The 72,089-nt window shown below is 36.8% G+C and overlaps 1 protein-coding gene across 2 annotated transcripts; it reads right to left on the reverse strand.

Annotated features, from left to right (window-relative positions):
• Positions 1-13,579: 13,579 nt before the first annotated feature.
• On the reverse strand, positions 13,580-44,423 carry LOC113612028 (phospholipid scramblase 2). Of its 2 annotated transcripts, XM_027091584.1 has the most exons (9): positions 43,919-44,411; positions 37,750-37,775; positions 35,196-35,276; positions 30,370-30,572; positions 28,345-28,387; positions 25,393-25,613; positions 23,711-23,872; positions 16,896-17,057; positions 13,580-14,566 (listed from the first exon to the last, which is right to left on the reverse strand). In XM_027091584.1, the coding sequence occupies exons 2-9, from the start codon at positions 37,760-37,762 to the stop codon at positions 14,531-14,533; spliced, it is 921 nt and encodes a 306-aa protein (XP_026947385.1). In that variant the 5' UTR covers positions 37,763-37,775; positions 43,919-44,411; the 3' UTR covers positions 13,580-14,530. The 2 variants fall into 2 exon arrangements, with proteins under 2 accessions (XP_026947385.1, XP_026947386.1); XM_027091585.1 differs by lacking the exon at positions 23,711-23,872 and having other exon boundaries at positions 43,919-44,423.
• Positions 44,424-72,089: the final 27,666 nt, after the last annotated feature.

Below are 72,089 nucleotides of genomic sequence, written 5' to 3' on the forward strand. Positions count from 1 at the left end.
ATCAATTTTGTTTATCTTCTCAAAGAACCAGCTTTTAGTTTTATTGATCTTTTCTATTGTTTCCTTCATTTCTTTTTCATTTATTTCTGGTCTGATCTTTATGATTTCTTTCCTTCTGCTAACTTTGGGGTTTTTTTATTCTTCTTTCTCAAATTGCTTTAGGTGTAAGGTTAGGTTGTTTATTTGAGATGTTTCTTTTTTCTTAAGGTAGGCTTGTATTGCTATAAACTTCCCTCTTAGAACTGCTTTTCCTGCATCCCACAGGTTTTGGGTCATTGTGTTTTCATTGTCATTTGTTACTAGGCATTTCTTGATTTCCTCTTTGACTTCTTCAGTGGTCTCTTGGTTATTTAGTAGTGTATTGTTTAGCCTCCATGTGTTTGTATTTTTTACATATTTTTTCCTGTAATTGATATCTAGTCTCATAGTGTTGTGGTCAGAAAAGATAGTTGATATGATTTTGATTTTCTTAAATTTACCAAAGCTTGATTTGTGACCCAAGATATCATCTATCCCGGAGAATGTTCCATGAGCACTTGAGAAGAAAGTGTATTCTGTTGTATTTGGATGGAATGTCCTATAAATATCAATTAAGTCCATGTTGTTTAATGTATCATTTAAAGCTTGTGTTTCCTTATTTATTTTCATTTTGGATGATTTGTCCATTGGTGAAAGTGGGGTGTTAAAGTCCCCTACTATGATGGTGTTACTGTCGATTTCCCATTTTATGGCTGTTAGTATTTGCCTTATGTATTGAGGTGCTCTTATGTTGGGTGCATAAATATTTACAATTGTTATATCTTCTTGGATTGATCCCTTGATCATTATGTAGTGTCCTTCTTTGTCTCTTGTAATAGTCTTTGTTTTAAAGTCTATTTTGTCTGATATGAGAATTGCTACTCCAGCATTCTTTTGATTTCCATTTGCATGGAATATCTTTTTCCATCCCCTCACTTTCAGTCTGTATGTGTCCCTAGGTCTGAAGTGGGTCTCTTGTAGACAGCATATATACAGGTCTTGTTTTTGTATCCATTCAGCCAGTCTATGTCTTTTGGTTGGAGCATTTAATCCATTTACATTTAAGGTAATTATCGATATGTATGTTCCTATTATCATTTTCTTAATTGTTTTTGGTTTGTTATCGTAGGTCTTTTCCTTCTCTTGTGTTTCCTGCCTAGAGAAGTTCCTTTATCATTTGTTGTAAAGCTGGTTTTGTTGTGTTGAATTCTCTTAGCTTTTTCTTGTCTGTAAAAGTTTTAATTTCTCCATCAAAGCTGAATGAGATCCTTGCTGGATAGAGTAATCTTGTTGTAGCTTTTTCACTTTCATCACTTTAAATATGTCCTGCCACTCCCTTCTGGATTGCAGAGTTTCTGCTGAAAGATCAGCTGTTAACCTTATGGGAATTCCCTTGTATGTTTTTTGTTGTTTTTCCCTTGCTGCTTTTAATATTTTTTCTTTATATTTAATTTTTGATAGTTTGATTAATATGTGTCTTGGTGTGTTTCTCCTTAGATTTATCCTATATGGGACTCTCTGTGCTTCCTGGACTTGATTAACTATTTCCTTTCCCATATTAGGGAAGTTTTCAACTATAATTTCTTCAAATATTTTCTCAGTTCCTTTCTTTTTCTCTTCTTCTTCTGGGACCCCTAGAATTCAAATGTTGGTGCATTTAATATTGTCACAGAGGTCTCTGAGACTGTCCTCAATTCTTTTTATTCTTTTTTCTTTATTCTGCTCTGCAGTAGTTATTTCCAGTATTTTCCAGGTCACTTATCCGTTCTTCTGCCTCAGTTATTCTGCTATTGATCCCTTCTAGAGAATTTTTCAATTCATTTATCATGTTATTCATGATTGTTTGTTTGCTCTTTAGTTCTTCTAGGTCCTTGTTAAACGTTTCTTGTATTTTCTCCATTCTATTTCCAAGATTTTAGATTGTCTTTATTATCATTATTCTGAATTCTTTTTCAGGTAGACTGCCTATTTCCTCTTCATTTGTTAGGTCTGGTGCGTTTTTACCTTCTTCCTTCATCTGCTGTGTTTTTTTTTTTTGTCTTCTCATTTTGCTTAACTTACTGTGTTTGATGTTTCCTTTTCTCAGGCTGCAGGTTCGCAGTTCCCATTGTTTTTGGTGTCTGCCCCCAGTGGCTAAGTTTGGTTCAGGGGGTTGTGTAGGCTTCCTGGTGGAGGCAACTATTGTCTGTCTTTTGGTGGATGAGGCTGGATATTGTCTTTCTGGTGGGCAGGTACACATCTGGTGGTGTGTTTTGGGTTGTCTGTGACCTTATTATGATTTTAGGCAGTGTCTCTCCTAACAGGTGTGTTCCTGTCTTGCTAGTTGTTTGGCATAGGGTGTCCAGCACTGTAGCTTGCTGGTCGTTGAGTGGAGCTGGGTCTTGGCGTTGAGATGGAGATCTCTGGGAGGTTTTCGGCGTTTGGTATTACATGGAGCTGGGAGGTCTCTGGGGGACCAATATCCTGAACTTGGCTCTCTCACCTCAGAGACACAGCCCTATGCCTGGCTGGAGCACCAAGAGCCTTTCATCCACACGGCTCAGAATAAAAGGGAGAAAAAAAGAAAGAAAGAAGGAAAAAGGTAAAATAAAATGAAATAAAAACGTTATTAAAATAAAAACCAAAAAATAATAATTAAAATATTTTTAAAGTAATAAGAATGAAAGAAAGAACAACCAAAACAAAAAACAAATCCACCAATGATAACAAGTGCTGAAAACTATATTAAGAAAAAAAAAGAAAAAAAAGACGGACAGACAGAACTCTAGGGTAAAAGCAAAGCTATACAGACAAAATCCACACAGAATCATACAAATACACATGCACAAAAAGAGAAAAAATACATATATATATCATTGCTCCCGAAGTCCACCTCCTCAATTTGGGATGATTCGTTGTCTATTCAGGTATTCCACAGATCCAGGCTACATCCAGTTGGCTGTGGAGATTTAATCCGCTGCTCCTGAGGCTGCTGGGAGAGATTTCCCTTTCTTTTCTTTGTTCGCACAGCTCCTGGGATTCAGCTTTGGATTTGGCCCCGCCTCTGCGTGTAGGTCGCCTGAGGGCATCCGTTCTTCGGTCAGACAGGACGGGGTTAAAGGAGCAGCAGTTATTTCGGGGGCTCTGCCTCACTCAGGCCGGGGGGAGGGAGGGGTACGCAGTGCAGGTTGAGCCTGCGGCGGCAGAGGCCAGCATGACGTTGCACCAGCCTAAGGCGCGCTGTGTGTTCTCCCGGGGAAGTTGTCCCTGGATCACGGGACCCTGGCAGTGGCGGGCTGCACAGGCTCCCGGGAGGGGAGGTGTGGATAGTGACCTGTGCTCGCACACAGGCTTCTTGGTGGCGGCAGCAGCAGCCTTAGCGTCTTATGCCCGTCTCTGGGGTCCGCGCTGTTAGCCGTGGCTCGCGCCCGTCTCTGGAGCTCCTTTAAGCGGGGCTCTTAATCCCCTCTCCTCGTGCACCAGGACACAAAGAGGGACGAAAAAGTCTCTTGCCTCTTCAGCAGTTCCAGACTTTTTCCCGGACTCCCTCCCGGCTAGCCGTGGCGTACTAGCCCCTTCAGGCTGTCTTCACGCAGCCAACCCCAGTCCTCTCCCTGTGATCCGATCTTCAAAGCCGGAGCCTCTGCTCCCAGCCCCGCCCGCCCCGGCGGGTGAGCAGACAAGCCTCTCGGGCAGGTGAGTGCTGGTCGGTGCCGATCCTCTGTGCGGGAATGTCTCCGCTTTGCCCTCCGCACCCCTGTTGCTGCGCTCTCCTTCGTGGCTCGGAAGCTTCCCCCCTCCGCCACCCCTCTATCTCTGCCCGGGAAGGGTCTTCCTAGTGTGTGGAAACTTTTCCTCCTTCACAGCTCCTTCCCACTGGTGCAGGTCCCATCCCTATTCTTTGTCTCTGTTTTTTCCTTTTTCTTTTGCCCTACCCAGGTACGTGGGGAGTTTCTTGCCTTTTGGGAGGTCTGAGGTCTTCTGCCAGCGTTCAGTAGGTGTTGTATAGGAGCAGTTCCACATGTAGATGTATTTCTGATGTATCTGTGGGGAGGAAGGTGATTTCCACGTCTTACTCTTCTGCCATCTTGAAGCTCCTGCTGGGTTTTTTTATTTGAATTCTCTTATTCTTTTTTGATTATACTGAATATTGTGGATGTTTGTTCATATTTGTATGAACATTGATATGTGCATCATGTGATGTATTTAATCAGGATTAATTACAATTACAGATATGTTAAATATTTGAAATTTGTAGGCAGTTGTACTTTGATAATCATTTTTTGGTATGCAGACTACATACAAAGACAGGATACAGGGAAACTAGTGGACTGTTGAAAAAGTATTTAAAATTGGTTTCCCAATAAACCTCATATTTCATTGGCAGTATTTCTAAAGAGTTCTTTGATGTAAATGTTAATTTAAATCCATATATGAAAGATGTCATCTATGAGCTCCAAAATGAAAAAAATGCAGTACAGTTATTTTATTAAAAAAGTGAGTTGTAAATATATGATATTGAATCTTAGGTATCAACTAGATAGCAAAGTAAATTCACAGATTCTCTTTCAGGGTTTAGACTTTAATTATTTCAGGATAACTGTGGAATGCTAATGGCAGACACAAATAGAAATAATATGAACTTCATAGTTTTCTACCTATGTCTCACTCTTATAAGTCCCCAGACGTAGTAGGTTCTTGGATCCAGCTTAGTGAACAGTCAGAGCCCTTACAAAGGTTAAGAGATTAGAAATGCTGTAAAGGAAAGAGTTTGCATATTTTTGTAAGTAAAATAGCAGTTAAGCACTTACTGCATGCCAGAACTTGATTTGAATGCTATATTGATTATAAAAATTTAATTCCCTTTGTTTTAGTTAAATGTTTTTTTAAATTTTTTTAAATTTAATTTAATTTATTTTTGGCTGTGTTGGGTCTTCGTTGCTGCACGCGGGCTTTCTCTAGTTGCGGTGAACAGGGGCTACTCTTCATTGTGGTGTGCAGGCTTCTCATTGCGGTGGCTTCTCTTGTTGTGGAGCACGGGCTCTAGGCACGTGGGCTTCAGTAGTTGTAGCTTGTGGGCTCTAGAGCACAGGGTCAGTAGTTGTGGTGCACGGGCTTAGTTGCTCTGCGGCATGTGGGATCTTCCCGGACCAGGGATCAAACCCGTGTCCCCTGCATTGGCAGGCAGATTCTTAACCACTGCACCACCAGGGTAGCCCTGTTTTAGTTGAATTTTATCATGATTTGACAGGTAATGGATGTTTATAGAGAGTTAAGGAATGTGACCACAGCTGATAGAATTGAAGCCAGGCAGTACACCTTCCAGGGCCAACATTCTTAAACATTGTATGTTCCTTCTTGGCTCAAATATATCCATTTATGAGACTTACCAGTTCAACTTTTCCCTTGTTTTACTGAGGAAAGTAGCCATGATTCCAACATATAAAATTCTTGATTTAATTGGGTTTTGGGATGTGTTTATTTGATAAGCTCATGTGCAACAAAATATAAAAGAAACCCCCTTTCATAAAATCAGTCAGGGAAAATAATTTCAATATGAGATAAACGTCTACCATCTCAGCACAGCTGCTTTGCCTTTTCTTTAGTCACGTGGGGCACGTCACACAGGAAAGGAGAAGAAAGGATAAGAGCAGATTATTCAGTGGATGTCTTAATCTCTGTAATTGCCCCAGCAACTAGATGGCATCATCAGTGCTTCTCCACCCTCATTCTCAAAAAAAAAAAAAACCTTTCTAAGTTGAAGATTCCATACATACATGAGTACACACTCATGCACATATATGTATAGATATATGTATTGCAAGCTACGTTTACTGAACCACTTGGTCAGTGGGCCATGACATATCAAACTTCTTAACATTCACTGGTTGTTCATGTACAAGTAGTATGAGGTGTGAGCTTAACTGACTCAGTGCTGTCTCAATTGTAAAGTCTACAAAGATGCTGTGTGGTAGCTCCACCACTCTGCACACTTTCCTCATCTGCTGTCTCATCTCTAAAATGGAGATAATATTATAAAAATATTAGAGTCAAATAAGTTAATATATAGTCTTAGTACATGTCTAATACATACTAAATGCTCAGTATCTGTTAAGTATTATCATCATTATTATCTACCAGGGGTAGAAAATGTGCTTGGATTTATTGCTGATAGGTTCTTTCTTTCTCACCCTTTTTCATTTCTCAATGCCATGTTTGTAGAATAAAGTTTGCCAAATTAAATGAACAGTTTATATTAGTGAGAAGAAGTACAGCTGACTAGACAAAGTAGGAGGTGAATTTTCACCTTGGAAAGATGAACACAATGCACTAAGCAGCCACATTCCTTATCTATAATTTGAATTATACTATTTGCAATCTTTGTTTATGGTTGAAAATATCATATTTACAATTGGGAGATGCTTTTCATTTCCACCAGTTAGAAACCTAAAAGATTTGGAAAATTTATGTGTGAAATCGGCTTGCTTTTTAATTGTAATCTGTTTCTGTTTAGTACTCTCTGGGTTTTCTTAATTTGTTTATTGAGTTCATTAAAACTGGCCATTGTAGAAAACAAACATGAACACATTTCTTACATTTATTTACTTGTTAATTTATATTTTGTTGTTACTGTGCTTTAGAAATCAGTTGATAGCAAACATACTAACTATAGTTAAACTGGGATAACAGTCTAGGAATTTTCCAGATTGCCTTTCTGTATTAAATTGAGTTCTGAAGACTTAACTTGAGATAATACATATATAACTACTAATAGATATAGCTCTATCATAATACCAGAATTTATCCATAGGTATTCACAATCAGATGAGGATTACAAAATATATATATCCACTATTACATAATCCAAATAAATCTATCTGTGCTATTTATTCCATTTATATTTATAGGGAATAAGTATAATGGAAATTTGGCACATATATTTTGAGTCAGAGTCAGATTGACTTTCATTTGGCAAATACTGATATTTATCAGGCTTCTTCTATCATATCAGGTACCGTGCTTTGCACTAGAGAATAAAAATTGAAAGGGACTCTGTTCTTGACTGAAAGTAGTGCAGTCTAGTGGCAGGGACGCATAAGTTGTATGTCTATAATGACTATATGTAACGTATATTACCATTTTAAACTCGGTAATTTAAAAAATGTGTGCAAGTTAGTATTTTGTTTCTTTTTCAATATGAGAAGTTTAGCCTTCTAAAATAGCTACATCTTTAGAGGTTTGAAGTTGTAAATGTATTGTAATTTAATAAGGCTTTTAATGTTGTTTGAAAATTTCAAGTTTTCAAAAGTCATTATAATTTTGGAAAAGCAGACAGTTAAGATACTTTAAAAGTATAAAAAACAACCATTGCTGACACATGGAAAAGAAGACAACTTCTTTTACAACTTCTGCTTGAAATAATATGTACAGGATTTTCTTTCAAGAACCAAAATTCAGTCTTTATGATTCTGATTGCTAGTGAGATTGAATGTTTATTTGTAAATACACTGGATACTTAATGATTGTTATCATATATTTCCTGTTTATTTATTTTGACTTGTATTTAACTTTTATAGATTTCTGGGAAATTTAAATAGCTCATTGATACCAATATTATCTTTATACTTTTTGCTTTTAATTTAGGGCATTTTGTGTCAACAATATAAGATTCTAAATATAAAATTAAAAATTTTCAGTATTTTCCTGAGTTTTTTGTTGGGACACCTTCATCAAAAGAGTGATTATAAAAAAGTAAACTCTTTTGGTTTTTCTACTCTTTTTATAAAGTTTTTTTTTTTTTTTTGCGTTATGTAGGCCTCTCACTGTCGTGGCCTCTCTCGTTGCGGAGCACAGGCTCCGGACATGCTGGCTCAGCGGCCATGGCTTATGGGCCTAGCCGCTCTGCGGCATGTGGGATCTTCCTGGACCAGGGCACGAACCCGTGTCCCCTGCATCGGCAGGTGGATTCTCAACCACTGCGCCACCAGGGAAGCCCTAAAGTTTTGTTTTTTGTATTTTGTTTTTCATCTGATATTTACTTTTCTATGTGACACATACAAGGATTTTAACTTTTTCTTTCTTTTTTCAAATATTTTCTGATTATCCTAATGTCATCTTAAAAGTAGTTGACTTCTTACCACTGCTTTAAGATGGCATTTTTATCATATGTGTAATGCCCATATTAAATATGACTTGATTATTATTTTCATTATGGTGTTTGCCAAGTGTAGGATGGGAGAGAACTTATTTGACATCTTTCCATGTGCAAATAACTGAATGGTTTGAGACAGCAGAATTTAGGGTAACGTAAGTGGAATTAATGACTTCAGTGTAATTACTGAGCTTATGACATGAACTATTTCCTTTATGAAGAATTAGGGCTCACTTTTTTAGTGCTGAATTGAATCCTGGAGTCTCTCGTGTTATCCTTTTTAACAACAGAATGAGTAATATGGAAAAAAGAACATATTCTGTTCATAGTTCTTTCTAGTAACCCCAATACGCACACGCGTGCACACACACACACACACCAGCACATAGCCTCTCCTCTACATGACTGTGGATTTTCTAGGTAGAAATAAAACACTGTTAGGTACTCTAGTTGGCTATCTCCTGGATGATCAGAGAACTCCAGGCAGATTAGGGACATTATGCTTTCAATGGCATATTCTCCAACTGATGCCTTTGCTTAGCCTCTATAAAAAAGGTGTACTTTAGAGTGTATTTTAGAGTCATGAAGCAGACACCTTGTCAATGCCTTATTTTTTCCTTCTAGCTTTCTCTTAAACCCATACCCTCATTGTTCGTTACGTCTAAAGAATCCTAATTTTAGTGTTCTGTTCATATGGTCATAAATCTCACCATGAAAACATACCAGTATGAAGACATTGCTGACTGAAAGCATAAGTAATTGCAGCTCAGCGCCGGGAGGGGAACATGGAATGCTCCAGACCATCTTGCAAACACATGCAGAGTGCTCACTAGTGACTTTCCAAGGCACTTGTCACTTATGGTTACAGCTGCATTCAGGTCATCAGTAGTCCCTACATAGAATCTGGGAGGTTGTGTAGTCTGACTTCTTCCCAAGACTAAAATACTCTAAGTTTCTGACCTAGAAGCATTTAAGTTGAAAGTTGAACTGTTTCACTATTTTGAGAGGTTGGAAAATTCTAATTATGATGAAGCACTTTCTTATACAAAGAAAAATCTGTCTATGTATATCATTGGTCCTTGTTCAACGCTTTGGAGGAATAATAGTGGTAATAGTAGCTAACATTTTTATAGTGTTTACAGTGTGCCAGGAACTATTTTAAGAGCTTAACATGTAGTGACTTAACTCTCACAACAACTCTATGAGGGTTATACAATTATTGTATCAGTTTTATAGCTGAGAAATCTGGGGCATTACAGAGCAGTTAAGAATAAACTTATCCCACTTCCATAGTTCAGCACCCACATTTTCCCTTCTTGAGGCTGTATACCATTAGTCATTCTTCAAAGAACATGGTTTCCACACTCTTCATCCTTTTAATCATATTTTCTCAGGTGCCAGAGTTCTAAGAGTTTGGATACTCTTATTATAGTATTATTATAGTATTTATAACACCCAGGATGAGGATTATAGACACATCCAGTGCCATAGCTACCAATCTTGTTGTGCACATTATATTTATGTCAGTTCATCCTTAAAAACTGTAGTTTTTTTTGAGGTTTCTTGGGTTTGTCATTAAATAAACTCCTGTTCTCCTTTTACATGAAATGTTGGTATCTCTCAATTTCAAAATTTTTCATGATTTTCAGTCAAGTCTGAGATGTTACATGTATCTGTTTAAAATTTTCATTTGTTCCACAACAAGAAGAGAAATATTTATTGAAATTAACTATATGCAAGTCACAATGTTTTGGCATCACTGGGGATAGGTACAAAAATGATTTTGAGGCAGAGTCTGCCCAGAAGGAGTACACACTGTAGTAAAGAAAATAAATCATAAACAGAAGATACATAGCTATAATATAGGGTAAAATGTGCTCATATTCATAATAAAATTACCATTTTATTTATGGCATGAAAAGAAGAAATACAGACTGAATGAAAATCAGAGAAGAATTTTGATGTAGCAACAATTTTGACATTAAAAAAATGAAGAGCCACTTCTGACTCTAGTTCCACAGGTAAGGAGCTTGGAAGTCGCCTCTCCATCCTAACAAGTAAAAAGCTGAACTGACTGAAAAGTTAACAGCTCTTCTAGGATCTGTAACAGAAGTGAGGATACAAGGCCAACTGCTGTCCCCAAGGTTGGAGAGACAGGTGAACACAGGGAGTCACGGCTTACTGGAGCTAAGGCTCAGGAGCGGAAACCACCGCAGAACCAGTGCCAGAAAAGGAAAATGTATTAATGTACTGACACTCAGTGTGCACAAGTCAGTGAGTTAGAAACTCTACAAGGACCCCGTCATTGGTGGGTGTGGGGAGATGGGGGACACAATTTTGTGAGATTCTCCCTCAGAAGCTCAATCAAGTTCTCACAGTAAATTAAAAAGATAAAATCCCCTTGTGCTTCCTGCGTGGGAGGGGAAAAGGTATCATTTTGAAACACACCAGAGCACTCTGTTCTTAACAAGGTCTGCCCTCAGGAAAAAGTACTTAACCACAGCCTAAATGACCTGGTGGAAAGGAAATAACCCAACTCCGGTCAGCTCTAGCCTTACATGTGATAGAAGGGAAATACCCAACTCCAGCCCACTATAGCCATCCTGTTCCATCAAAGAGGGGAGAAAAAAATACTGAAAAAACACCTGTGTAGTTCCCAGTCCAGAAGGGAAAGCTCAGTAAAAGACTGAGATGTAATCATCAGAGCACAGAACACTTCCCACTCCCCTGCATCTCACCATACATTATGAAAAGTCCTATTTACAGCATTCCTTTTATCCCATACATCATGCCCAGCTATCAGGAAAAAATTTCAGGGAATACCAAAAGTCAAAAAACACAATTTGAGGGCTTCCCTAGTGGCACAGTGGTTGAGAGTCTGCCTGCCGATGCAGGGGACATGGGTTCGTGCCCCGGTCCGGTAAGATCCCACATGCCGCGGAGCGGCTGGGCCCGTGAGCCATGGCCGCTGAGCCTGCGCGTCCGGAGCCTGTGCTCCGCAACGGGAGAGGCCACAGCAGTGAGAGGCCCGCGTACCGCAAAAAAAAAAAAATAAATAAATAAAAAACAAACACCCCCCCCCACAAAACCGACACAATTTGAAGAGACAGGCATCAGAAATAGACATGGAAGGGGTGTTGGAATTACCAGACTGGGAATTTAAAACAACCGCGATTAATATGCTAAGGTCTCTAAGGGATAAAATAGCATGCAAAAATAGATGGGCAATGTAAGAAAGTGATGGAAATCCTAAGAAGGAACCAAAAGGAAATGCTATAGATAAAAAACATTGTGACAGAAATGGAGAATGCCTTTGATGAGCTTATTAGTAAGCTAGACACAACTGAAGAAAGAATCTCTGAGGAGGATGTCTCAATAGAAACCTCCAAAACTGAAAAGCAAATAGAACAAAAACTGAAAAAAAACAGAACAGAATATTCAGGGACTATGGGACAAATACAAACGTGCAACATAAATGTAATGTGAATACCAGAAGGAAGAGAAAGAGAGGAACAAACAGAAGAAATGTTTGAAACAATAATGACTGAGAATTTCCTCATATTGTCAGGCACCTACCCACAGGTTCAGAAAGCTTAGCAAACATGAGGCAGGAAAAAAGTGAAAAACCCTACACTAGCATATTATTTTCAAGCTACATAAAATCAAAGATAAAAAAAAATTGTGAAAGGAGACAGAGGAAAAAGCACCATACCTATAGAAGAACAAAGATAATACCCGACTTCTGTTTGGAAACCACGCAAGCAAGAGGAGAGTGGAGTGAAATATTTAGAGTGAGAGAAAAAACGCAACCACCCAGAATTCTGTATGTGGTGAAATTATTCTTCAAAAGTAACACAGAAATGGGTCATTTTCATTAATTTTGTCTGGTATGTGATAAATCCATTCACCTAGCGATGACAGCCTGTTTGGAAATATTCTCTTGACCTCATCTAATTTCTGCTTGTGGAATTTCTGTTGTGCATAACATGAAGTGAATATATCTGTTCCTCAGGAATCACCTTTTCCTCTCTATACTTTGTGTTTATCTGACTTCTGGGAGAATTTTTAAAAATCTCTTTTATCTTATTGTGTTATTTTTCTACCTAAATCAATCTACTATACCAGTGCCACCATCATACTTTAAAGTGTGGTTATCATACTTTTCGACTTTATTAAAATTTTGCATCATCAGAATGTTCCTTTTTTTTTTTTTTTTTTTCGCGGGCCTCTCACCGTTGTGGCCTCTCCTGTTGCGGAGCACAGGCTCCGGACGTGCAGGCTCAGCGGCCATGGCTCACAGGCCCAGCCGCTCTGCGGCATGTGGGATCTTCCCGGACCGGGGCACGAACCCGTGTCCCCTGCATCAGCAGGCGGACTCTCAACCACTGCGCCACCAGGGAAGCCCAGAATGTTCCTTTTTCTCTACTGCCTGTTCCAGAAATAAATATGCAACATTTCCTCAAATCTCATTGAGATTACAAATGAAGACATTTGTTTCAAGTCCTGATATTTTTCTCACTTAAATTTCTAATTTTCCATGTATGATGAGTCTTTTCTTTGTAAATATTTAATGAGAGCACATTTTTCTAGTATTTGAACTTAAATAGATTCTGCTGATAGTGTGTGGGTTTCTGCTCAGACCTTCTTTGCATAGTTGAAGAAGGAAGGAGCTGTTCAGATAAGTTGCAGTTTTACTTTGCTTAACCAGAGATCTTGAGTCCTATGCAAAGAAGGAGTAGGAGTAGGGGAGATTGGGAGGAGGAGGGGGAAGTGAAAGCAAGATGTAGCTGTCACAGGGATAATGTCAGTCTCTTAGCCTCATTTTGGGTTGGTTGTGGTACCTGACAGCGGGCTTGGAAAACCCTCCCTTCTCTAACTGGCATAGCTAATGCCACTAGGTCCAGCTGTGCAAGTACCTCGCCTTACCTGGCATGCTGTCTGTACCAACTATAAACTGAATGTGAATGCCTCAGTTACACGTCATCATAGGAATCTGGCATCTGGTGCATTATTTAGGCTAATGAAAGGCGGTCTGGACATCACCTTTTCTGCAGCTTCCTGCCATCCCAGTGTTCTCAACATTAGGAGCTGATGGTGTTGGAGTTCTGCTGAGGATGAAAGGGAATCTCTCCCCTAAGTTCTTATTTCCTAAACACACTTTTCCTTTCCATGAGGTAAACTGTGGGTTGGACATCTCCTCTCACTTGATTCAGTTTTCCCTACAAAACAGGGTATAAAAATTCCTTTAACTTTCTGACAGGAAGAAAACTTAAGTTTCCAGCACAGGTATATATTTTGCTAAAGATTATCCTATGCTTTTGCTCTTTTAAAGGAGATTCGAAAGGGAAGGTAAATGTGTGAAGTTCAGAATATCATGTGAGTTGACTGTTCACAGTTTGTTTAAAAACAAAAATCAAATATGCAAAGAAATATATCAGCAATTTTTTATTTTAGTTATTTGATTGTTGGTAAAAATAATCTAATAGACCATTGTAGGCATTTATACTCAGAATATATATGTTCTATTTAATTAACACCTGAGTGATCTGAAAACTATTATGTTCCATGAATGACAGAATACAGAACAGGAGCTAACCATTCCATATATAAATAATTACTTCAAAACTTATAACAATATCCCAGTTTTAGAGTGAGTGAGTCTTTAAATGTGTCTTTCTTGGGGACAGAATCATTCTTTTTTCACGAAAAATCGTTATCAAAAATTGGTAATTTATAGTCTTGTCAAAATGAAAATGTTATTTATAGTTGCAGATTAGCTTACAGGAGAAGTTAAATGTAGTGTGATTTTCTGATCAAAAAAATGATTTTACTTTCCCTTGACATAAGAATATTGAGTATTATTTGAATGTAATTTTAAAAAAACACTGAAATTATGTTCATTTTGAATTCTTTTGAATATACGGTATTTGCAAAATAACAGTTGTTACATATGAAATAAATTGTAACTAGATTTAATAAAATAATGTGTAAGTTTATATTAAAATTACTTTAAAAAGTCTTTAATTAATTTTGCGATACAAATTGAAAATAAAGCAGAGACTGTAGTTCAAAGTAATTAATCATAGGAAGTTATGTTTAAATGTAAAAATTTCTATATCCTTTCTCCAAAATACACAATGAAACAGGAAATGTATAAAAACATTTATAAGTAAGTGATATTAAAAATAAACTCTTTAATTTGAAAAGTAAAATCATATATCTGGAGCTTCAGGCATCACAGTGTAATTCACATATGCTATAATAAGTCATTTACATAAAGAGAAAAATCCACCAGTTCTTCTTTTACATAGTCCCAATCGATATAGGGACTTCAGATTTTCTGAGGAGATGTCAATGAATGCATTACCACACTCCTGCTCTCTATTCATTTCTAGTCATTTCAAAAAACATGAAGTCCTAGATAAAAACAAAATACGGAAATGGGTTTTCAGCAACAAAACAGAGATCAGCTCTCAGATGCATAAATGCTAAGTGATCTGATGAAACACAATAACGTATCTGCTAAACAAGAAAAATCAACTAATAGGTAGATCTGGGAAAGGTTGATAGCTTCAGCTTTCCATTTTAATGGCAATTAAATCCTGTAATTCTTTTCACTTATTGATACCTGTATGAACTTAATTAATCCTCTGGTAATTTCTCTAAATTCCACTTTTTTCATGCCTCTTAGAATGTTCCTCTTTCAATCTTTGTTCCTCAACTTTTTGTACTCCTTCTCTAGTAATATAACTTGTGTTGTGACTGGAGTTCCATGTACAATTTTTAGATTGTTTCTGGAGAATGACAGCCATCTTAGAGTTAGAATAACATCTTAGAATTTTTTGGCCCAGTTTTATGATTTCTCTTCCAAACTTGTTGTCCACTGTGTTCCTCAGCTTGTCTTACTCCATCAATTTCTAACCAGACCCTCTCCCCTACAACTTCTGTCAGGTCCTGTGGATTGTACCTCTCTCACATCTATCATTTTCCTTTTTCTCTTTACAAAGAAATAATTGAATCTTTATCACCATTCACTTGCAATTGCACTATTACAATTTTACCTCTCTTCAATCCATTTGGTACACAGTCACCAGGATTTATCTTTCTAAAATTTGGGTTTATAACTCTTTTATTTATGCATAGCTTAAAATTAACCAGTTAACTAAACAATTTTCAGTATCTTCCCAAGGTCTATAAGATTGGGAAGACTGCCCAATCTACCCCATATTCACTTCTATCCAAACACCCCAGACTACTCTCTCCACCCTGTACACACCGTATCTTTGGTTATGGTGTGTAAACCTTTGGTTAAACAGTTCCCCAAGTTAAGGTTAAAATTTTCTTCTCATGTGAAATAAACACTTACTGAAAACATAGTTTTTAGATAGAACTGTGGTTATATTTAAAAGTTTATTTAAAAGGTTATATTTAAAAGTTTATATAGAAAATACTAAGCCTGTCCCAAAGTGGATAGAATAGTATAAATAAAGTCCCAATGACCACTCACCCAGCTTGGTTCACCAGTTACTCCATCCGCTGTGTCCCTTTTCCCTCACCCCCATTATTTAAAAGCAAATCTGTGATACCATATCATTTTATACCGAAATACTTCAGTATGTGCCCTTGAAGAAAATGGACTGTTTTTGTATAACCACAATAACATCATATTTTTTAAAAAAACCTTAATAATTCATTAATATCATCAAATTGCCAATGTTCACATTTCCCTGAGTGTCTTGTAAATGTCTTTTTATATTGGTTTGTTTAAATCAGTTTCCAAACATGGTCTACAAACTACATTAAGCTGATGTTTCTCTCTTTTTATTTTATTTTTATTTTATTTTCCTGATATGTATTTGTTGACGTAACTGGATCCTTTTTCTGTATGTTCTTTTACTTTTTATTTTTTTTCTGATTGCATCCATATGCCAATATTTAAGGTGTTAATCTAGTGACTCCAAACCTTGCTTGCTTTGGAATCATATGATAGCTCGAACAGCTTGAAGGCTTGGATCCACCTCAGGATTTGGTTTACTAGATCTGGGTACATAGTCTTGACACAGGGAGTGCGAAAGCTACCCAGGTGTTTCTACTGTGCAGCTACGGTTGAAAACCACTGCTCTGTCCCAGGAGCCCTTGACATCGGCTGTATATGGAATCATCTGAGGAGCTACACAAACTTTTAATTCTGAGCTTCTGATTTAGTTAAACTGGAATATGGCCTACTACTAAAAGCTCCCTAGGTAATTTAATGTGAAGACAAGTTCAAAGTCATTGCTGTATCTCATATATTTCCTCTTAATTGGTAGTTCTGTCTAAGGCTTGATTGAATGTAGATTCTTACTACAATTTGTATTTCTGTATTAGATGGTTTAATTTAATAATGAATCAGGCAGAAATCTCTTTGTTTCACTGAGACTTATTCCATTTAAACACACTGGAAGATTCAGACTCTTTTCCAAATCACCAATTTTTTTTTTTTTTTTTACTAAAACCAGAGCCTCTCCTTAATATATAAGATCCTCTTGTTACAATGTGAAACTGCATAGACCCTCCAGAGAGAAGCTAGTCATTTGTGAACCCAGAGTAGCAGAAGAAAATGGAATTTCAGAGCTAAAATTAAATCGGACCACTTTCAATAAAACCTACAAATTTAAGGTCATTTAAAAATGTAAAATTTACCAAATTATTTCAGAATGATCCTAGAGAAACCATCTATACCCCAGATTAGCAAGAATAAACTTACAATGAGGAAACATGCGCCGAGCATCACAGCTTTCATTTTCACATCAAGGTCTAAAGGGAACTGGATGCCAAAGTTATCGACATCTGTAAATAACTCTCTCACAAGGCCAGTCCACTGCTTGGAAATCTTGCCAACCACATATTTATCGTCAAGAGATTTAATCTAATTTTAAAAAAAGACAAAGAATTCTAGAAAACTAATAATAAAGCTGCTTTCCAAGTAGGAGTAAAATAAAACAAATATTATATTAAAATTATACACCATTCATAACTATGAACATTATATCACTCATTACATGCATGTAGATTCCTATATCCATTTATAGATTCATTTAAAAAAACTGTTTCTTTGGTACAGAGAATATGAAAGTAGTTTAGCTGAAATATTTAACATTTTCTATTCTCCATTAAGACATACAGTAATAAGTTAGTTGAATTGAGCCAAAATAAAATTTAAGCAGAAAATATTTCTTTGATGAAATTTCTAGAAGCCATCAGGAAGGTAGTAAGTGAAACTCCTATCTGACTTCTGCTTTAACACAAGCACAGAGAGTTGATATAGGCAGAGTTTTAAAGGTGATGGGAGGCCCCATTATCACCCACTGTCAGTAGGAAAACATGAAATGCCAAGAGCCTGGTAAAGAGGACTGGCAGTTTTGAGTGAAGGTTAAGTAACCAATAGTAACTTGATGAGATGCCTCAGGTCAAAGGTTGGGGTACGACTCGACAACAGGAGGAGGATGAACAACAAAAGAGGAAATGTGTATGGAACAAAAAAAGCTCCAAAGTAAAGTTCTTCTAATTTTTCAGTTCTGCCTGAGGAAAGCTCAGGGCCATGATAAAGAGTTGAACAGCTTATAGCCAGAGAAATGCACCCCACCAAGTGGGCATGTGGAGGCTGAATGTAGTCCACACTTGTCAGGGTATATATAGGCAGAGTTGTGTCAAACCAGTAAGAGAAGTGTCCTTTTCAAATATGCACAAGGTACCACACGTGCTGGCAACAACCTTTGAAGACCTAGCTTAGGTTGGGACAGCTACATAAATGTGGGCAAATTAGAAACAGTTGACTCATTTTATTTGGATGTGGGTGGTTAAGTTCTTTAAAAACTTGAAACCTCTAATATGAAAAAAACTGTGATAGCATGGATTACTGTTCATCAAATAGTCATTTCAGTCCCCTCCCTCTGTAAGCCCAGTATACTTTCCTGCACATTGAAATTAGGCTTGGCCTTGTGCCTTGTTTGACCAGTGGAGTGTTAGTGGATGTGACATCAGCAGAGACCTTAAACATGGCTGAGTGGTTTTGCCTTGGTCTTGCTCTCCAGTGATCAGCCACTAGAAAGCATGATCCAGGCAGCTGCTGTTGCTGAAGCTCCAGGATGAACATACCTGGAGCAGACCTGAGACCAACTGGAAGCCTAAATCAGAGCCATCTGTCTGAGCCTAGGTATATCATTTGACCTTCAGACCCATAAGCATGTTTTCTTAAGCCACTGAGCTTTAGGGATTATTTGTTACGCTCTTGTGGCAAAACAAACTAATACAAATTCCCTATTGCACACCTTCATGTTTTGTCTGCTCATAGCTGTCATGTAAGGATTTGAAGCTAGTAATAACACCTTACATTTTATTTTTTAATTCAATTATTTTTAATTTTTGAAAAATAATTTTTAACAAAATATACAAAAGATAATCAGCCATCATAATCCTACTACTGCACTTACCAGATATTAACACTTCCCCGTTTTGATTACTATAGCAAGAAATTTAAAAATTCACCAAAAATTTATGTAAGAGGTAGACATATAATGTTTTAAAGGAAAGGAACAGAAAAGTGAATAAGGATCTACACCTGAAAAGTCAACAGGACTAGATAATTTTTAGCTAAATTCTAGAAAATATTTTAAAAACAGAAAATCTACATAATAAAATGATTGCAACTTCTGGAAGTAATAAACTGGTATTATATTACTATTAAATTTATAAACCTATAAATTTAATACAAATAATTGATAAAGGTATTCTAAAAAGAAATCTATAGGTTCATCTCACAACATAAATATAAATACAAAAATCCAAATAGTACATTAGCACATAGAGCCCAGTATAAAAAATATTATAATAAAGTACAAAATACTAAAAAAAAAATCATATAATTCAAAAATATGAGTGTATCCATAGGTCCTGAAAAGCTATTTTATTTACTTACTAATTAAGCATTTATATAACATTTAGTATATGCTAGGCATATAAATGCTTTACAAGTCTTAGGTAATTTTTTCCTCATAATTTCTCTATAGGATATATAGTATTATTACACACAATTTTCATATGAATAAACCAAAGCAAAGAGAGGTGAGTCACTTGTCCAAGTTCACACAAATAAGAAGTCATGGAAATGGATTTCAAACCCAGGTGTTCTTCTCCAGAGTCTATATTCATGACTGTTATGATGCTCTGCTGTTTAGAAAGTTAAGTATCAATTCTTAATAAAAATCTAGGTCAGGGTCAGCAGGCAAAGGTCAATGAGCCAAATTTAGTCTGCACCCTGTTTTTGTAAGTTTTATTTGGACACAGTTACACCCAATATTTGTGTATTGTGTATGACTACTTTCATGCTAAAATGGCAGACCTGAGTAGTTGTAACAATGACCATATGGCCCAAAACTCTAAAATGTTTTCTATCTCTTCCTTTACCAAAAAAAAAAAAAAAAGTATGTTGATTCTTGCTCTAGGTAAAACAGGAATAGAAAAATACTATGAAAAATAGCCAGTATCTTTCTAAATTATGAAACATTTGCTGCTATTTCAATTGAAATCATCAACTTAGTAGGTATACACAAAATTGGCAAATATTATTCAGTTTTGCTGTAAGAAGTAGGCTGGAAAAGAAAATAAGTTAATTGGCAAATTAGAAGAGCTTCCATTTGCTATATGATTTTATACCTAGATAAACCAAGTAAGTATAGCAAAAATGCCTTCCAAATTAAATACTAGAATATAGTCACAAGGCTGAATAAGAGGTAAACAAAAATAAATAGCTTTTCTCAATATTAACAATGAGTACCTACAAATAGAAATATTCCTGATTAGTAGTGATAATGCCTATAAATTACTTACAAAAATTTAAAAAAAGAGATAGAAGTTCTATATGGTCTTATGAAGAGTACAAAATTAGATATAAATGAATTAAAATATATTACACTTTTGGGATGAGACACGTTTAGCATCATAAATATATTAATTTTAAAAAAATCATAGACAATACAATACTAATTGGATTCTAACTTCTGAAAAATTTAATGAAATGATCTTAAGGTTCACATGAAAGGAAACATCTGGCAATAGCAAGAAAATATGATAAAACAAAATGATTAGTGACTGTGTGGCTATGACTAAATATAGGATACATCACTGTTACCATAATTGAATTATAAGGCACTACTGTAAGAAAAGTGGTAACAATGCAATAGAAGAATGAATCTAGAAATTGCTTGTGGAAATTTAATGTATGTCATTTCAGCTTAGCAAGAAATGAATAGTTTACTTAATAAATTGTGATGACACAGTTGTCCAGCCAACTGAGATATATTTATAAAACAAAGTACAAAAGGGGTAGATTTGTGGAAAATATTTGCAGATCAGAGGACAGAAATACAGATGCAGGGTCAATGTCTTCAACACACAAACTATATTTATGAATTGACAAGAAAAAAATAAACAACCCAATAGAAAATACAGGCAACCAATATTAAAAGATAATTCAAAGAGCAAATACAAGTAGCTAGTAAACTTAGAGAAATGTTCATAATCCCTAATGGTCAGAGAATTACGTATTAGAAATAATCTTCCCCACTCCCATTTGATGATTTTAGATTTCCTATTTTAGTTTGCAGTTTGCAGTTTATCTAAGCTGTATCTGGGTGTTATTTCTTTTTCTTACCAGAACTCCTTGCAATTTCTGAATCTGAGAACCAATGGCATCAAGTCTGCAAGATTCTTAGCTATGTATCTCTTTGAATATTGTATCAAAACATTTCTGTCTCCTCTTTTTTTGTAACTCATCTTTGGCATATGCAGTAGTTTATTCTAGCTTCCATGTCCCTTCAAGTTTATATCTTTTGCCCACCAACCTCCTCTTTATATTCCTAATATGGGTGATCCAGTTCACTAACTCTCTCTTCACCTGTGTCTAATCTGTAGCTCATCCTTTCAAATGAGGTTTTATCAATGACTGTTCCTCATTTCTGGAGGTTCTATTTGGCTTGTTTTTATATCCTCCTGGCCTTTATTATTTGTTTCATCCTCCCCTTATGACCCTTTTTGTTTCTTTGTTAGGCTCTTTAATGTCTATTTAGGTATTTCTTGTATGACTGATAACAGACTGTTCTATTATATGCGGTTTGGTTTTGGTAGATTAGTTCCTAGAACAGTATGTTAATTTTTGAATCTGCTCATGTGGAGATAGGTTTGTTCTGTAGGGATAGAGGGTGACCTTGGTGATCAATCTCCATCTAGTATGTTTTTGCATTCAATTCTCCCATGTGTATCACCACTCAAGATCAGTTTCTATGTCTTAAGATTCATGAATCATACTGGTGTTATAAATTTTTGTTTTGTTTTGTTTTGGTTTTTGGTTTTTTTTGGTGGTACGTGGGCCTCTCACTGCTGTGGCCTCTCCTGCTGCGGAGCACAGGCTCCGGACGTGCAGGCCCAGCGGCCATGGCTTACGGGCCCAGCCGCTCTGCGGCACGCGGGATCCTCCCGCACCGGGGCACGAACCTGTGTCCCCTGCATCGGCAGGCAGACTCTCAACCACTGCACCACCAGGGAAGCCCCATACTGGTGTTATAAATTCAGACCTCAAAATCATAGAGGGGGCTAGATTGGGATATCAGTTTCATGTAGGCATATTTTTTTCCTACTCCTAATAGCCCTGGAATAAGACAGATTCCCTCATTATCTCTAAGGGTTACAAAGTCTACTTGTCCTTCTTCTACTCACCCGTGGGATAATCTCATGGCTTCAACTGCCATGCCAGTTGCCATGCCAGTATGCCAAAAACTCTAAAATTTTCCCTTACACACCTAAAACCAACATGACTCAAAAACAAATCATTAGCTTCCCACAAATTAACTGTTTCTCCTTCAGGATTCTTACCCTGGTCAATGGCATCATCATTTAGCTTCTTAAACATTCAGCTTCTTAAACATCAGACATCAGACATCAGACCAATAAGACTTTAGAATCATGTCTAAATTTTCTTTCTTCCTCCACTGACATCAAATCTATGAATCAGTACCACTGGGTACACTTATAAATGTCTCTGAATTATTTTTTTCCTTTAGAATGACTCTTTTCCATGTTCCATAGTGGTCCTTCATACTGATAATTCCTGCTTTCAAAATTTCTATTATCTAGTATATAGAAAGTGATTCAAGGTACTATTTTCTCAATTCCCTCAAAGATGTTATCTAGTTAGCACCATTCTAGATGCACAGGAGAGAAGTTAATTCATTGCCTATAATAGATGCTTTAAGGTATCCACTGAGAAGGGTTGCTGAATGATTTCCAACTTTCTTATCATTAAATATAAGAGCTTCACACTCCAGTGTGACTTACTTCACCAGTATTTTTACTTATTTTACATAGATAAAATATATGTCAGCAAAACTTCCATTAATATTCCCTGAAACAACAATTACCTTTCAGTCTTCTGAATCTTTTATGGGAATGATAACCCCTACATAGAGAACTGTTATTATACACAAACCTATAAAATCTTTAAACATACATAGTTTATATCCCCCCCTCACACTATGCATTCTTTGTAAGAGTCTTTATAAAGTCTCTAATTACATCATATGTACTTTTCTTAGAATTGCCTGTCTGCCTCATTAGACACTGAAGTCAATGAGAGGAGTGATCCATCTTTATATAACAGAGGAATTAAAAATCATATGACTAGCAAAGACAGGCAGATAATATAAAAGAATGAAGCTGGATAGTGGAAAACCTTGTCAAGTCAGGGGCAGTGGCAGAGTTCCCACTTATTTATCATAAGGGGGCAGTCCTGCTCAGTTTTAGATTTTTGTCCCTTCTGTGGAAATTGTCCAGTTGACCAGATTTTATGTTATACAAGAGAATCGTGGTATCAAGATTAAGTTTTATAATCTCTCAACTTTTAAGCATTTGCAACTAAATAATTTGGGCCATAAGTCTGGGCCCCATTTGTTGAAAAACTGCTGTGATGCAATTCCTCCAGGTAGTAAATACACAGATATATTGTGATTTCTAATGAATGAATTTAATACAAAGATAAAGGAGAGATCATAGAGAAGCATGATTGGGTAGTACATCATATATTTGTTAAAATTCTCTTTGCATAACTGGGCTTTTTGTAGGAACTCAAAGATGTCGGCGATTTTGAAGAGGGCCTAGAGCACTGGCAGCCTGTGTTTCATGCTAAGGAAGAACCATATGCTTTGGCAATCAGACTTTGATGACAAGGTTAATGTTCCACTTAAAATGGATAACGTACAGTACCTCTACACAAAAAGCACCAATGTTAGATGCTTTGTTTATATTTATTTGACTACAAATCTCTGTTTCTCTTTTTTCCATTTAACACAATCAACACTGATGCTTAATCAGAGCAATAACCATCTCTCTGACCAAAGATAAATATGAAGGACACTGAGACCCTCTTGAGATATCAGGACATATTCATTTACTATATTTGTAACATCCTCCCAGCTTATGTTATTCTTATACTAGGAAAGCAAAACCCATAAACGTTATCACACCTCTTACCTCAAAATCAACATCTGCACAACAGCTGCAGACAATACATGGACCAGTAAGTCTTAGCACATCCTCTCTCCTCTCATTTTGAAGTGTAAACTTTGGCAGGCATGGGTGCCAGGTCTGAGTAACATAACCTACTGGTACACCAGGAGGAGCCTGGATTTCTATCTACAAAAGCAAAAGAATATATAAACTGTAATCATAACAATGTCTAATAAGAACTCTCATTTACTGAATACTTTCTAAGAGTCAGACACTGTTCTAAGCACCACTTAACTCACTCCACATCCTTACCACGTTGGTACTATTATCCCTGTTTATACAGGAAGTAACTGAGGAACAGAGAGGTTAATTAACTTGTATCAGATTCCCAGGCTGCAAAGTGGAAGAGATGAGACACAGACTCGGGGAGGCTGCATGCACTGTCTCCATTCTGAAGCACTGCTCTACTGGTCTTGTATATTTTAAAATTTCCATACTTATAAAAAATGTCTAAATTATTAATAGCTATTTCCTCAAATTCCTTTAAAAACAGTGGCTTAAGTGTATGGACAGAGCCCTGATCACTGGGGCAGTTTTCAAATATAAGTGGCAATAGTGCTAGCATGGAAAGAAAATGGGGCCTGGAATCTTGGCTCTGAACATTAGCTGGGTGACCTTGACAGCATCTCAGCATGTTTATCTGTAACTGAGGACTTCCTAGATCTCTTTATTAAGACCAATTGTATAATGTATGCTAAGGTGCTCTATAAATTATAGAGCATATTCCATCACACTCAGTTTTCCCTCAGCTATTCCAATGAATATTATTACATTTAAACTGACATGGAAAACAAAATAATTCAGTATGAACAACTTCAGTTATCCTTTCAAAATAAGAGCAGTATTAGACATCAAATCTCTATGTGCTTGTATCTTTGTGTGCCCTGCTCTCACAGCTACCAGTAAGGATGACTGAGTGACCCAGGCAGCTCTGGTCTCAGGCCAGTGGAGATACAGGCAAAGGCCAACTTCCTATAAACACTCAGTGCCCTGGCGTCTCCCCTGAGATCCATGTTCTTTATCAGAGGGCTGTCAAGTACTATGAAAGAGACACCTGGTCCTTATGGAGCTGAAGGTGTTCACAATTCGCATACCCCTATTACAGGGACTCAAATATATTACTTGTTTTTTTCAAATGGAGAACTGAAAAATACAGGAGTTGAGATTTCTCAGAGGGGCCCTCTCCTAGGTTTGCTCCTTGTAGGTTGGCTAAAATAATGAGATGAACTGAACATATGTGTTCTTTCCCTCACTCTTCTGTCCACTTGCCTCTGGGATGGCATTCGAGGATATTCTCTATTGGGCCCTCCTCTGGCTTTGGCCAGGCCCTCATGGTCATTTCAGGTGAGGGACTTGACCAAGGTGACCTACGTTCTCAGCTCTCCCTGAAGATCAAGAAGTCTCGTCTCTGAGATCCCTGATCTCACCCCCGGGGGGCACACTGCTCAGGGACATGGGGCTAACTGCTCACTCTTTTCCACCTGCCTTCCTTCCTACCATTTACCCTCAAGCATAAACCAATAGCTGGTGGACCACTTTTCCTTTAAATCTCATTTGATTATATAAATTCACCAATAAGGTGAAAATTCTTGCAGAACTACTTTGCAAAGTATTTGTAAAAATTACCCTGGTAATTGCTCACTGACCTCCTGCAGGCAGCAGGGAAAACAACAGCTGGTACACCTTAGTGGTCTGTCCAGAGTTATGACTTCTCGGCCCATATTATCAAGAATCCTCATTGTAAAAGGCCTAGAAGGCCCACAGCAATTTCGGGTACAGCAATCAGTATCCTCTGCTGCAAAGTAAATTCTCTGTCCAAGGCTGTTCTTAATTTCATACTTGTTACAAGTTTCAAAACCTGTTAAGACTAAAAACATAAAAGAGGGATTCACTATGACTATTGTGTTAAAAGAATAATCAATCTATCCTAAGATACTACAATATCTAGTTATACCATTTTAAGATGATACTTCATATAATACAGGAGGAAGAAAAGGAAAGATGTTTAGAGATGATCTAAACAGAGAAAAAAAGGCAAAGGGAATGGATGAGAGGGTATTAAGTACAAAGAAATTAGGAATTCCTGTATGAGACATGAAAGAGAAAACAACTCGTATCTTCCAAATTCCATAGACCCATGTCAGAAAGAGAGACTTTGCTGTGAGGGATGGTGCAGTGCTGCCGATGGCGACAGTCCTTTTAAGTGAATGCAGAAAATGTCTACTTGTTCATGTATTCAGCTATGGAGGGGAATATAGGAAGATTGCTATGTTTATGCACCGTATAGTATTATATTAAGTAAATTGGCTTGAGATTTAGTTTTATAAACCACAGTCATGGCTTCTCTTTCTGCACTGTGTGAGGAAGGTGTGAGAGGGCTTTCTCTCAATGCACACATGTGAAGAGGGAGAGAGTGAAAATGCAAGGTGAGGTAGAACGTCACCCTCAGTCCAGGGCACCCTTGTTTAGCTCAGCAGTGGTTGTTCAGAAGTGGCAAATGGGTGTTAGACAAGGGGAAAGGCCCTTGGCAACCAAGGCTGCAAGTCGGAGGATTCCAGGCCACTGGCATCCTAAGTGAACTCTGTACCTTAGCAGGGGCTAATCTCTTCACAGGGGAAACAGATGGGCTGACATCTGACACCCACGTGGTATCTTACCAAAGGGCTTCCCACATTGAACCACACTTTGGAAACCTCTCCTTGCTTAAAGCCAGGAGGGAGCAATTCATGGTGCCACTTGTCCATAGCCCTGATTAACGTGGGTCATAGGGTATTAGAAGCCACCAACATAATGAGCAACTAAAAGAAACATAGAGACAAAAATCACTCTCTAATATTGGTGTGGATGGACTTTTAGTCAGATAGAGATGTTCTTCACAAATTTTATCACCATGACCTCCCTTAAGTATCTCTGCTCTGACTCAGACAGGCCCTGACCCTGCCTTTAATAGAACCACTCTTTACCTCAATATCGGCCAGTCAAATATTTCATGTGAAAAAATTAAACTGATTCATGAAATGGGATCTATTACCTAACTGTTTCATTAAGTAGCTTAATCTGAAAATTCTTCAGCTTGTTTATCTGTGTAATGAGATCAGTGGGCTTACACAATCTAAGCTTCCTTCTAGTTACTTAAAAAATGAAAACAAATAAAACAAGAGAATTCTATGGTTATGTCTTTATTGTCTATTAAGTTTTGAATTGGGAAATGTATAAGTGCCTGTCATAGTCTCAGGTGCTAAAAATGAACTGAGTTATCTTTATTTCTTTATACTGCTCATAATGTTAAAATATAAACTTTCAGTTGGAGACAAAAAGAAAAGAAAATTAGACATCCTTCTTTAAAAAACTGAAGAATTTATAACTACTAAATTTGAAATTTATATTTCATGATTAATACATATATATTTCCAAATATATACATAAAACTTATAAATCTTAAAACTATAAATGGAGTGCTATATAATGTATAGTGTCTGTTTTTTTGTTTTTTATAATATCAAGAATAAATTCCCTAAAATGAATCATTAAAAAAGTTAAGAATATAAATTATCATATGAAGAGTTCCTTTCCAGAGAAAATGTAATATAAACAAACTAATGAAAATGAGAACATTCTAAATATCTAAGTGTACATTACAAGTAATTTAAGTGTAATAAGCAACAATTATATATTCTAACCAAATATCAACCGTATTTCTACAGTAGCACAGTTCACATAATTTCTATCAATGGAAAAGAACTTTGCAAAGATGTGAAGAAAGAGTTAATAGATATATTCTAAAATCTATTAGAGTTTTCACTGACCTCTTTATACCTATAAGGAGGATACTGTAGTGCATGAATCTACCCAGATTCCCTTTCCCCCGGCAGCAGTCCTGAAACATCTAGTGGCTTCTTAAGTTTACTTTGCACCTGACGAGCACTGGACCTAAGGAAACAGCTGTAGGAGTCAGGCCCTGTTCAAAGGAGCACCAGTGGCATTCTAGGAAGTCAGGCCTCTTGGCCGGCTGGTCAACACCCTCCAGTGCAGTGTCCCTGTGCCCAAGGTGATATCCACAGCCTGTGGAAAAAAGGGTTTTATAGGGTTCCTCTGGACTCCCAAGAGAAACTGTGGGCAGTAATGCAATTTTCCAAAACATTCCCATCCATCCAAATTCAGAGTGCACTTGCTCTGGAAATATATTTACTAAGGGAACTGAACTATTGCATGTGGCTCTGTGACAACTGCAAGGACATCACAAACTGGGGAAAAAACGGTTGAAGGGACAGAGGTTAGGCAGAGTGATAGAATCACTGAAATGATTTCTAGAGAGAAGGGGGAACAACAGTAAGTTTTGACTTGTTTCCTTCTAAGTTAGGGTCTGTATCATGAGGAGAGATGTCCAGCATAATAGTATTTTACCACTTGGCTCCTAACTCAAGAAATGAGCTGCTGATAATCCTTATCAATTCATTATCACGAAGAGAGACATTTGTAAATAACCAGTTTTAATATCCAGCATCACTGAAGGTGTTATATCTGTGGTTGGTGATATGCCTTTATCTGCATAAATGTCCTCTCTTCCTAGAAATATGATAAATACAATGAATACATACCTTCCAGAAGTTCAATTTGCTGATGAATCAATAGTTGATCTATCTATTATAATAAAAAAAATTAAGCTGTAACCATATGTTATTAAGCCAAACAAATTAACATTAGTGTTCTTAAATTTAGAAGAATGTATGTAATCAATTATCAACATTTATCAATATTTAATAATTGTTTATATTACTTCTAGATATAAAATTAAAGTTAATATGTTCCTTCCAGAAGGGCCTAAGAAATATTAAGACCTTTTCATCCATTTAAAGAGCTTTTTTCTACAAATCTAAACATTTTTTCTTCCTTTTGATATCATCATTTGTAGTAGGTGACAACGTCCCCAAATATTTTGTAAGGGCCTAATTTAAAAAAAAAAATCTGCTTAGGGTATTTCTTAGAGAACTTAGGAGCTACCAAAATTCTTTTTTTTTTTTAAACATCTTTATTGGAGTATAATTGCTTTACAATGGTGTGTTAGTTTCTGCTATATAACAAAGTGAAGCAGCCATATGTATACATATATCCCCATATCTGCTCCCTCTTGCGTCTCCCTCCCATCCTCCCTATCCCACCCCTCTAGGTAGACACAAAGCACCGAGACGATTTCCCTGTGCTATGCAGCTGCTTCCCACTAGCTAGCTATTTTACATTTGGTAGTGTGTATATGTCAATGCCACTCTCTCACTTCGTCCCAGCTTAACCTTCCCACTCCCCGTGTCCTCAAGTCCATTCTCTACGTCTGCGTCTTTATCCTGTCCTGCCCCTAGGTTCGTCAGAACCATATATTTTTTTTTTAGATTCCATATATATGTGTTAGCATATGGTATTTGTTTTTCTCTTTCTGACTTACTTCACTCTGTATGACAGACTATAGGTCCATCCACCTCACTACAAATAACTCAATTTTGTTTCTTTTCATGGCTGAGTAATATTCCATTGTATGTATGTGCCACATCTTCTTTATCCATTCATCTGTTGATGGACACTTAGGTTGCTTTCAAATACTGGCTATTGTAAATAGTGCTGCAATGAACATTGTGGTACATGACTCTTTTCGAATTATGGTTTTCTCAGGGTATATGCCCAGTAGTGGGATTGCTGGGTTATATGGTAGTTCTATTTGTAGTTTTTTAAGGAACCTCCATACTGTTCTCCATAGTGGCTGTATCAATTTACATTCCCACCAATAGTGCAAAATTCTTATATTATAGGCTGCCCAAGTGCATTGTAGTAAATTAAATTAGTGCAGACAGTGCAAGAGAGACAATTCATTTACTGAAAACTAACCTACCAGATTTCTAATGGCAGACAAATACTAAATCTCACATTGCTGAGATAAGCTATCATGTAGTACATTAAAATCCAGGAATTTTTTTTTCTTATTGGTAGCATTAATAAAATTGGGTCTTCCAAAGAACAAAAGGAACATAAAAATGTAATTTTCTTAAGTATAATGAAAGGTAGGTCATATTATACACAAATCAATAACTCCTTTCTTGGTACCACTTACGGAAAATCAACACTAAATCGAGTTTGATGGTTCTTTCCAACTCCTAGGAAATTATTCAGTATTGGGATTAAAGGGCAGGATCCAGAACTAAGGTTCCAGAAGTAAAAAGCCATTCCCAATTCCTCTGCATTTTGATGTTAAGCAAATTATGTAACTTCTCTGGACCTCAGTTTCTTCTTCTGTAAAATGGTGATAATTAGAGCACTTGTATATCACAGGATTTTTAAAAAAGAATTTAAATGAGTAAGTACATGAATTATACTTAGGAACAAAGCCTGGAAGCTTAATAAAGGTTTGCTATTAGCTATTATTGCAGATTATATTCAAGATCATAGAAAATACAATTTCCTAAGACATTTTCATTTTGCTTTAAAAGTAAACCTGACCTAGAAGAATTAGAGTAATCTGTAAGCAAAACATGTTGTTTTACCATTTCAGACTTTTGTGAATTAGCCAGCTGTTAATCTCATTAAGTAAACTGGAAGCACAGTTTTGTTTTTAATGAGTCTTTTATGCATTGAATTACCTGAGTCAAATATTCCAATCCGGGTGGACAGTTTAATGGAGGTGATGGTGCTGGCATCCATGGTACCCCTGCAGGTGCGCCTGGCTGACTAGTCACTGGTTGGTATGGGACAGGAAAGCCGACTGGGCCAGCACCTGAATAGCCAGCTGGCGGGACTGGATAGCCAGCCTGGGTGCCAGGATAGCCAGTATATCCTGGAGGTCCTGAAATATGAACATGTGAAATTATTTGTAACTGCAGAGAAAAATGCAAACTTCAACTCTTTTAGGATCACCCAGCTATCTACAAACTACAATTTCTACTTAGAAATCCTGTTTCTATGAAGCTTAAGGTTTGTGTTTTTCTCTCTCAGTGACTTTTCAATGAAATACCTGTGGTTTCAGGTCCACTCCTATTCTGAGGGTTTTAGGCTGTGTTTAGAGTTGCCCCACAGCCTTACCCTTATCATTCAAAACTCAGGTGAAAATATGCTTGAAATCTAATAAAGTGAAAGAAAGTCAACAACGATCTAGAATCAGGTACATAAAAATTCTGGAATGGCTTCCAGGAAAAGAGGGATGGCATTGAGTAGAAAGCCCAGAATAAAGGCTTTGAGTCAGCATTTCTAGGACCAAACCACCCTGTAAAAAATGATAATTCTAGAATTCCAACATGTGACATTTCTTATCTGTATAGAACTGATAGTGGTTTTGTCCCCTCATGGCATATTTGGCAAGGTCTGGAAACCCTTCTGGCTGTCATAATTGAAGGGAAGGGGATACTGGCATCTGGTGGGTAGAAGCCAGGGATGCTGTTAAATATCCTACAAGGACCAGAATGGTGCCTTGAAAAAAGAAAAAGAATTATCCATCCCGAAATACTGTAGTATCTTTGTTGAGAAACCCTAGTATAGTGGTAAGGGTATGTCATTCCTTCCAGTACTGCCCAGATACTCCTCTGGGTTAACAATTTGCCTGAAGGTTTAACCCATGGTGTATCCCATTCCTAAAACCCTCCATGTGAAAAAAAAAAAAAAGTTATGATATTAGGTTACAAATGTAAATTTCACAGTTCAGCACCCTAAGCTCTCTGGAAAATACAGTTTGAGAACCAAGGAAGGTAAAACCTTATAGTAGGCAAAATTGTCTCAAGTACTTATTACGCACAGTAGAGGAAGAAATGAGTATATACTCTATTCCACATGAATGTGTGATTACAAATATGAAGCTTCATAACTTTATAACTTAAATGAATAGTCTGCAGAGTAGCTGTTCCATAGGAATGGAGGATGTAGTTGCAAAGAACTGTGTCCCACAATATTTTAACAGTTAAGGCTATGCAAAATTTAACACTTAGAGCAGGAAAATTGTAAATACTTTTAAGTGGAATACTGACGACAAAATACATACACCAATAAAAAGTAAGACTCAGAAGACAGACTAAACCTCATAGCAATGTCTTTTAAGTATAGTTTTATAACTTATTCCCTCTTAAATGAATAAATATTTACAGATGATCTATAATGTGATTGGGTCTAGAATCAGAGGATACAGCTATCAACAAGGCAACCTGCTCTCAGGGAGCTTAGAGGCAACTTCTAGGAGACAGAAAATAAATTTTAAAAAAAGATTTCAGATTGACCTGATGAAGAAAATACATGGGGAAAAGGGCAAGGTATCAACCAATTACTTTAGATAGATAAAATTTATGGTTGACACCTAAAAGTTGAGAAGGGAAAAAGCGTGTGTGAAGATATGGTAAGAAATATTCCAGGAGGCAGGAATACCAAATACAAAATCTCTGACTTTAGGAATAAATCTGACATGTTTGAGAAAGAGAGGGACGTTATAAGGGAGAGGAAGAACAGAAACAGCTGTCAGTAAAGAAATAGGATCAATTCATCTTGAGAGCCCCTTAATAAGGAGTGTGGATTTTATTCCAAGTGTGATTGACAGGCTTTAGGGATTTTAAACAGAAGACTGAGTTCCATGATCTGTGTGATATCTTGCAAAGTTTTTAGGAGTACCAAGCACTGGGATTTAAAATGGGAAATGCAAATGCAACCCCTGCCCTCATTGCCTAATGGGAGAGAGAATTTTACACTCACCCTTACTCTAGGGATCTACAACACCAGTGTCAGTAAGTGATTAACTAAAATCAGAGACAAGCGCTTTGAAGGGAGGGACCAGGGTTTTATGTGCCAAAGGAAGGCATTTAGATGGGGAGAGACAGAGGGAGGGAGTTGGGACAGCCTCCCTGAGGACCACCCTCAGCTGAGATCTGAGGAATACAAAGGAGTTGAGTAGGTGGGCAGCAGGGAATGAATATTTCAGAAAGAAGCCCTGGGATAGTAACAAACACAGTGCATTTGAAAATCTGCAAAAAGGCCAGTCTACCTGAACAGGACAGACAGTCTTAAGAGACAGATAAGGAGAAGGCAGGGGAGCCCCTTGGGTTTGGTGGACCAAACTAAGCATTTTGGTCTTTATCCTGAAAGCAAAAGGAAGCCAATGATGTACCCATTGGGTACTGTCTGTAATATTAACAGATAACTATTTTTAAACATCACTGACTACAGTGCAAAGATGAAACCACAGGCAAGCCAGTGAGGGGGAGGAGATGTGAATTAATTGGTTACATTATTAGCATTATTAAACCTTCACGAGATTCTTAGAGAGGATAATTATTTCCCAAATCAATGGATTAAGCATATAGAATTACCTGAAATTTAATTTACCTAAAGCCCAATTGATTTAATATATTATTAATATAATAGTAAATATTTGTCATTTATTAATTGTAAGGCATTGTGCTAGTTGCTTTACACATACTCTCATTTAATCTCCAAAATGCCTGAATTACAAAATATTATGCCCATTTTATAGATAAGAACTGAGGCTTGGAGGTACAGCAACTTGCTTAAAACCACAACACAACTATTAAGTACAGAAGCCAGAACTTGAAGCCTGATCCAGCCTCTCTATGCCAGTTTTCCCACTTGCATAATGGTGATAATTAATAGTATTTACCCCATAATATTGTCTGAGAATTAAATGAGTTAATTCACATTAGGCACAATAAACTCTCAGTTTTAATCTATTACTATTGTTAGCATCACTGTCATAAAAGACCTGTGCTATACTGGCCTTCGACTTGAGAAATAAATTTGAGCTATTTTTCTCACAGACTCTCAAGTCTCATTATAACTTAATTATGTATCGCCTACTATTATTTAGCCATGGGTGGATTAAAATATCCTCCAAGTGCCTTGGGTGCATACTATAGACTTGCTAATAATTCTTCAAACACCAACCATTTAAAAATTGAGAGCAGCAGTTCTCAGCCCTGGCTGCACATTAGAATCACCTGCGAAATTAAAAAATTACCAATCCTGGGGTCCCACAACCAGAGCTTCTGTTTCAGTTTTCCTGGGATAGTGCCCTGGTACTAGTGTTTTCAGCAGTTTACAAGTAATACTTAAGTATAGGCACCTTTGAGAACTATCATCTTAGAGCCTTGGGAGTCTTTCTACCTCGCATTCGTTTAAATGCAAACATCTGGATGAGATCCAGGCTCCACTGAGGTTTCTGGCTAGACAACTAAACAAGCCATTCACCTCCTAAACAGATTTGTTTGCTCAGAGTAGAATAAAAAATGCATACACCCTTCTGGCCAAACAAGACTCCTTTTGATCCTAAGTCCTCAGGATGGTCTCTCAAGATGTGGGTAGCCGGCCTACTTGCAAATGTAGGTGTACCATGAACTCTGCCATTTGGTAAAGTTCTGGTAACGTTTTTTATTTTATTTTATTTTATTTCTGGCTGTGTTGGGTCTTTGCTGCTGCGCGCGGGCTTTTCTCTAGTTGCGGAGAGCGGGGGCTACTCTCCGTTGCGGTGTGCGGGTTTCTCACTGTGGTGGCTTCTCTTGTTATGAAGCACGGGCTCTAGGCGCATGGGCTTCAGTAGTTGTGGCACACGGGCTCAGCAGTTGTGGCTCGCGGGCTCTAGAGTGCAGGCTCAGTGGGTGTGACGGGCTTAGTTGCTCCGCGGCATGTGGGATCTTCCTGGACCAGGGCCTGAACCCATGTCCCCTGCATTGGCAGGAGGATTCTTAACCACTGAGCCACCAGGGAAGCCCAAGTTCTGGTAATGTTGATAACTGCATTTGTCTAAATGAAAATCTCTGAAGTCTTCTATGCAGTGGTTCAAAAGAAATAATATATTACTTGGTATGTAGCGATATGACTCAGTTACTTTTCTTAGAAAGGCAAGGCATGTATATAAAAGCAAAGGTTGCACATTTTTGTATGTTACAAAATAAAAATGAGAATTATCCCAGGTAGCTATGTTTCTATTGCTTGAAGCTTCCAGGCTTAAGCAGTCATCTCTTTTGCATGACAATCACTTAACATAATTAACCCTAGATAATAAATGACTCAAAAGCACCCAGAGATAAATCTCCTAAATGTGACTGCATGACCATAATTTTCAGAACGAATGGAGAATCGATAAAATCTGTTACTTAATATGTGTATTTTGGGGTTTAATTTATGTGCAACCTTATATCTTATTTGCTAAATGTCAATTCATTACTGTTTTTATTAACACAACACTTTTACTATTCTGTATAAATAAAAAATATTTTAATGATATTTATGATAACGTATAGTCAAAGAAAAAAATCCAGAACTAGGCTACAAATTTCATTATTGAACTTTTAGTAAAAGACACTACTAAAATACAGAGACAGACAGACAGACACACACACACACACACACACACACACCCTTTGGGGAATATCAATAACTCATAAATTTTGTTTTTTTATTCTTTAAGCCTGTGTTTTACCTGGGAAAGCTGCCGGAGGATGTTCAGGGGGATACCCGCCTGGCAACTGTGTTCCTGGGTGAGGATCATTCATTTGCACATCTGCAATTCAAGGAGAGGTAAACATATATCTTCTTAAAAAAATACATATCAGAAAAAAAATGCATTGTTCTTAGATAATTTCATTTATATGCTCCTGTGTTGTATTGAAACAAAGTGAATTCTTCACTTAACAAAAGCTATGCCTGTTATCAGAGTTAGTCTGCAGTAGAATCTTGTTTCAAACAAATTCCCTTCTGATAAAATAGGCAGCTAATTACTGGGGCTGAATTTCTAGTTTTCAAATATGCCTGATGAGTGTTCTCTCCCATACACTGATTTTGTTGTTACTAGGAAAAATAGATTATTTCAAAACTACATAGACTCTTTTTGAATTATGGTTTTCTCAGGGATAGGGAGGGTGGGAGGGAGGGAGACGTAAGAGGGAAGAGATATGGGGACATATGTATATGTATAACTGATTCAATTTGTTATAAAGCAGAAACTAACACACCATTGTAAAGCAATTATACTCCAATAAAGATGTTAAAAAAAAAAAACAACTACATAGACTGTGAAGAAGGAGATAAATGAACCTAGCTGGATGTGGGTTTGGTAAATAGAAGGATAATAGGTGATTTTAAAGATATCTATAATTGTTGCTATAAGAATTATGTTTTAAATATTTAAAATAATACATGCAATTCAGTATTTAAATATCCTTTTTATGCTTACTCTGAAACTACCCCATTAAGTTTGAACTATAGGAAATTCCCAGTATTTGACTGATTTTGAACTACAAAAATCATAACTGACTTAGTTACAATAAATAAACATACTAACTTTTGTTATCTGCTAATCAATGTAGTTTGAATAATCTTTAATATGTATGTACAAATGGTTCAGTTTCCTAGTTCTTCATATTTGTGTTTACCTAATCATTCCTTTAGCAAGCACCCTGGCCAGAAAATAAATATTTCGTACTAGCATCTCCTGTGTCACCCTCAGTTAGGCTCTCCGGCTACACTGGCTCTGCCTTCATGGAATTTATGGTCTAGTGGACACTACACTTACACCATATTCTCGTCTCTTCCCTATGGCTTATTAACTGTAAATTCAAAATAGTTTATTTTTGAATAATGGGGACATGGCAACGGTGCAGAAGAAAAACTTGACCAAACTTTCAATCTGACACATTTCCTGTATGTATCATGGGTCTTGAAAGACTTAAAGACCCATCCTTAAATGATATGTCACATTTTGGCACCTCTTAACAGGTACCACTGTTTAAACAAGAGTAAATATACACACATATCAAGGAGTTGACATATTCAAAAAATTAGGAGCTCATAATCCCTGGGGTTTTGGTACTAGAGCAATGATCCTGGTTTCAGGAATTCCAGGGGAATTTATACAAAGAGAAAATAAATGCATGGGCGAGTGCTCAAGTAGATCAGAGAGCATATGAATTATGGATGGATTTCTGCATTTGTGAAATGCAACTTAGAATAACTTACAAAAATCACAGGACTTTCATATTGTCAACAGTTATTGTTATTTCTCTCTATATTTATATACATACATACATTCTATTTCAATTTATGCACACATATACATACAAACACATGCATTTGTATATAGGAAGCTGAAGAGTTAAAAGGTAATTGTCACCATGACCCAATGATTTTTTAAAGTGATTTGAAGCATCCTATTTTTGTAGCAAAGAAAATAGCTTAATACTATATAAATTTACGTTTAAAAAGTAAAGTAAGTATTGTTAATACAATTAAATTAGTACAGCAAGCATTAAGAAAAATCATGAAACTTCGTGAAGGAAAGTCAAGGTTTCTGGTCCTAAAGAGTATCTAGTATATGTAGCAAGGCTGGCATTGTGGTAGAGATAAACATCTCTTTAGCTATCTAAACAAACATAGAGAATAGAGATCCTTCAGAAAACAGGATTTTGTTTTCCCTATTTTTCCCATAGGATTTTTTTTCTCTTCAGAAAAAGTCTTTTTTTACATGTTTGGTTAATACTCATCTTATTTAGAATTTTCTTGAAAAAAAAAGCCATAAAATAAAGTTGTATTTATTTAAACCTATTCACATGTGTATTTTATGAGATATATATTGGGGATGTATCTGAGCATTTTATTACAATGTCCTGGCATATTAAAGTCATTGTTTGTTAAACAATATGATGGGAACAGTCTTTCTGTATATAAAATGCACAAAGAAAAGGGAAGCTTGATTCAGATGAAATGTAATATAAATTATACAACATATTTCCCAGTAAGCCTAAAATTTCTTAGGTTTATCGAAGGCTTTTTTATTTTTAAAGGAAAAATTAGTGGTCATGGATATTTGTGTACATCTTCTCTATAGCCAAAACACTGGCCCAGACTTAGGATTCTGGAACATAAACAACACAAAGCAAATTATATCCTTTCAGAAACTGAATAGAACATTATGACAAATAACACATTAACAAGAGATTTAACATTATAGGTGGAAAGTGAACACTTAAATTACTTACTTTGTTTGTCCATGATTTAAACAGTTCTGAAAAAGAAGACCTGATATAAATATATAATTCAAATATGACAGTTGAAACAAGATACTCTGAAACTATATACACATGAGATATTCCTCTATTCATCTAGTCTTCCAGAATCTGGTCATTTAAACCCTTCAGTCTTGACTGTATTCCCCGCTGCTATGTTTCTGAGTAGGATTTTACAAGTTGTAGGTCAGTCCAGGATGGTGAACAATTTCTAAAAATCTTGGGAAGAGAGGGTTCAATGAGGCAGAAAGACAGAAACACTGTGAACCCAAGGCCCTCCAGTTAAAAACTGGAGCCTTCCAACCTACACAATCTACAGGGAGCGTGCAATCCAGCATCCAGCTGTAGGGCTGGGCTGCAGGCGTGGTCCAGCAGGAGAAGGAAAAAGGTTAGCTATCAGGTCACACTGCTGTAAATATCTCTGGAAATTCCAGGTCCTGAGGACATGTTCTGCCCAGCTTCAGCAACAAATTTGAGAAGGCCTGACCCCCTGTTTGTGTATCAATACATGATTTTAGCCTAAAAACATATACTCAGGGGTTATAGTAGCTGTAACACCATGATAATCCAACTGAAACTTTGTCTTGCTTATTTCTACAGAAAAATAATGATAAAAAACATTATACTCAATACTTCTGCCTTCTACTGCCTTGATCCCATCCTAGTCTTTCCCACAATTATCCAGTCACTACTTTTCCTATCTCTCCACTTTAAATCCCAACCCCTATCTGCCTGTTAATTACAATTAACACATTAGGCAAAAACTTGCTACTCAGTTGTTTTATCTGGGACCCACACACTAATATGAATTGGCTCTACCCTTCCCAGGCCTTCTCCAGTTTTTGCTGCCCCTTTACTAGCTCCTTCTACTGTGTTATCCTAAATGGTAAATAAAAGTCAACTGATCCTTCCATATCCTTAACTAAAATCCAATGTTCCCAAGAGGAAACCATATCCCTTTTCTCCTTTTCTAAGTTATCGATTTATCATTGCCTGTTATAAGCATAAAATTTAATAATATAGTAAAACTTTTAAGAATATTCCAATTACAGTCACCTCTTAATTATATATACTCAAGGAGTTCAGTAATGGGTTTTCTTGGCCCTGGAATAAATTTAAAAATATGTTTTTTGTTACAGATTTGACTTCCTGGATTTTCTTAGAACAATACTACCCTGTTAGCATTAACTGGTCAGAAACCAGTTAATGTGCTATGGACCTCCTCAGGACAAAAGAACAAAAAGATTAAGATTTATGTTTTTCTGCAGTTATTCAAGAAGGTGAACAATAAGCTAATAAACACATGTAACAAAAGCATACCAAAAGTTTTCAAAGGCCATTATTGTGTTTTATGTTCTATCATATGAAGGACAACTAAGAAAGGAGACTATTCTTTAAATAGACCATGATTACTTTTGTCAACATGCAGTTCTGTGATCAAAGACTGTATATTAAAATTCATACCCATTATCTTCAATATGCTAACATACATAAAACATTTAAAAACTACTCCATTTCTGGAGTAGAAATGCGTAGTATCCCTTAGTTAACAAACTGGACTAAACAGCTCAAGATTTTACTTAACTACTGTTTCTCATAGGACCACTTCATAATATGATTAGTTTTTTTTAAAAATGTTCTATGGCCCTTCAATCAACTTAACAATTTTAAGGGACTACTGTTTCAGTCATTCCTGCCTTGCCTAAAATGTCAGAAGGGCGCTCAGCTCAAGGAAAAATCCTAAATAATACCTGAGGTCTAATTTTTAGAAATAAACAATTTAGTTTTGTGAACAAATCACTGAATTGGCAAAAAAATTCCATAGTTTCTGGAGGGCAAGTCTATACATCTGAGAGGAAAAAAAAATTAGTTTTAATTTAAAATATATTTCTTCTTAGCATTTAGTTGTTTGAGCCTGGGAAATTCAGTGCCAGTCAGAAATAAAGAATGTGCTAGAAAGAGAGGGAATTCATACACGAGTGCTAGGCATCACATTAGGAACAGGTGGAGGCTCTTAAGCAATGGAGCAATAAGTACCCAAGTCCTTGCAGAATGAGTACCAACTATGAATATGAGTATCTACTTTTCATGAAGCCAGAGATAATTCTCTCCTTGCACAGAAATCAAAGAAAAGGAAGTGAAACAGACTCAAACAGAGCTCATTTGTTCATATTTACTCTTTCCTTCCTACTTGGTCACAATATCTTGAGTCTTAAACTATAGTTTTGTGAGGATGAGTAGCTGTTGGCAAAACTACTGCAGTATAATCTGGGTCCTCATTTTCCTGTAGTTTTTAGAATTTTCACAAGTTCCTAATATCTCAAGCATGAAAAATGTTACATCATAAGCTCTGGTGCAAAATGTGAAGTGACAGTTGAACCTGTATGTGTGCCACAGGCAGAATAAAGTACTTGTGGATTAAAGACATCCCCCATGTTCATCCCTGTCTGCTCTCCTTTGCTGTTTTAAGGATGTTCTGGTTTTCTCAAACTTAATGCTTCTATTACAAGACATAACATCACTCAATTTTGGGAATGATCGGGCTGTGTGTCCTGGATGAATTAATTTATTAGTTAATTAATTTAATATTATAACTTTTAAATAATGTCTTCCACTTCTCCTAGTAAGAAACAAATCACAGCAAGACTTGCAACAAAATCATATTTATCCTGTACTAAAAGAAAAAGAACTCTAATGAAGTCATATTATACTTTGTACCACTGGAATCATAATTACTTCAGGACAAATACAGAATTCCAAATTATAATCTGATTACTACACACTTATCCTAACTTGTTGAATGAGAGCTTCTGAGGAAATTAAGGCATCATATACTATACATATAAGCATGTATCTGTTAAATTTACTCTATCAGACACCATTAAGACATATTCTATTGGTGCTATGGGATACTAGATAATCATAAACCTCTACCACCCGGGAGAAGGGGAAATAGTGCACGTGATATCCAGTTGTGGCTCCACAATTCATATTACAGGAAACCCTTTGACCCATCTCTTGGGGTTCTGAAATTTCTATCTTATTTCGTCAAAAATGTTAAAGTATAACCTGCAACCCAAAGGGGAAACATCCCTAATTCTGAAAGATCCTGAAACTACTAAGCCTATGAACTAGGCATAAACTAGATTTGGGTTACTTATCCAATTTTACTTAACTGCCAAAAACTAAGCCAGTTGACATTTTTCTCAGAGTCCCAAAATGGAGAGATGTGTCCTTAATTATTTTAACAAAACTTTACTGCTCTAAACACAATCCCAGAATTCTATATCCCTAACTTCCTATGAATAAATGAAAATGAGATACTAGACTAGGGGGAGAGGAGGAATTAGACAGAGCTAGCGGAGAACCCAACCCTTGCTGAGGTAAGTCACAAATCAAGCAATTTCCATGTTGTTCAGCTTATGTTTGTAGGTAAATTTTATGCATTTAGAAAGGTTAACACCTAAGGTCAAAAGCACTTCATCTGTTGAACTGTGGTTTTGGTAAAACACAAGCAGAGCAAAAACAGATGGGTTCACACAAACAGGTGGCCAAGATGTTGGTGAGGATTTGAATATACCAGTACACGTATGTCCAAGACAGGGGACCGAAGTGGGGTGGCTGAGGCCATCATCAGTGCAAGGAACCTGATAAGAGAGACTCTGCCTATAAAATACCACTTCTGTATTTTAGATTCAAGAAATCAAAACAAATATGCTCAGAACCACATTGGGATAGCATTTCATAGTAAACCTTGAAGAACAACGTAGACATTTCATCAGCTGGGACCAACAGAGAGAGAGGTGGTCAAGTGTTGTACAAAACTAGCAACTAAACCAAAGAGACCAAAGACACATAAACTAATCTTTATGTCAGCTATCCTAGTTTGGTTGCTTTATTACTCCTGAAGAGCCTTTCCTGACAACTGAGAGCTCTCTCACAAATTTGTGTTGTTCCCTTTCCTCCTTAAAAATGAGGAAACTAAGGCCAGAGAGGTTAATGGTTACTTAATGTCATACGGCTCAGTAACTAGCTCATATGAATGATTCACGATTCATTTCCTTTGCAGTCATGTCCTTGATTCACTGGAAAAAAAAAAAAAAAGACATTATCCCAAATTGCCAATTTTCAGTGAAATTTGTTAAGAGACTATCTTTATGGTGTTTTTCTTATGTAAGGCAGAGAGCAGGAATTTCAGATTTACTGCTGCCTATTTGTTTTTTTTACTTGGCCAGGCAAGAGTTTTTTGTAAGTACTTAGTATTTGAAAAATTTGAAAAATGTAAAGCACAATAGTTAGCACTGCTTAACTACAATGCTTTGGTTTTTTAAAATTTAGCACTATTAAAGAAAATGCAGTAGAGTATACACACTCATGTACACATATATAAATGCACATATACACATATAAATATGTCTGTAAACAGTCACTCATTATAAAGTTTGTGCCTCTTTCCAAGGAATATTGCTTGAAGGCACAGAGCATGTAAGGCACTATAACAATCACTAGAACAAAATGGCAGACAATTAACAATATATTATTACAAATACTAGCGCTATGAATAAAAATAATGGTTCTATAAAAAGAGTTATGGAGGCACTAATTTAGATAGTGTAGTGGGGTTGTCAGAAAGTCACATCTGAGAGCCAAAGGCAGTTTAAAATCAACTAGGCTATGGAGGTGTGTATTTGGATGGGGTGAGGCATTAGAGGCAGGGGGAACTGCATAGGTAGCAGTCCTGAGGCTGGAGGGAGGGAGCTTGGCTCATTCAAGGGAATCAAGATCTGTGGGTCACAGAGCATAGAAGGAGAGAGATCACTGGACCAGAGGATGGAGAGGTGAACAGGGAACAGTTCTTACAGGTTTCCTGTCTAAGCTCTTAAAGGCCAGAGCATGGCCTGTCAGGACAAGACGCTTAATTGGTGCTTGCTGATTCAATAGTTGTGTACAGTATTATTTCACTCCCTTCAGTCAGAAAGGACAGTTACCTTACAGATGTGAAGGCTGGCTAATCTGTGACTCAGCTGTTTCATGTGACACTTCTATCCAACTGCAGAAACCCACTCACTTCCCTTTTCATTTATTTTTCATTTCCTTGTGTTTGTTCAGTGTTCAAAGCCCTACAATTGTCATACTCGCCAGGGTGGTATTAAGAGAAAATTCCATTGTTAGGAAAGCTCCAGGAAGAACAAGGGGACCCTGAATCTCCTGATACTTCACACTAAGCAAGTGACACTTGCACTAACCATGTATCTCAAACTGCTCAACTAGGAGAAACACTGACTGCCTGTTCCCGGAACTGGGAAGTGGCCATTCCAGGATTTGCTGTAATAGCTGTCTAAATAAAACCACATGGGAACCAGACAGTGAGCTTGGAGGATCAGGGACTTGCTCAAATATTTAAAGTAATAAATCTAATGTTTACTGAGTACACTCTGCAGTGCCAAAGTTATACGTCACACTCTAACTCTTGTAACTTTTGATCGTTACCCAGTTTCAGAGATGAGCCAAGGAAGGAACATGTAGGAAGAAACTGCCTGGGAGTCCACAGATATTAAGTAGTAGAGGCAGGTTCAAGTCAGGCAGGTGGGCTCCTGAGCTACTGGCTTTAGCCTCTATATGATAAACCGCCTGTCTTCCCAATTCGTCTGGTGTCCCAGGGTGCCTACTATAGTTTTGGCTGCAGCCACACTCCTCATTAATACTGACTGTTCAACTACAGCTAGCAGGATCTATTAATCGTCCCTCTGAATACCCCTAAATGCTCGCAGATACCGCTGAGCCCAGGTTCGGGCCATGATCCAGCGCACTTCCGCGCTATTAAGAGATGGACTAAGCGCATTCGAACCTACGAGGCGGTTTCAGGCAGAAAACACCTTGGCCTTGGAAAGGTCCTGGGACGGGCCGGGATAGGACTAGGTCAGCCGGGCTCCCTGCTGAGTCCCTGGTCGGCTTCTGCGGTCGCTTCCCGAGGCCGCTGGAGCCCGAGCCCCCCGCCCCCAACCTCAGCGCAAACGCAACCCGCCGGCCCTCGCGCCCCTCGCTCCCAAGCAGCCCCCAGTGCCCCCCGCCAGGCCTGGGAACCCGCGCCAGCCCCGCGCCCGGCACCCGCGGGAGGAGACCGGGCACGCCGCCCACCAACCTGTGGCCGCCGCAGCTCCGGTGCTGCCTGCGGTGAGACGAGCTCGGGGAACCCGGGCGCGGAGCCGATGCTCGGCTTCCGACCCTTGGCAGTCAAGAGTGCTCCTTACACAACCTTCCCTGAAGTTACCAGGAAAGAGACATCCGAAAGACCGTGGTGACGAAACCCTTGACTTCTGGTTTCGTTTACCTAGATCCTGAGTTCCAAACGGGCTTCCCGCCCTCGTCCCCGGACTGGCGCTTCCGCGTAGCTGCGGGAGGCTTGAGACCCCGAGGCGGGACCGCCGCCCCAGTGCAGCGCGGAGAGATTGTCAGCTCCCTTTCTGATCCCTGGGAGGCTTCAAAAACGTTGGTTCTGAGGTTCAGGGCCGCGAGGAACTGGGAGGTCGAAACCAGCTGGAACTTGGTCATTAACAGGGGAGTGGCCGCCCCCGGGGTGGCCTCGCCAGGAAGCAGGAAGCGGTACAGAGTACAAATGAGGGCGAGTCAAACTTGTTTTTCTTTATGGTGTCTTTTCTGTTTCTCTCTCGCTCGCTCTCTGTCTCTCTCTTTCCACTAAATGATGTTAACTCCTTTGGAGAGTCCAATCAACCAGATGTGTTTAGAATGTTTACTATTTCCAGCGCCCCTACTGGCAAACTGGCGCAGTAAGAAAATATTTGTTGACCTGATTCATTGTTGTTGTTTTTCTAGTAAAATTTTTATTTACCAAAGTAACACACGATCTTCCAAACAAAGCTGGATATGGAGAAAAGAAGTGATATGTACCTTACCGTTTAGCTTTCTGACTGCTGATATCTGCTGCAGAAGGAATAGGAAAACTGTAGAGATCCAGTACCTTCCATTTTCAATGTTTTTGTTTTCAACCTCTCCTCCTCCATGAATATTGTTTTTGAATCTCTAGAAGTTTCTGTTATCTTTTAAACAGAAGAAAGCTCTTACACCTTGCTTAGGGTGGTATATACCATTGCCACATTCTCTCCGTGGCGATAGTGAATGAGGGTTGGTGAATAGACCTGTGAATATAGACTTTCAAGCATTTCTCATTTTGATCTTTGATTTTCAACTTTATTCTCCCTTTTACTTGAAGTCACTAAGTCCTCAGTCTCTCTGGGATTCTGTGGTAGTAAGTTGGATCTCTTTATTCTTACATCTGTCTATACACACGTTGTAACTTCCTGTTATAAAATAGTTACCACATCTGCCTCTTTCCATTTTCTCAAACATGTTAAGATTTTATTCCCCTCTGTACATTAACATTTTCTTGTTCTTCTTGTGCTTTTTATATCTTTGGTTTTTTGTTCATTTTGTTTTAACTGTATTTGCTTTCATTTTGTTATGATCTCTAAAGAAAAGTACTTTTAATTAGCAAATATCTTTAATTAGAAAATGTCTAGGCATAGCATAAACAATTAGTTGCCTACCCCAAACTCAGTATCTGCTTTTATATGGTAGAGTAGTGGGTCTCAAATTTTAATGTGCATCAGAAGCACCAGAAATTCTTGTTAAAACTCAATTTGTGAAGCCCTATCTTCAGTTTTTCTGAATCAGTAGGTTTGGGATGGAGCCTGAGAATGTGCTTTTCTGATAAGTTCATGTGTGGTGCTGATAATGTTGGTCCATGGACTTCACTTTGAGAACCACTTGGTAAGGGAATCCTATTTTGGTTACGTATTGGGGAGCAATGTGTTCATGGAACAAGTGTCCTAACCCGAAGTATGAATTTTCATTGGTAGACAATTGTATTGACACCGGCCTGTCTCCTTTGCCTGTGATTGGTGCACACGTGGGCATATTTCTCAGATTTGGCTGAGGAAAAATCTTCTTGAGGACTTTGAGAAAAGCATTCCTGCCTAATTTTATATATGTATGTGTATATATATATTTCTGTATATACACACATACAAATGTACATACCTACACACATACATGTATATACACTTACATACACACACATGCACACACACATACATATAGGAATTGTGGAACGATCTCAAGAGCATAATGACCCCTTTGAGCCACAGCACTGACCCTGACTTACATAGTTCCAGATGACTTGTTATGTGTAAGCTGGCTGTGGTTATGGACTCACCAAGAGTATTTATTTTTGTTTTTCATCTGATTGCATACTAAAAATAAACAGGATTCTGTACTGCTGTCCTTTTCTGCATGGTGGGGTTTATGTCTTTATAATTTTACACCATGGTTATAGCTCTTCATGATTCTTTCTTTTTGTTTAAGCTGTTTAAAGTTATTTTTAAAATAATCTTAACATTGTACCACCGAGAATCTTAATATATTCTTTCCAAAATCCTCTTTTTTGCTTTTTGTTTTCTTGTTTAGGCCAACTGCTGTAGCCGATAGCTCCAAGAGAGTCCCGCAGCCCCACGGTGAAATTGGTACAATAGGGAAGCAGCAGAAGGTCCTGACATCTGAGTGCCTCAGGCTCACCATTGGTCAGGCAAATTTATCTATTTTGAAATATTAATGTTAGCAAAGATTTTTAATTTTCCAGGAGATCACCAAACATGAATTCTTTAGTCATCAACACTGGGCTGTATAATTTGGGATAATGCTGGTGGCATTATCAACCTCAAAACTTCAATGACATAACATAATAAAAGTTGTTTGTTTTTTTTATTCACGACATAACAGCCAAATGGAAGTGTTCCCTTTTGGTAGGCTGGGGGCTCTGCTTTACAGCATCACTCAAGGACCCAGGCTCATGGAAACACTGACATCTTTAACATATGGCTTTCGAGATTTTTCTGGGCTTTGACACTAAGTCTGCAGGGGAAAGAATTTGGTTGCATATGAGAGGTTTTTATGGGCCAGATCTGAAATTGAGACACATCATTTCTGTCCACATTTCCTTGGTCAGAACTCAAATGTATGGCCACACCTAACTGCAAAGGAAGCTGAGAGATGATGTCTGGTGTCTCTTCAGAAAAATAAGGAAGTGAGTGTTATTAAGCAAAAGATTTTTATACCATCTTCTACAGGTTTTTCACTTAAGATTAAAAACACACAAAAAGCTCCTGTTTAACAAATTGTATATTACCAGTTGTATGATAACAGCTATTTATAAAATCATAAATCCTTTTACTTTACCAAAAATATTTTCATAAATTTGTAATAAGAATCGCTCCAAATGAGTCAGGTTTCATTTTCAACACTCATATTTTTTAGGTCCCACTGAGAAGAGAGATGAACATTTTTGAACTTAAAATGTACATAACTGAGTCTATCAAGATTTTCCAAGCACCTATTGCAACAAAAAAATATAGAACACATAGGGAGGATATTAATCCAGAAATAAGAGTTCTGTAATGGCTTTCTACACAAAAAGATTTCTCAGCTGCATTTTTAAAGATGAATAGAAGATAGCCATGAGCAGAAGTCAGCAACATATGCCAAGGGATGCCATAGTGTATTTCAGGAGTACGAGGGTTAAGTATGGCTGCCATGCAACAGGGAGCAAGATAGGGAACGGAAGGAGACTCTTGATGTTGACGCAGAGAAAATGAACTGTTCGCCAAAATTTGTGTTCCTTCTTCCTTGGTATAGAACTGCTGCTGACAAGTGGCCAGCTACTATTTGGCCATATGACTGAATTTCAGCCAACAGAGTGTGAGAAGAAACCAAGGTATTACTTCCAAACTAAGAATCTTAAGCTCTAGGTGAGCCTTCACCATACTGTTTCCTTCCCATTGGCTTGTTGCAGAAGATGCTGAGACCCTAAGGGATGACAGAACTACAAAACAGAGGCTTTCGTGGCCCTGAAACACTGTGTGAACGAAAGCTGCCCAGAGACTAGAAACTCTCACCTTGATAGTTATGGGAAAGAAAAAGAAAGTTGTATTAATAAAAGCCATTAAAATTTGTTATAGGAGCTATCATCAGCCAAACTAATTAATTCTGGAAAGGTTGGGCAGGAAGCATATGTAAAAGGTCCTACACTGTGCAGAAGAGATTGGGTTTGATCTTGGAGACTGGATTGAAGTATGATATAATGTTAAGTATGAAAAAGACACTATTAGGCTCTTGTTTTAGAAAGACTGAATTGTGACAGGGAGAAGAATGATTTGTAGAGTAGGAGAAGAAAGGAGATCATCTTAGTGACAAAGATACTATCCTGAAAAAAATAGTGAGATGGTGTTTAGTGAAGTGAGAAAGGAGGAGATGAATTCCAAGGATGGGGAAAAAAATAAAAGGACAGGTGCTGCTTGGTGACTACAGATTTTGAGGAGAGAAAGGGAAGGGGATTATTTCCCGTTCCCTTTGGGGGAATGGGGAATGTCTCCATTTTGAACAATTGGATAGATGCTAGTGCATACGTATAGACGTCAGAGAATTAGAATAGGAGTAGAGTTTAGCTAGAGTTGTTGAGTGTGAGATGGCTGTAGGACATCAAAGTAGAGACAATGGGTAGGTAGTTAAGGTAGTTAAGATATTCCTCCCTACCTGTTGAGAGAACTTGAAATATGCACAGTAATTGATGTTATAGAAACACCCACACCACTGAATTTGCAGCGTGAGGAATGGGTCAAGGATGGAAATGAGAGACACTGGTATTTAATGAGTGTGGGTACTGTATCCTTCCCTTAAAGAAACTGAAAGGGAGGAAGGACAAAGAGCGCCATGTAAAGCAGAAGTGTAATGTTCCTGAAACTAAGGAGGAAGAGGCTTTTTTTTTTTTTTTTTTTGGCGGTACGCGGGCCTCTCACTGTTGTGGTCTCTCCCGTTGCGGAGCACAGGCTCCGGACGCGCAGGCGCAGTGGCCATGGCTCACGAGCCCAGCCGTGCCGCGGCATGTGGGATCTTCCCGGACCGGGGCACGAACCTGTGTCCCCTGCATCGGCAGGCAGACTCAACCACTGCGCCACCAGGGAAGCCCAGAGGAAGAGACTTTTAATGAGGAAAATTTAATGGTGTCATTATTAAATTTAAAAAATTTTAAATTTAAATTTTAATGGGAAACTTTTAACGGTGTCACAACTGCAAGAAATAAGAGAAGCTGTCGTTGCGGTGGCTGAGTCTTGCACTTAGGTCGTAAGATCATGTCCTGTTTTTGCACCTGATGACAAGGAAAAGAGACCTTCTGGTTAAACGCAATGCCTAATTTATTGCGCCCTCCACTTCCCCAGTTCTAGAAGGGAAGGGAAGTCACTAAACAGAAAATATATCCCACGATCTTATCCACAATCGGAACCCTAGTAGGTAGATACGAGCAGAGTGGAAAGAAAGTAAGATTTCGCTCTACAGTTTCAGGTCCCTGTAATGTACTAATTCCCATTTTTTTTAGACAGAGACAGAGATAGAGAGCTGTGTTTCAGTGAACAGGGTGGGAGTGGCCAGCCTGCTGCACCAGGTTGTCCTGCAAGGAGGTGCAGGGCTGAATCTTTTCCTGAGGTTTGAAGTTGTAGCTATAGCTTTATCAATCACCATCTGATGAGCTTATCTGTTTTGATTCTTCACTTTGCACAAGTCAAACAATTTTCACTTACCCCAAATCCAAACCAGCAAAACAAAATAGTCAGATCTGGGGCCTAAATTTTCTACTTATTTAGCCAATATCAAATAACCATCTAGAGAGATAATTATTAGGTTAAAAAAAAATCCAAGAAATCTGAGCACAAGAGATATTTTAATATACATTTGTCCTGGCTTGTCAGTTAAAGATTTAACAGTTTCCAGATGGTCTAACAAGTATAAAGGCCATTACCAGTCTTAGCAAGGACAATTTTATTGGAATTGTGGGAATGGAAACCATATTTCAATGGTTTACGGAATAAAAAGGAAGGCAATGAAATATAGACGACTTTAGGATTTTTTTTAAAGTAAATAAAATGACTGCTAATTAAGCTTACTTAAAAGTAATTATAAGTAATTGTAAGATTACTAACCATGAAGATGTAATGAAAAACCCTAAAGGGGATCAAGTTCATTGGACTAACCCTTTGTTAACTGAAAACATTAACTTTCTTGGATGTATCACAAGCAAAAACAAGAGAAGAGACACTTTAATAAAACTCTAAGAACAATTTGAAACCCTGTTAACTGAGGAATTCATATTCAGATTATAAGCGTTCCTGCTTATGAAGTACAAATATCTGGTTACTGAGTCAGAGGGTGAGTTTGAGTGTCATACTCCTTTATGAATGCCAAATTTAAACAAAACAAAGTAACTCATTACAAACAAAACCCCATAGCAGGTCAATAATGCTTTCATCTCCTCAATAAGTCATTATATTAAGAATGTCATATGTCAATCTGAGTTCAGTATAGATAGTATATTATATAAGGTCAACAGATAAAAATTTCAGTTACTTAATTACACTTTATCATGTTTGCCCTTTTCTTGCTTTCTCCTCTGATCACATCTTTGCTTGTTTGTATCACCTACAATCACATTACCAGTGGAATCAACATTGAAAACAAACCACAACATACGGCAACAACTTATCATGGTTCTGTTAAATATTAGCTCTTCTTTCACCAGTTTAGTAATTCAACATTTTATCTACATTTTTTAAAAAAGAAAACTTTAGTCTTGATCTTTCCAATAATGATGTTGTTATGTTTGTTTTGTTTTATTTTGTTTGTTTTTGTTTGTTTTGTTCTGTGGTACAAGAAAGAAACTGCTTGGTATTGACAGCACATATTTGCAAACTCAGATGGTGAACTGAATTCGTTTGCAAAGTAATATCATTTAAATTCATACCAGAACAGGAATTGCATTTATTTATATGGTTTTATATTCATTTGTGAAGAGATAATAGTGAAGAAAAAAGTTTCATAGCCATTTGTAATAACTTAAATATAGTGATATTTCAAGGAATGTTATTTGCACTTATTAGTCTGGTAAATAGATTCCAAACCATTCCTTCACTGAGTACCAAATTTCTAATGCATTCTTTAGGCTTAGAGGGTTAATGCAAATTAGTACATTAAGAAATTAGGTTTAATCTGGGTTGTGTAGATGAGAAATTCAAACAATTCAGGATGAATGCTAATAGATTTTTTAAGCTCATAACTGAATGAAAATTTTTTAAATGGAAGTAAATATCCATCATTGATCTTTTATTTCTTTTGAATCATTTCATAAGGATAAATTTCCAGGTGGATTTTGAGGTCAGATTGCTTAATCATTTTAATTCTCTTTGTGTATCGTGCTAAAATGCTTTCCAAAAGAATTGTACCAAATTTGCTTCCACCTGAAATTTTATTTATACTCCTACATATAGAATGAAATATATGAAAGACAGGATTTAAAAAAAATGAAAACAGATATGCATAGAGTTTATTAAGTTTTAAACTAGATGGCTGAAATATAATTTTAATGATACAAAATAGATTTGATAATTTTTAAAATAATGAATTCAATTAAAAACTCTTACAAACAAACATATGCAAACCTTATTTTGGTATGCATAATGTTAATATAAGGCAATGATAAGAGCATAAATATTTTGAAAAGGAAAATCACAAATACTTCTTTGTAGTTGTCATTTATGTAAGAATATTACTTAAAAAATATAAAGAAAAATTAAGATCGCAACTTCCCAATAGTTTGTGCTCTTGTTTGTACTTTCTTAATTGTCTTCAAAACTCATGTAGTGACAGGATGATAAGAAGATCATTTATTGTGGTTTAAGAGATGATTCATGTTCAGAGTTCAAAAAGGGCTCATAAAGGACCTATGGCAACGATGACATGAAGGAGAAAAATAGCAAAGTGCCGAAGACCAAGTGATGATTCTAGGGCTATACATTATAAACCTAGGGTTTTCGTGACACTTCTATATTTAGATATTCTTAGAATTTTTGTGTTCAAAGAGATGTTAGGTTCTTTGGGTCAATTTATTTTTGAAGATGAGGGAACCAATGTGCTAAAAGGTCAATTTGGCAAAGTAGTATATAGAATTAGTGCCATATGTATAAGTAGCAAACTAATTCTACAGATTAATATTCAGTGTTTTTTAAAAAAAATCAAATTGCAAAGTAATAATATATAAAAATTTGATAAAATATGTAAAAATTACTAATAACCTACCACACATTAATGACCACCATAACAATGTATTTCTTTCCTGTCTTCATTGTGTGTGCAAGTGTATTTGTAATTTTAATAAAATTAGACTCAGATAGTTGATACAATTTAGTATCCTGCTTTCATTTAGCAACTGGAAATCATTTCCTTCAAAAATCTATTCAAGGGTTACACAATATTTCATGTAATAATTGTGCCATGATGTATTTTATTTATTCTTTATTGTTATATAAAATGCTGTGAGCAGTCTCCTACATGAAACCTGTGAGCCTCTAGAATGTTTTAAATGGATTAGAATCCTAGGTATGAAATCATTACTATTACAGGTAATCCTAGGTATGAAATCATTACTATTACAGGTATCAGTACTATTGCCCTTGCCACTAAATACCTGTACAAATGGGACTAGTGTACGTGGATAATGAATATTCAGGTATTTAATTTATGCATTATTTGACTGTAAATAGAATGTAGGAGAAAATATGCAGCAACAAACATTTTGTACTTCAGTAGTTAGATAGGCAGCAACACTAGTTTCAGGTAAAACATTACATGGCATAGCCAGGGGTGGTAGTTAGCAGTTACTGTGTGTAGCCTGTGTGCAAGCTCTATTGATAGGTTGGGCATTTATATTAGATTTTTATTGCTGCTGTAACAAATTACCACAAATTTAATAGCTTAAAATAACACAATTTTGTCATTTCACAGTTCTGTAGGTCAGAAGTCTGTGTTGGCTTCACCGGGTTCTCTGATCTGGGTCTCAAAGGCTGAATCAAGGACTCTTAACTGGAAGCTCTGGAACGAACCCACTTCCAAACTTATTCGGGTTGTTGGCAGAATCCCTTTCATTGTGGTTATAGAGCGTGGTCCTCATTTCCTTGTTGGCTGTCAGCTTAGGGCCTACCCTTAGCTCCACAAGGGTCCATACATCACAGAACTAGCAATTGTGTGTTGAACCTTCCTCATGCTTGAAATCTGTCTGACCTCCATCTCTGCTGCATCTTTCATACTGCGTCTTCTATCTTCCTGTTTTGCTTTTTATGCTCGTGTGATGGCATTGGGCCCACCTGGATAATCCAAGAGACTATCCCTATCTTAAGGTCAGCTGCTTAGCAAACTTAATAACTTTCACAGCAGTACCTAGATAAGTGTTTGATCAACTAACCAGGGAATGGAAAACTGGGGGAGAAATCCTTACAATCTATCCCAGCTACTATTCTATTACGTTGGTCTCGTGCCATCCCAGTTACACGTTTGATTGTCATTCCTGAATAAAATCTAATGCCGGTGGCAGTGAGATGTGTCATAGCCTTGGCAGTCAGCCCTATTCCTTGTCTCACTCATCTTGGCTGAGGAAGCACCACTTATTCCTCTGCCGTGGTTGGGTATCATAAGGGAGTCCAAATCTAGTAGCTGCCGCTGATGTATCATGTGGACCGGTCTTGATCCCCACCTCAGCACTCTCTCAGAAGTTCTGCAAGGCTAACTCCCTCACTGAGAGGCCAGATTCTCAGAGATCAATCAAATTAGACGTTATCATCTGTTGTGCCTGTAAAAAAATACTTTAAGCTTTGAGATTTGGAAGAAAGATGCTTGTTTATTTGGTATTATCCTTGGGATCGTAGAAAATTAAAAAATACAGGTCTGCTCTAGCTACAAATGATATGAATAGGTCTCAGTATGGTGTGTCATGAAGAGACCTGTTTTGGATTAGAGTTTGTGAAAATTCAGAATGCATTCTTTAGAGAAGTTTTGAGGCCTGGAATAACCATAGAGTTGGTTCAGTTACTTTGGGATACAGAGAGATCTCTCAAAATAAGAGCGTTATCTCCATTTATAATTAGAGCTGAGCCATGCTTTGCAAATAATACTTACAGGACTGTCTCACAAATTGTCTGTAATTCTTCATAGCAGAGATGGACCATTTTTTTTTACAGAAGAGTACTCAGGAGCTGTGAAACTGAACATAGAGATTCAGTAGACGTGCTTCAATTATCCCCTTCCCTCTATCCTTCCTCTATTCTTGGAAAATAAAAAACAACCTCCTAGGTTAGTTTCCTCTGGACCAGAGAAGCCTGGTGTTTCAGTGAGTCCAACACTGGTTGCACATATAACTTCTCATTTAATTTAATTTATTTATTTATTATTATTATTTTTTAAGAAGATGTTGGGGGTAGGAGTTAATTAATTAATTAATTAATTTTTGCTGTGTTGGGTCTTCGTTTCTGTGTGAGGGCTTTCTCTAGTTGTGGCAAGCGGGGGCCAGTCTTCATCGCAGTGCGCGGGCCTCTCACTATCACGGCCCCTCTTGTTGTGGAGCACAGGCTCCAGACGCGCAGGCTCAGTAGTTGTGGCTCACGGGTCTAGTTGTTCCGCGGCATGTGGGATCCTCCCAGACCAGGGCTCGAACCCGTGTTCCCTGCATTAGCAGGCAGATTCTCAACCACTGCACCACCAGGGAAGCCCTAACTTCTCATTTTAATTGGTGTTAAAATCAAACGCAAATTGACAAGCAGCCTTGAAAATTCCCTGAGCGACAAAAATCAGTTTAGTCATACAAACAAAGCTTAATTTAGCTTGTTCATGATATTGACTTGGGTCGTTTCTTGCTTATGCGTCTGGGAATCATAAGCACAACTTAAACTGGTTCCCAAAATGGATATGAGGTAGCCACTAACCAATTCTCTATTATTTAAGAAAATTCTAAGGTTATAACCAATCACTGTGAAGAAAAAATAGTCATTACTTTTAATAATTTACCCAGAGTCTCATTCAATATTTAATTTGAGTGTTCCCAATTCTCAAACTGTCTTTCTGGTGTGTGCACAGAAAACTTTTACTACTTTGGTGATTAATTGGTTTCACTTTTTGACAACATCCAAAGTAAACCAGAATTCCCTTCCTAATAGGGTTTTCAATTCACCTTTCTCTTTCAATTCTCTCCCTTTTCCTTCCCCTCTACCCTCTCATACCTTTTCTTCCCTATTTTCCTTCTTGGTACTTTTTGTTTGTTAAAATTTCTGAGGGATTTTTCTCAATTTATCTTTCATACGCAAACTTAATTTAAAACTTTTGCTATTATGTTTTCAACTCCTGCCCACCACCCCAAATACTCTTTCTTGTAGTTTTGTATTCTTGTTTTATAAATTGATTTTTATGTCTCAGAGGATATCAATTATGGGTTTGGATTTTTTTTCCTATTTTTTTCAACAATGTGTCTTTTTTTCCCAAGTTTTGCTTTTCTTTTGTTTGTTTTTGTCTCTCTTGTCTGATACCTACCTTAGGTGTCTGGTGATCCTTAGATAGCCTATTTATATATATGCCAGAGGCAGTAAAATATTCAGTAAAAGATTTCAGCAGCAGACCTTGTTGATTGGTGTGCCTAACTGTAGCGTTAATGGGTTGAAACTGAATTTTCTTCTTTCAGATATCCCAGAAATCTAGAGGTTTTTTATTTTCCTTTGACTATTCAATTTCTCCAGGAAACAATTTTCTGACCATGACAGCCTCAAGCTAGATTGGTCCCTGTTCAATTTCAAAGTGTTTGCAGCAAGCTAGATTATCTTGGGGGTGTCTGCATTTGGCTTTGTGGAAATTGTTAATAACAGATTGGAGAAAAGATGCCAAAAATGACATGACTCGCTTTACTGAGGATAACAAAGATAACGAAGATAAGAAATGTAATTTGTAGTTGGGCTTTAATTCCTTTCTTCCCTCTTTCTACTACTCACCTGTCAGAACAGGACCATGGTCATATTACCAGTTTTGTTTTTTCCTGTCCTCTGAAATTATTATCAGATTAGTGAGTTGATATCATTTAGTCCTCCCATATGACAGTGAACCAATATTATCCGCTCAAGTAGAAACAAAATTAGGCAGTTAAAATATGTTTTTTAAACCACTTTATTGAGGTATGATGGACATTCATAAAGCTGTCCATTTAATGTATACAACTGGATAAGTTTGGACATGAGTATACATTTGTGAAAAGACCACCACAATCAGAAACATATCCATCACCTCCAATATCTCACTCTTGCCCTCTTTATTTATCATCTTTATTATTTTTTTGATAAGAGCACCTAATATAAGTACTACTCTCAGTGAATTTTTAATATACACTACAGTACTGTTTTCTATAAGCACTATATTTTACAGTAGATCTCTAGGGCTTAGTCATCTTTCATAACTGAAACTTGTGCTCCTTGACTAACACCTCCCCATTTCCCCTCTCCCCAGCACCTGGCAACCATCATTCTACTCTGTGCTTTTATCAGTTTGACTATTTAGATTTCTCATATAAGTGGTATCACATAGTATTTATCCACCTGTACCTGACTTATTTCACTTGCCATAATGTTCTCTAGGTTCATCCATATTGTTGCAAATGGCAGGAATTCCTCCTTCTTAAAGGTGAATAATATTCCACTGTATGTATATACCACATTTTCTTTATCAGTTTGTTCATCAAGGGACATTTAGGCTGCTTCCATTTTTGGCTGTTGGGAATAGTGCTGCAATGAACATGGGAGTGCAGATACCTTTTTAGATCCTGATTTCATTCCTTTGGGTATATACCCAGAAGTGGAATTGCTGGATCATATGTCACTTCTATTTTTAATTTTCTGAGGAGTTTTCATACTGTTTTTCATAGTGGTTGCAATAATTTACATTCCAACTGACAGTGTACAAGGCTTTCCTTTTCTTTACAACCTGCCAACCTTGTTCTCTTCTGGTTTTTTCATATTAGCCATTCTAACAGGTGTGAGGTGATAGCTCATTGTGGTTTTCATTTGCATTTCCCTGATGATTAGTGATGTTGAGCATCTTTTCATATGCTTGTTTGTTGTATGTTTTCTTTGTAGAAATATTAACTCATTTCCTCTGTCCATTTTTTAAATTGGATTGTTTTTTAACTGAGTTGTGTAATTTAAAAATATATTTTGGATATTAGCCCTTTCTTTATCAGATATATGTTTTGCAAATATTTTCTCCCACTCTGTAGGTTGCCATTTCATCTTGTTGTTTCTTTGCTTTGCAAAAGTCTTTCAGTGTGATACAGTCCCACTTTTTAATTTTTCCTGCTGTTTCCTGTGCTTTTGGTGACATATCCAAGAAATTATTGCCAAGACCAACCTCAAGAAGCTTTCCCTTATGTTTTCTTCTAGTAGTTTTATGGTTACAGGTCTTTTGTTCAACTCTTTGATCCATTTTGTATTGATTTTTGTGTACAGTATAAGGGTCCCATTTCATCCTTTTGCATGTGGGTATCCAGTTTTCCTAGCATCATTTATTAAAGAGACTATCCTTTCCCTTGGTGCCAGAGTCCATAGCCAGGTCTAAAATATATTAAGACCTTTTAAAGTCACAGATTAAACATTTATATTTTAACATTGCTCAAACCTGTTTTATGTTCTATTATGTGTGTTATATTTGTTTATATTTCTAAACTTCTAAAACATAATTTATATATATTTTTCTACTGAGGTTAAAATATTTTTGAAAAAATCAAATAAGTTATTTGAGTTCTGAAAATTCCGAGCCCCTGAGATTTTTAAAGCCAAGTAAGGAAAATTATTTTTACTGGAAATTCTTTTAAATCTTAGAAATTAATGCTACCTTGTAAAATGAAAGGTAATCTATATAATATTTTTTTCCTACAGGTTCAAGAATATTACTCTAGATAGGTCATCTTAAGTCCATAATTTTTAATAGGTATAGTATCTGATAATTTCTTACACGTTTGTTAATGAATGCTGAACCATTTATCTTTTTCAGAGTAATTCTTGGATAATAAGAAATTTAACAGACAGGTTTCCTCTCTGGAAGTCTGGAAAAATTTTGACCGTTCACAGATATTTGAATACTGATTCAGGTCATCTCTACTATCCCAGATATGGCCTTGCTAGTGTGAATTTGGTCCCCAAATTAGGAGAGCTTGATATAAACAGTCTTTATATATAAACATCTAACTTATTCAAGTGAGTCCTTTCTCAATGGCAATGTAATCCTAATTGTAAAAGGGTCGTGGTGGAGCATGAACCTGGTGTCTTTCTTAACTCTACCATGATCCTCTGTGAATGGAGAGCCTTAGAAGGTACTGCTGGGAACCAGAGCTGGGGAAAAGACATCAAATGACATGTGTCTGTATTATTTAGAAATGTCTTTTTTCTAAACATTTTTTTAGCTTTTTGATAGAGTATTCTTTTTAAAAAATTTTTCAGTATGAAATTAGTGTTTAAAATATTTGTGAATCTTTGTTTCACAATTTGGTGAACACTTCATGTATGCATCAAAACAATATTTATTCTTTATTCATTGCACACAAGACAGAGTTCTCAAAGTGTGGTCAAAAGTATTTCCTATATCACTAAGATGTTATTTGTACTTTTCACTCTTTCTCATATGAATGCACAGTGAAAATTTCCAGAGGCTTGTGTTATGTGGTGATGACATCACCACTCTGTTAGCTAATGGAAGATGAGCTTGTGTTTTAACAGTTTCTTAGTTTAAATTTCTAATATAGTAAGTATCAGTAGATAAAACCCACATAAAGAAAAGCTCTTTGGGGTCTTCACTTAATCTGCATTTTACTATTAAATTTTTGGAGTCCTTAAATAGCAGGTCTATGTGCAATCCAGGTTTGTAGCTATGTTAAGTGGGAGAGTCAGGGAGTAGTGTGCTTATTCCATCTTACCCGGATCTAGAATTGTTGGATATTTTTTTAATTCTCCTATTTTTTGTGTGTTATACTGTATATCATGTATATATTTATGTTCATATATGTATGAACATTATGAACTGTACATCATGTGAGGTATTTAATCAGGATTAATTACAGCTATGTTAAATATTTGACATTTGTAGGCAATTTGATAATCATTTTTGGTATGCAAATTACATACGAAGAGAGAAGGGATACAGGGAACCTATTGGATTAATTTTAAAATATTTCAAATTTGTTTCCCAGTAAACTTCAGGTTTCCCAGGCAGTATTTCTGAGGAGCTCCTTGACGGAAATATTATTTAAAATTCATATACGAAGATGTCCTTTCTATAAGCCCCCAAATGGAAAAAAATGCAATGCAATTATATCATTTTAGTAAAAATTAAATTGTAAATTATGATATTCAATCTTAGGTATCAACTAGATATCAAACTATATGAATTCATAGATTCTCTTTTAAGACTAAACTTTAATTACCTCAGGATATACTTGGAATGTTAATAACAGACACAATAGAAATAATATGCCACTTCATATTTTTCTACTAATGCTTTACTCTTATAAGTCTCCAGATATAGTAGGTGATTGGATCCAGAACAGTCAGAGCCCTTACAAGGCTTAAGAGATTAAAAATGCCATAAATGAACAAATCTGCATATTTTTATAAATAAAATAGCAGTTGAGCACTTATTATATACCAGGCCTTGATTTGAACACTATATTGGGAATAAATTTAAAAAATATATATATATATACACACACGCATACATATACACACACTTATTTGATTCTCTGTATTTAAGGTTGAATTTTCCCCAGTTTTACAGATGGTGGATGTTTGTAGAGAGTTAAGGAATGTGACCACAGCTGGTAGAATTGAAGCCAGGCACTCTACCTCCAGGGTCAGTATTCTTAAACATTATATGTTGCTTCTTGGTTCAAATGACATCAAATATATTCATTTATGAGACTTAGCAGTTGAACTTTCCCCTTGTTTTACTGAGGTATGTAACCATGATTCCAATCTATAAATTTCTTGATTTAATTGAGTTTCAGGATGTGTTCCTTTGAAAGGCTCATTCTGAAACAAAATATAAGAAGTCCTCTTTCACGGTGCCACTCAGGGAAAATAATTTCTACATGAGATAAATGTCCGCCATCTCAGCACAACTGCTTTACCTTTTCCTTAGCCACATGGGGCACGTCACACAGGAAAGGAAAAGAAAGGATGAGGGCAGATCAGTCAGCCTTAATCACTGCTATGGTCCCAGCAACTAGATGGAATCATCAGCGCTTCTCATTCTCAAAAAGAAAAACCTTTCTAAGCTGACGGCCTCATGTGTATATGGGTATAGGTACACACACACACACACACACACAGAGTCAAATATATGTATGGATGTATGTATATTTACAACTACATTCACTGAGCTAATTGGCCAATGGGCCATGACAAAATTTCAAACTCCTTAACATTCACTACTAGTTGTTCATGTACATCTAAATATGAGACACAAGCATTACAGACTCAGTGCAGACTCAAGTGTAAACTCTTCAAAAAAGATACTGTATACCAGCACACCTCTCTGCCTCAGTTTCCTCTTCTTTTGTCTCTTCTCTTAAGTGAAGATAATAATATTTTAAAGATATTAGAGTCAAATCAGTTAATATATAGTACTTGGTATATTGCCTAATATACAGTGAAAACTAGATATCGAACTAACCCAGTACATGTTAGCTATCATCATCATTATTACCCACTAGTGGTAGGAAATGTACTTTATTTTATTGCTAACCTATTCTTTGTTTCTAAGTCTTTCTCATTTTCTTTCAGCCCTATTTTGGAATAGGGATTTCCACATTAAATGAGCAGTGTGTATTAGTGGGAGAAAGTACAGCTAACTAGACACATTGGAGGTGGATTTACTACCTTGGAACAATGAACGCAATGCACTAAACCAGCCACATTCCTTACATATAACTTGAATTATACTCCCTGCAATCTTTATGGTTGAAAGTTCATATTTATAATTGAAAAATGCTTATTCATTTCTACCGGCTAGAAATGTAAAAGATTGAGAAACATGTATGAAGTTGGCTTGCTCTTGGTGGTTATCTGTCTCTGTTTAGTTTCTGCCTATTCCTCTGGGTTTTCTTTGTTGATTTACTGGATGTATTAAATCTGGCCAATGTAGAAGACAAACATGAACACATTCCATTCATTCATTCATGTTGTTACTGTGATGTAGAAATCAACTGCTAGGAAAGGTACTAACTTTAATGAAGCTAGTCTAACAGCCTAGAATCTTCCAAATTGCCTCTTTCTATTCAATGAAGTCTTGAAGAATTAACTTCAGATAATATATCCACAAAGCCTAATAGTTGCAGCTCTGTTAAATCATGATATCATAATTTATTTACAAGTATTCAGAAGCAGATGAAGATTACAGGATATATACATATATATATTCACTATTAGATAATTCAAGTAAATCTATGTGTGGGACATATTTCATTTATATTCATGGGGGTAAACAAAGAAAAACTTGGCATACATACATTCTGGGAAGGAGGATAAAGATTGACTTTCATTCAGAAAATATTTATTAGGCTTCTTCTATGATATAAAGAACTGCGCTGTGCACTAGAAAATAAAAATTGAAGAAGACTCTGTTTGCTTGAAAGTATGCAGACTCTAGTGGCAGGGACACACAGGTTGCATAGCTATGCTGACAATATGTGTATTACCATTTTAAACTCTTAGTAACTTTTAAAAACTGTGTATACATTATTCTTTTTGTTTCTTGTGTGTTTTTAAATATGAGAAATTTAGCATTCTAAAATGCCTATACTTTAGAGGTTTAAAATTGTGTAAATGTATTGTGATTTAATTGAGTTTTTAATGTTGTTTAAAACACAGGTTTTCAAAGATGATTACATTTTTGCAAAAGTAGACAGTTAAGGCACTTGAATAAGTATATAAAACTTTCATTGCTGAAACATCTAAAAGAAACAACCTCTTTTAACACTATTGTTTGAAATAACAAATATGCATGAGTGTTGACTTCAAAGAGACAAAATTCATAATCTTTATGATTTTGATTGCTACTGAGATCGAATGTCTATTTGTAGATACATTGGATACTTGTGAGTATTTATATTACATTTCCTGTTCATTTACTTTGACTTATTGAATTTACTTTTTATAGATTTATAGAAACTTTAAATTGCTCACTGATGTTAATATTTTTTGAGACTTTTAATTTTTATTTTAAGATTTTTACCCCCAAAATGTAAAGATTCTAAATTTTTAAATTGGTGAAGTTTGAAAATATTTTCCTGAGTTTTTCACTGGGACACCTTCCTCAAACAATGATTATGAAAATAATCTCTTCTGGTTTTTCTAACCTTTTTATAGTTTGTTTTTTGCATTTTCTTTTCCATTTCATCTGATAATTACTTTTGTATATGACATATAAGAGGGTCCTAACTTTTTCTTCCTTTTTCTAAATATTGTCAAATTACCCTAATGCCATTTTAAAAATAGTTAATTCTTCTCCACTGCTTTAAAGGTGCCAGTTTTATCATATGTGTAATTCTATGTGTACATGGCTTCTCTAGTTAAATCCATTGATTTTTATTTACCTTTTTCCTCAAGTACTGTGTACAGTACTACTCTGATTTAATGATTTAGCTTTATAGTATATTTTGATACCTAGAATAGTTCTCCCTCACTGTTCTTTATTAATGTTATATATTGAATATTTTTTCTTATACATTCCTACAGATAAGCTTTAGAATCAGCTTATCAAGTAGACAATACACTAAAACATCACTCCAGTTACCCACGTCTTCTTTTACGACCCTCAGCAAAGTTTTATAATTGTTTTGAAGTTTAGCTCTTGCACATTTATTTTTGTATATATTCTCAGACATTTTACAGTATTTGTGATTAATTTTAAATGGGACATTTTGCCATTAACCTTCCAAATTTGTTATTGTTGGTTTACAGGAAAATAATTAATACCTTATTAAATGCCTTATTGTTTTTCAGTTGATTATTTAGTATTTTCTAAAAATAAAATAATATACTCTTAAAGTTCTGGCAATCTTTTTCTCTCTAATATTCTTAAGTTTACTTTTTTCATGCCTTATTCATTGGTTAGAACTTCAAAGACATTGTTGGATAGCATCAGTAATTGAAGGTCCATATATTTTCTTTTTTTTAAAGAAGATGTTGGGGGTAGGAGTTTATTAATTAATTAATTTATTTTTGCTGTGTTGGGTCTTCGTTTCTGTGTGAGGGCTTTCTCTAGTTGTGGCAAGCGGGGGCCACTCTTCATTGCGGTGCGCGGGCCTCTCACTATCGCAGCCTCTCTTGTTGCGGAGCACAGGCTCCAGATGCGTGGGCTCAGTAGTTGTGGCTCACGGGCCCAGTTGCTCCTGGGCATGTGGGATCCTCCCAGACCAGGCAGGGCTCGAGCCCGTGTCCCCTGCATTAACAGGCAGATTCTCAACCACTGCGCCACCAGGGAAGCCCAGGTGCATCCATATTTTATTCTTAACTTTAAAAGACATGCATGTTTCTGGTGTTTTACAGTCATGTATGATACTTTTCTATAGATTTTTGTAATTTTCTAAAATTTCTTCCTGGGAAACTTTACCAGGTGAGAGGATCTAAGTTATAATTCTCTTAAATGGTAACATGTTACTTGATTATTTATGTTATTAATGGAAAATTCAAATTATTTCCAAATATAGGACTCCTATTTTGTTCTCACGTAACGAAGTTTGGCTTCAGCAGACACTATTGTGTACTCAGGAAATTGGGCAGTGAACAATAGGACTTTCCTTTTTCCCATAGACTTCTTGGTAAGATAAACTGTTTTCCTTTTCTAATAAATACTTTCTCCGTCCATATAACTACTTTTATTAAAAAATACCTTAACAAAAACATACAGTCATCAGTTACCACAAATGCTATTTTTTAAAATAGATACGCAACAAGGATATATTGTACAGCATAGGGAAATATAGCCCCTGTTTTGTAATAATGTTAAATGGAGTATAATCTATAAGAATATTGAATCACTATGTTGTACACCTGAAACTAATATTGAAAATCAACTATACTTCAATAAGAAAAAAAAAAGAAAAGAAACTCAGATACTGTGGAGGTCAGTGGCCCATCAAAACAGGCTCCAGCCCTCCTGCATAGAACCAGAAAATGGATCTTCTCTCCCCATCCCAAGCTAGCCATGTGACCAGAATCTAGGAATAGGAAGAAGAGCCTCTGCCCTTCCCCAGTAGTGCTGCCTACCTAGAGCTCCAACTGTTTATTACTGACCCCTCCTGAACTAATGGGGTTTGAAATTTCCATTAATTAAGAATATAAATAAAAAAATGGGTAGGAAAGGGGGAGAGGGTGGCCTGCTACCCAGAAGGCTCTGCAGAAAGCAGCCAGTTTATGTTTCATTAGCATCTTGGCTCCCTCTCCAAACCTCCTAATGCAACCTTTCTTCTGAGATGCCCTCAGGGAACTCCAGTTTGGAGGGGAGGGTTTGATTTCAACCTCTGGTGATTCTGAGCCTTTCTGATTGGCCTTTCATGGCCTTTAAAGGGCCAGCGTGTCCCAAACTCAGGGTACCTCCTCAGCTCACTTACCCTCCTTCCCACAGTGCCTTCAAATATAAAGATTATTTCTGCAGGTCCCCCAATAGGATCCCTCATGCTGTCACAATGCAACACTGTGTGATGTGACTCAGCTGGTCATTAACATTTTCTTGATCATGTTTTCCCCTCAGGTAGGTTTTTATTTTCCTCAGATCAAACCTCTCCAACTTGGGTTGAAACAGCCTTGCTAGAAGTGAGCATTTTGCCAGCAAGCTGCTGTTGTAGACCAGAAGCAAGTGGTGGAAGGTAGAAATGGAGATGGGCACTGGTAGGAAGTCCAGCAAGCATGGTGGCATACCTACTGCACTGGGCTCTGGGTCAGATACAAAAGTGTTGAGAGCAAGTCCTCTGCCCTCCACGTGCAGCCATTTAGGGGAAAAGACATCAAACAACAGCAGGCAGCATTTAATAAGGACAAAACCGCTCGCTGTAGACTTCGTACAGTAGAGTTCACGGGCGAGAAGTTGGGGTGGGAGTGGTAGGCAGAAGTTGCAGAATGTTTCTGTGGTAGGAGCGTGGAGGGAGGAACTAGGCTGTGACTTGTTTCAAAGCTGCATTGCCAGACACACACACTGCTTTCCTTAGCTGCAGTTTAGACAGAGTTAATGGAGATGAGGGTGCTGCCTACACCTCCCAACAAGCTGTCCTTCAGTGCTGCTACTCTCTTTGAGGGATATACAATCCTGCAAGTTGAGGCTTGTGCTTGGCCAAGAAAGGGTGATAGACATGCCTTTCTGCTTCCTCATGAAGAAATATGCTCGGCAGCTAAAAATGGATGAGTGGAGCTGTGCCTTTGTTTTCCTGCAGGACAATAGCAGTAGCTTCGGATACCATTCCTCATCAACAAAAATTCTCTCAGGGCTTCTATTTTGATGGAGACATTGTGGCTCCACAGGGCTTGGGCCACTCACCTCTTCCTCGAGTTGGCCAAGGAGAAGCTTGAGGGCGCCCAGCATCTCTTGAAGATGCAAAACCAGCGTGGAGGCCGCACTCACTTCTGGGACATGCAGAAGCCATTCACAGTAAGTGAGGTAAAGCCCTGGACACCGTGGAAGCCACAGGGGCCTTGGAAAAGAACCTGAACCAGGCTGTTTGGATTCTGCATTCCCTGCATTCTGCCTGCATAGACCCCTATATCTCTGTGACTTCCTGCAGAACCACTTTCTGGATGAGCAGGTGAAACTCATCAAGAAGATGGCAATCACTTGACCTCCCTCTGCAGGCTGGCGGCCCCAGGCAGGCGTGAGCGAGTATCTCTTCTTCCAAAGGCTCACCCTCAAGCACGACTAGAGCCTCCAGAGCCCAGCGGCCTTTGAGGGGCTCCTCTGCTCTCCCTTCGTGTCAGGGCTTCTGCCTGAGCCTCTCACTGCAGGCACTAGGCAGCTTTTCTAACACCCAGGAGCCCTCCCCCAAGCTGTGGACCAAATGGAAACAGTAAAGCTTTTTGCAGAAAAAAAAGGTAAGAATACAATTCTCTGCAGTCTGCCTGCTTCAAAGGAGATCCAGAGTGTGGTGGTTATAAATATTGTCCTATTTTGGATTCTTTGAGATTAGGGTTAAACTTCAGAGTCATTAATTTAATAGTTTGGAGGGTGTTGGATAGGAATAAGGACAGGGACCTATTTTAGGACATTAGAAAGAGCTTTTCAGCATTTCCAGCTTTCTTCCAAATTAAAGTACAAATCATGTTCTGTTTCATTCCTTCTCCCTCTCAGTCTCTGCCTAGTCTCCTCAAAGTTAAGAGCTAATGCTATTTCTTGAAAGAATGTTGTTTTCTCTATATAAAAATGAATTTATCCCTATTTTCAGCAAATATAACAAATAAGACTCACGGTTCCTGGTGGAACAAAACAGAAACCTAGTATTTTAATTTTATCCTAAAATTGATTTATCTTTTGCGTTAAATACCTTCTGTAGAAAACTGGGAGACTAATAATGGAAGGTAATCATGACAAGACTTCCCTCATCTTCGTTGTTATATGACAACATCCATATTACTTATCATCCATATTACTAGGGCATTTACTCAGTCTGGTCCTAAACGTCTCAAGCCCCACACTCTGAGTACTTGTTCGCAGTAGACTTTGCCAGTTTCTCAGTCGAATGACAGCAATTCTCCAGTCTCTATATAGCTGGGATCATTTGAACTCCAGTAACCACCGTAATTTGTTTTATGGACCCTGTGTTCACAGCCATTTCTAATTAACTTGATTGAATTAAAACTTGAAGTCTTCAGATACTCTCATAGTGTAGCTGTATCTGCATTCTTGGAGCTGTGGCTTCTCTTTACATGTTGCTTTCACTTGTTGTGTGTCCACATTTTTTCCCCAACTTAATTATCCCCAAAGGCACCAGTCATATCAGTTGAGTTTAGGAATGAAAAATGTGGAAGAAGAATATATTGTAAGAGCTTGCATTTTCCATATGTTGATACTTCAGTGTGCTCTCTAACAAATCTGCTACACCTTTTCATCTTTTTCATGAATTCCTAATTTCTTCATTCCTACTTTTCTCCTTCTGCAATTCCACACGAGTCCTGCATTCTGGAGAATTCCTCGAAGGGTTTGGGCATTGTTTCTTACTGCATGCCAGACTCTCTGGCCCTCCCCCAAGAACCTGCAAACTAATATCCTTTAATACATTTATTTTATGTTTCAACTATCCAGAGTATGTTTTATTTTTTTGAAATCAAGTATTCTGCCCCATCATTCAACATATAGTAGATGTTTAATTAGGTGAAAATTTACAGGTGTTACAGGTTGAAACCAACAATTGGGTTAAGAAGTTGTGGTGTTTGCCAAATGTAGGATGAGAGAGAACTTGTTTGACATCTTTCCATGTGCAAGTGATTTATTAGTTTGAGACAGTAGAATTTATGAAAACTTAAGTTCAACTTAATAGCGTTAGTGTAACTGCTGAGCCTATGACATGGACTTTTCCTTTATGAAGAATTATTTGGGCTCACTTTCTTACTGCTGTGTAGAATCCTGGTGTCTCTGATGTCATTTCTTTTAATATAAGATAATTATTTTTATATGAAAATTGACATATTCTCTGCATAGTTCTTCATACTTACCCAAATATATACACACACAAAATGAAGTACAACAGCACATAGCCAGTCCTGTATAAGCCTTTATGGATTTTCTAGGTGGAAATAAAACATCGTTGTTTGCTCTTGGCTTTCTCCTATAGATGATAACACTATAGTCAGTTTAGGGACATTAGGCTTTCAATGACATATTCACCAACTAGCATCCTTGATTAGCCTCTATAAAAAAAAAAGTGTATTTTGGACACCGTTGTGAAGTGGGCACTTTGTCAATGCCTGACTTCTTTCCTGTGGCTTTCTCCTGAACCCATACCCTCATTGTTCTTTATGTCTAAAGAATCCTAATTTTAGAGTTCTGTATGTATGGTCATAAATCTCACCATGCACATATACTGACTGATGTGAGACTTTACTGACTGTGAATGAATAAATAATTCCATCCAAATGCCATGGGAAGAGGATGCAGAATGTTCCTTAACGTCTTGCAAACACGTGCAGAGCGCCTTTCCAAAATACTTGTCATTTATGGCTAAAGCCTTGTTCAGCTCATCAGTAGTCCCTACATAGAGTCTGGGAGGTTATGCAGTCTGACTTCTTCCCAAGACTGAAATACTCTAAGTTTCTGACTTAAAGGCATTTAAGTTGAATGTTGAACTATTTTACTACTTTGAGAGTTTAGAAAATTCTAATTATCATGACGCTCTTATACAGAGGAAAATTTGTTTGTATCATTGGTCCTTGTTCAACTCTTGGAGGAATAATAACAATAGTAGTAACTAACATTTTTACAGTGCTTACTATTTTCCAGGAACTATTCTAAGTGTCTAACATGCAATGACTTACTTAATCTTCGCAACAACCCTATGAGAAATATACAATTGTTATGTAAGTTTTGCAGGTGAGAAATCCAGGGTATTTCAGAGCAGTTCAGAGTAAGCTTATTCCCACTTCCATAGTTCAGCACCCACATTTTCCCTTCCTGAGGCTATATACCACTAATCATTCCTCATAGAGCATGGTCTTCACAATCTTCATCTTTTTTTATTCGGGTATAACTGACATATAGCATTGTATTAGTTTGGGTGTACAACATGTTCATTTGATATATGTATATAGTGCAAAATGGTTACCACAGTAAGTTTAGTAACATCCATCACTACACATAGTTACAAACTTTTTTTTTCTTGTAATGAGAACTTTGAAAATTTACTCTCTTGGTAGCTTTCAAATATACAATACAGTATTGTTAGCTATAGTCACCATGCTGTACATTACATCCCAAGGGCTTATTTATCTTATAACTGGAAGTTTGTACCTTTTCACCACTTTGACCTATTTTGACACCTTCATCCCCTACTAGCAACCACCAATCTTTTCTCTGTATCTATGAGTTTAGAGGTTTTGTTTTTGTTTTAGATTCCACATATAAGTGAGATCATAGTGTTTGTCTTTCTAGTCTGACTTATTTCACTTAGTATAATGCCCTCAAGGTCCATCCATGTTGTTGCAAATGACAGGAATTCCTTCCTTTTTATGGCTGAATAATATTCCATTGCATATAAATACCACATTTTCTTTATCCATCCATCTATGGACACTTAGGTTGCTTCCATGTCTTGGCTGTTGTAAATAATACTGCAGTGAACATGGGAAAGCAGTTATGTTTTTGAGACAGTAATTTTCTTTAGGATAAATGCACAGAAGTGGAATTGCTGGATCATATGGTAGTTCTATTTTTCATTTTTTTGAAAATCTCCATACTCTTTTCTGTAGTAGCTGCACCATTTTACACTTTCACCAACAGTGCACAAGGGTTTCCTTTCCTCCATATCCTTGCCAACATTTGTTATCTCTTCTCGGTTTGATAATAACCATTCTAACAGATGTTAAGGGATAGCTCATTTTAGTTTTGATTTACATTTCCTGATGATTAATGATGTTCAACACCTTTTCATTTACTTGTTGACCATTTGAAATTCTTCTTTGGAACAATGTCTGTTCCAATCCTCTGCACATTTTTTAATTGGTTTATTTATTTATTTAGTTATTGGGTTGTAAGAGTTCTTTATATATATTGGATATTAACCCCCTACCAGATATATGATTTGAAAATATTTTCTCCCATTCTGTAGGTTTCCTTTTCATTTTATCAATAGTTTCTTTTCCTGTACAGAAACTTTTTTACTTTAATGTAGTCACACTTGCTGAATCTTGCTCTTGTTGCCTTTGCTTTTGGTGTCAAATCTAAAAAAATCACCACCAAGATTAATGTCAAGGAGTTTACTGTCTGTTTTCTTCCAGAAGTTTTATGGTTTCAGGTCTTACATTCAAGCATTTAATTTATTGTGAGTTGATTTTTGTGAACGGTGTAACATAGGGGTCCAATTTCATTTTTTTGCAGGTGTCTGTCCAGTCTTTTCAACATCATTTATTGAAAAGACTATCCTTTGCCCATTGTGTATTGGTGGGTCCTTTGTTGTGAATGAATAGATCATCCATGAGTTTATTTCTGGGCTCTTTATTCTGCTCCACTGATCCATTGTGTCTATTTTTATACCAATACCACCTTAGCTTGATTATTATATATTTGTAATACAGTATGAAGCATAATGCCTCTCATAAAGCCTTGAGAAAGCTTTATTTATCTTTTTGGTTCCATACAAATTATAGGAACTTTTTGGTCTTTTTGGTTCCATACAAATTATAGGATTGTTTGTTTTATTTCTGTGAAAAATGCCATTGGAATTTTGAATCTGTAGATTACTTTGGGTAGTATAAACTTTCTAATAATATTAAGTTGTCCAATCCATGAGCATGGATTATTTTTCCATTTATTTGTGTCTTCTTCAATTTCTTTTATCACTGTCTTATAGTTTCAATGTACAGATCTTTCACCTCCTTGGTTAAAGTTATTCTTTTCTAAATGTATTATTTTTGACACAATTGTGAATGGGATTGCCTTTTTAATTTCTCCTCCTGATAGTTTATTATTAGTGTATAGAAACAACTGATTTTTGTATATTGATTTTGTAACCTGCAACTCTAATGCATTGGTTTATTGGCTTTAAAAATGTTTTTGGTGAAGTCTCTAGGGTTTTTTCTATGTATATCATATCACCTGCAAGTAGAGACAGTTTTATTCTTCCTTTCCAGTTTGGATGCCTTTTATTTGTTTCGCTTGCCTACTTATTCTGGCTAACTTCCAATGCTGTGTTGAATAAAAGTGGTGAGAGTGGGCATCCTTCTATTTTTCTAGATCTTAGAGGAAAAACTTTCAGTTTTTTACCTTTACGTATGATGTTACCTGTAGGCTTGTCATAAATGGCCTTTATTGAGTTGAAGTAAGTTCTTGCTATACCTAAATTGTCAAAAGCTTTTACCATCGAAGGAGGTTGATTTTTGTCAAATGATTTTTCTGCATCAACAGAGATGATCCTGATTTTCATCCTTTATCCTGTTAAGGTGTTCTATCACCTTGATTGATTTGCATATGTTGAAACATCCTTGAATCTTAGGGATGGATTCCACTTGGTCGCGGTGTATGATCCTTTCAATGTGCTGTTGAATTTGGTTTGGCTAATATTTTGTTGAATATTTTTGCATCCATGTACCTCAGGTATATTGGCCTGTACTTTTTTCTTCTTGTGGTGTCATTGTCTGGCTTTGGTATGAGGATGATGCTGGCCTCATAAAATGAGTTTGGAAATATTTCCTTCTATTCTTTTTTTGGGGTGAAGAGTGTGAGAAGTATTGTTATTAATTCTTTAAATATTTGGTGGATTTCATCAGTGAAGCCAGCTGATTCTGGGCTTTTGTTTGTTAGGAAGTTTTGATCACTGATTCAATCTACTTTCTTGTTATTGATCTGTTCAGATTTTCTGTTTCTTCATGATTCTCTCTTGGTAGGTTGTATGTTTCTAGGGTTTTTCCATTTCTTCTAGGTTATACAATTTGGGGGTCTATAAATGTTCATAGTATCCTCTTATGATTTCTGATGTTACTTATTTGAGTCCTCTCTTGTTTTTTGGTGAGTCTAGCTAAAAGTTTGTCTATTTTGTATCTTTTCAAAAACCAGCTCTTAGTTCCATTAATCATTTTGATTTTTTTGGTCTCTATTTCATTTATTTCCACTCTGATCTTTCTTATACTAATTTTGTACTTAGTTTGTGCTGCTTTTCCTAGTTCCTTGAGGTGTAAAGTTGTGTTATTTATTTCAGATCTTTCTCATTTCTTAATGTAGGCTAAACTTTCCTTTTAGAAGTGTTTTTGCTACATCCAATAAGCTTTGGAATGCTGTATTTCCTTTTTAATTTGTCTCAAGATATTTTTTGATTTCTTTTTTGATTTCTTCTTTGATACATTGGTTATTTAGTAACGTGTTGTTTAATCTTCACGTATTTGTGAATTTTCCAGTTTTCTTCTTTTCATTCATTTCTAGTTTCATACCCTTGTAGTTAGAAAAGTTGCTTGATATGATTTCAGTCTTCTTAAATTTATTAAGACTTGTTTCATGGCCTGACATGATCTATTGCGGAGAATGCTCCTTGTGCATTTGAGAAGAATGTATATTCAGCTGCTTTTGGATGGGATATTCTGTAAATGTTAAGTCCTGCTGGTCTAGCATGTCATTTAAGTCCAGTGTTTCCTCATTGGTTTTCTATCTGGATG

The sequence above is a fragment of the Aethalodelphis obliquidens genome, unplaced genomic scaffold (assembly GCF_003676395.1).
Source record: "Aethalodelphis obliquidens isolate GAN/ISIS:26980383/991018 unplaced genomic scaffold, ASM367639v1 scaffold72, whole genome shotgun sequence".
Lineage (NCBI taxonomy): Eukaryota > Metazoa > Chordata > Mammalia > Artiodactyla > Delphinidae > Aethalodelphis > Aethalodelphis obliquidens.

What these genes read in the sequence shown, in the direction of transcription:
- LOC113612028 (XM_027091584.1), bottom strand. An exon ending in GCAAATTGAACTTCTGGAAG is followed by an intron (nt 25,614 to 28,344) that starts GTATGTATTCAT and finishes TTATGTTTTTAG; the next exon opens with TCTTAACAGGTTTTGAAACT. An exon ending in GTGCAGATGTTGATTTTGAG is followed by an intron (nt 17,058 to 23,710) that starts GTAAGAGGTGTG and finishes TTTTAAAATTAG; the next exon opens with ATTAAATCTCTTGACGATAA.